The sequence below is a fragment of the Triticum aestivum genome, chromosome 6B (assembly GCF_018294505.1).
Source record: "Triticum aestivum cultivar Chinese Spring chromosome 6B, IWGSC CS RefSeq v2.1, whole genome shotgun sequence".
NCBI lineage: Eukaryota > Viridiplantae > Streptophyta > Magnoliopsida > Poales > Poaceae > Triticum > Triticum aestivum.
The window spans coordinates 50,210,190-50,282,278 of NC_057810.1; positions in this window are offsets into that span (position 1 = coordinate 50,210,190).

The following is a 72,089-nucleotide window of genomic DNA, read 5'->3' on the forward strand; positions in this document are numbered from 1 at the left end:
AGAAATAGTAAAAAGCATATATCAATTCACAGACATAATAACCAGTAGTGCATATACCCTCAGTTGCACACATCAGAGTTCTTTTTACCTCTAAAAGGATGCATGCTCTGGGTCGTTGAAACTTCTGAGTGGACTGCCATCTACTGTGAACTCACCGCTCCAGAAGTAGATGTTGTGAGCAATTTCCTCTGGTGGTTGTGGTGCATCAGGCTGTACAGTTTCACCTGTTAGATTAAGCATGAGTATGGATACAACATCAAAAGCTCTTTAGAACAAACATGGGAATGTTTCGAGAATTGGCAAGACCAAACAGAAAATATGAATTGTGTGCAACTTGTAGATCTTGTAAAGAGTATAACAGTCGAATGAAAAATCAAAATTACTACGTGGTACACCATGAATTGTTGAGAAAGAAAATAAATATGTGGTCTAAAAATCCAGAAGATTTCTCTCTGAGCCAACAAGTGCACCCGTTCTTCTTGTCAGTTCCATCAACGACACCCGCTCTAATGCTAAAGCGGGTGCTTAAGCGCCTAAAGCGAGCAAGTATCTAAGGCGCTGCAGGAAGGGAAAAGAAATATCAGCCCATCCATTCAAAACATAGTAACAGTATTGGTTGTGTTAATTTGAGCCACCACAATCATCATCCAGACAGAAACTGATTGAATGCTTGCGTGTAACAAGGCATAAAAAGGGGGGTCACTGTTACAAGCCACCAAAATACTTAAAACAAGACACTAACAGTTCACCTACATGGTGAATATATATCACCCTCAACTGCAGTGTTTAGGACAGTACATCAACCTAGCACAAGTAAATTATCATTATTCAAGACAAGGAACAGGAGGCTGGGGCTGCCTGCATAAATGTCTCGACACCACACGACCATAAGATTAAGACAAGGCATGACATTTCCTCTAACGAATGATCAATGCAATTTTATTTCCTTCCTTTGGAATATGATTATGAACATGGTCTTGACAACACACCAGCGATTCACTGCAGGAAGGAGAGGAGGGCATACCTCGTTGGTTTAGTCTACGACATGTGCCTCTTTTGCTGGTCAACACGGCTGCAGATGCTGACGCGACCTTCCGTGTATCCATCGCCTGCTCTAGGGCTTGGAGTGGACGTCCTATGTTGGGACCCTGCAACAACTTGTTACATCAGCACTTGTCAGTTCCACCAACCACCCACAACATCTAGTCTAGGTCTAGTGTATCTCAATTTAGGAAACTCCTAAAACATGCATGTCCACGGGACAGGACATGACATATAGAGTTTTGTTGATAATAAAGGATGCTAATTTTCTGTAGAAAACGACATCACAAGAGTTTACTTGTCTTGTCATTTTTCATGAGACACACACATGCTATAACACGTATCATATATAATGTCGTATATGAAACTACATAATATGAACATTAGCAGTTTCCAAACAATGTCACTGCTTGCTAAGCATCATGAGCAGAGAAGAATTATGAAAAGAGAGCACCAACAAGTTGCAGCCTACATGAAACAATGGTGGCAAAGCACTCCAAACTGAAGAATCATTGAATGGATTTCTTTAGGTTTCCTTATCAAGAACAAACAACCTACCTTATCATTGAAGAGAAGGAGCAAGAGCAGAATCAAATCGTGTGATGTGCTCTCGTCCATCCTATCCTATCCTCTACAGCAGTAGCACAGTAGGAATTGAAGCACATGAGGAGATGTAGGACAGAGAAAGATAGTAGAAGAGCAGTGTTGGCGTCAGACTGCAGTGCAGGGTAGGGCAGGCTCCACTACTAGGAAAAGGCCTACTAATGGCACACCGGTTTTGCCTACTAATGGCGCACTACCGGTGCGCCATTAGTATCACGCCACTAGTATTTTTTACTAATGGCGCACCACTGATGCGCCATTAGTATCTGGTATATTAATGGCGCATCACGCAGTGCGCCATTAGTATGTAACACCATGCGCCATTAGTATGCCTCCCGGGGGCCATATGTAACCATGTGCTTTGTCATACTAATGGCGCACTCTGTCGTGATGCACCATTAGTATCCTTTGGCATACTAATGGCGCACCTTGAGGTGATGCGCCATTAGTATAAATATTTGTTTTTTTTACTTTTCTGATTTTTGCACAGGTTACAAAATATATTATTGGACAGAATATAGACAGCAGCACATAGCAACAGTAGATTCATCGAATACAATTCATCATATTAGTCTCCGAATTCAAAAGACCGAACAAAGATAAAACATTACAAGTCTCAAGACCGCGAGTATCGAGTTTGTCTTCACATTACAAGTCGATATCGATCATCTAAACTACCATCACATAGAAGAGAGCTGCGGTCATCACGATGAGCATCATCGCGATCAAACTGGTCTTCATCCGGTTCCTCCAACGCTCCCTCCTCTCTCCCGTTATATATCGGGCGTATCTAGATTCGGCCTCCGCCCTAGTGGTGTACCCTTTGTAACTGTTACCGCTGAAACGGTGAACCTGTCTCCGACACTCCTCCCAGTCGTCGTAGACTCCGGGAACCTTACCCTTGTACACGACATACGACGGCATCTCTACGCACAAGCCAAACAACAGACAATACATAAGCAATATGTAAGTATGCAACAAAAGGATCGGAAGAGAAAAGCAAGACATTAATAGCACGATTCATGGTCCTACTAATAAATAGCATCGATTACATCTAAGTCGAACGACTGTCCAAACCAAAGAGACATACGAATTCATTAAAGTTTAATTACAACATGAGCCAATCAATGTTTCAGAACTACACATCACTACTTTCGACTCGACTCATCGGACAGGAGCGTGGATGAAGCCGCCGTCTGTCGTGATGGTCATTAAATCGCGGTCGTTGTCACCCTGCATTTGTAGCGTTCCATCTATCTCACCGTTGGACGATTTATATATGAGGAAGAACTGCCCCGAGGTATGAAGGACATCTTGATGGATGATGTCCGCAAACTCCGACTGGATGCGAAAGAATTCTTGTCTGAGGTCCGCGTCGTGGATTGCCGACAAGCTCGTGGCCCAATCTTTGAGATTATCTGGTAGCAGAAGGTGATGATGGTCCCTTACGATCGCCCGCATGTGATGGAGGGCGTAGTAGGCATCCTTCTGACCGCCAGGCGGCTGCTTGACGCAGCAGAACTTCGTATTGTGTGAGAACATGTGCTTGCCGTACTTACGAACTGCCCTGGTGAAGGTGCCTCCAGATTTGGCGTAGCCGGGGAGAACATCATCAAGAACTTTCTTGACATTTGTGTAGTCTGTCTTGGAGTTACGGTTCGGGTCAAAATACGTGGCCATGGAATATTTCGGGCTTAAGAGGATGAGTGTGCAATGTGTGTCACTGCACAGAACACGGAATGTTAGAAAAGAAGAACGATCGAAATCTAAGAAATCATATGTTATGGGGTGGTTAAGAGATGACTTACTCGGGAAAGTAAGCCACAAGGAAGTTATCCTTATCTGGGTTTGCCAGAATGACGCCTTCGAGGTGTGAACTCGCAACTTGGCGGTCCCCAGCGCTGCTCAAGTGCTTGGCACGCATGTAGAAGGGGTCGACTATCACGATGTCCGGGGTCTTGTCTCTAATGATCCGCATCTCCATACTCAGCGAAAACAGCCGAACGAAGGTGTAGTGCAGCAGCTGAATGTTAAACATAGCAAAGATGTCATCAAACCGCAGGACGATCGTACCCCCGATGTCGCCATCCACAAAGCCCTTGCCCTCTAGCACCTTGGCCATGAAAATTGGGTATGCCACATCATTCTCTCTGAGACGCCGCTTCTCCAAAGAAAGAACATTGTCATGCAGACTCCACATAGCACCGGTTGCAGCATTGAGCATATTTGGCGGTAGCATCGCCCTACCCACCACATGCACCCTCCTCGAGATATCCTTAGGTGAAGGTGGCCCGTCCTGAGCACGGATCGAACTCGGTGCCGGCTGGCTCGCACCGGCGCCCTTGTTAGTCTTTCGTTTCTGTCCCTTCTTCTTGATCTCCTGTAATGGGACCGAGTTCTGCTCATAGACTGCCTTCTTGAGCATGTTGGGGCTGATAATATTTCGCACCTCAGCTATCTGAGCCTCGGTGAAGGCGGGAGCTGGAGGCGTCTCCTGAGAACTGAACACCAGACGACGCCTGTTGCAATTGGATTTCTCCGCCGTACCAGCTAGATCGCGGTCATCTTGGTTGGGTTCTTGAGAAAGAGGCCCGCAGAACTCGTCAGCGTACCCATGTTCGGCAAAGTACTTATCGACTTTGGTAAATGTACCGTTGTTGTTGTCGTCATCGTCCGGATCTTGTGCCATAGGGATGTCCGGATCCTGTGCCATAGGGATGTCCGACATAGGGATGTTCGACAGGTCCGGTAGCGTTGCGGCGTTCTTGCCATGGCTTGGCGCCGGCACGACTGGCGGTCTTGTCTGTGGGGTGGTGTCCCCCGCCCCCAAACGAATCTGGCTCTTCGGCCAAAGCAGGGGCCAGTTTACGCAGGCGCTGAGGGTCATCTCATCTTCTTCGTCGGCCCCAACGGGTCGAATCGGAGGTAACAACTCATTGCAGCCTGGCAGCACCGAACCACTTCAACCCTATACACTGTGGGTGGCATCGGATTACCGTGGAACATGGGGTTGCCCGGTTGAACGATTCTGCCCTTGGCGACATCGACCAACTCGCCGCCCACGAAGTGCAGAAGAGTGCAAGGAACGTCGGCGGCGCCCTGCGAAAACATGTAGGGCGTCAGGGATGCCTAGTCAAAGGCAAGGAGATGAAGTCATCGGCCGAGAGGCTTAGTTACCGTGATGCCGTCGAGCTCGGCTAATGTCGAGGCACTGCCAACGGCGGGCATGCAACTGACGGAGGGGCCGCTTGTTAGCAAGGTGCCGGCTGGCGTACACCCGGGTGCATTAAGCTCCAATGCCCGTGCCGGCGCCAGAGACACGAATACCACCTCCTCCGGAGACACCAATGGCGCCGCTGGAGACACCAATGGCGCCGCCTGCGTGCTGTGCAAGTTGCTGGCCGTGAAGCTGGGAACCAGGGGAGGCCCATGTTGGCCGCTCGCAATCCACGTCGTCATCCCATGAATCAACGTAGGCACCATGGCGTTGAGCTTCGTTCCCAGTTGTTGTTCCACTTGCTCTTGGACAAGCTCCGGAATCCACGCCACTTGTGCCTTGAGTGCTTCAACCTCGCGTGACTAGCTTTCCGAGATGGTCTTTTTCTCCTTTCGCCCACCAGCGGTATAGTATGATGACCATTTTGTGGACAAGCCTTTGCCGTCCACACGACCAGCTAACGTCGGCTTACTGAGCTTATCCTTGTTTTTCATTACGTTCAACGCCCTATTTAAAGGGGTGTCGAAAGGGGAGCTCTGAGACGACCCCGCGCTACTGCTTTCAGTGTCCCATGGAAGGAACGTGAACCATTTAGAAATATTGGGGATTAATTAGAGTGCAACCATATGGAGCTAATTGCGCGGGGGTGTATTCCTTACCAGAACAAGCTCGGGCGCCCTGATCTTCGGATCCGTGGTAAGCTCCTTTGCTACCAGGTCCTCCTTGTACCGGGCCCTGAGAAAGTTCCTGGTCTGCTTGTCACGGTATTTCTCGAAGCGGGGCGGTAGGCCTTGCTCGGCACACTCCGCGTCCTCCTTGTCCCATATAGGCTCCGCCACTCTTTAACCGCCGGGACCGAGTTGGTGGACCCCTAAGTTCAACTTCCGCATTTCTTTCCCCCACTGACTTGATTCGGAGGTTGCGCTGCTCTCGCACTTGATCTTGAACTCCTTGTACTCATCTTCACTCATCAAAGGATATTTTGCCTTGATCTTGTCATAACTACCACCTTTGTCAATCATTGCCTTCACCGTGCTTCTCCAAGTAGACAGGGCTGTGCTCATCCTCATGAGGGCGGTACTGTTTACTTTATTCCCTGAGAGGCGTGTGTTTGCAAACTCAGCGGGGAACTTGTATCGTTCGTGCAGCTTCGTGAAGAGGAGGCTGCGCAAATTCCCGTGGTCCTTATGCCTTAGGTTCTCGGTGTTGATCGAGACGGTGCTCCGGAGAATGCACCCGAGTTGAACCGAGTACCCCTTGACTACTTGTTTGGGCGCCGTCGGATTCCCGTCGGAGTCCACTTCAGTAAATTCCTCCCTGACGGTGCCGAGCACGCTTGGGCGCCGGTCCTTCCATTGCCTCTTCGGTTGGCTGCCATCTGTGTGTGCGCCGCCATCATCAGTGGTGGCATCCTCGATGGCGCCATCAGTGGTGTCATCCCCGACGCCACTAGGTGTTGTGTGCGGTGTCTTCCGCAGCGTCCTCATAGCGGTGATGTTCTTTCTCCAACTCCTGGGACAACTCCCAGAATTGCTTGCCGCCCGAACCGCCGGCCTCATCGTTTTGGGCCATGTTTCGCTCTAAATAGGAAAAAAGTTTGGTCAAAAAGTTGGTTATTGTCAAGGAACAAGATCATGGTCTCATCATTTAGGGTTTGTCGACACCAAGGCATCCTAAAAGCTAAGCTTTTATCATTTAGGGTTTGTCGACGCCGAGGCACCCTAAAAGCCTAAGCGTACATTTAGGTTCTCATCGACACCGAGGCACCCTAAAAGCCAAGGTTTCATCATTTAGGGTTTGTCGACGCGGAGGCACCCTAAATGCTAAGTTAAGTTTTCATCATTTAGGGTTTATCGATGCCGAGGCACCCTAGGTTGGGCCTAATCACTTGGCACTACTCACTTGGCTCTATTGCCACCTATGTTGGGTTTATCATCTAGGGTTTATCGATGCTGAGGAGAATTCTAAGTTGGGCCTAATCACTTGGCTCTATTGCTACCTATGGTTTAATGCATCAAGAATAAAGGGGCAGTTGATCCTACTTAATTAAGTACTAAGATACCCCGGCCCATGCATTAGTAGCAAGTACCCCATATGTCCGATTTTTAGCAAAGTCATGCTAAAATTCACGGAAAATTTCAGCATGACCTTTGCTAAAAATAGGACATATGGAGTACCCGAATTTGCCGGAACGGAAGTTAATCGACATTCCGACAAACTCAAGGGCCTCTCGGGGTACCTGCAAAATCATCACGACACGAAGGGCCTCTCAAGGGCCTCAAGCAGCAGTGGCGTCTCCCAGGACCCCATTTTTTTGCTAAATTTCTTTGAGCAACAATCAGAGCAGAAAATTCAGCATATTTCCATACAACAGCACTGTAAAGATGAAGAACAGTTCTACAACAGCCCATTTATATATCTTTGGTCATACAAATCTCTGAAACTATACAAATCTATGATCATACAAATTTACGGAACTAATCAAATCTGAACTGTATCTTGCGTAGGCACCACTACTGCAAGTGCCATACTACTGCAAGTGCCATACTACTGCAAGTGCTATACTACTGCAGGAAAGGAGGATCATCATACACATATATATGTATAGCAATTGACAGGAGCTTCATCATTTTTAGTAACAATTGGAAACAGATGTACACATAAGATAAAAATGTAGTGCTGAAAGTTTAATGCTTACAAAAGACTTGCTGAAATAGTGAAAAATATGGAGTCACCAAGCTGGCTAAGAAACTCCCAAAGTCCACTAGCAAATCCAAGATCTAATCCTGTTACACACATCATAACAATTTAAGATAATTAAGATAAGGATAGTAGGAAATGAAAAAGAAAGAGCTCAAAAAACAATCACAACAGAAAAATAATAAAAACCTAGTCCTAGAAGAAAATAAATCCTAAAAGAAAAGAAATCCTAAAATCTGGAACAAGTCCTAGCAGTAGTAGTCCAACTAGATGGCCACCACTACTACTCGTATCACTAGAGTAAACAACAATTGTGTGTTCAACATCTTTACTAATGAAACATTTTCATAGAAGGTCCACATTTGCATCGAAGCACTAATGAAACCAATAGCTATCCTGAAGAAAACTGCGAACATTGTTCATTACGGTCCACAATAGCAAAACTGAAGCACAGACAGTTCCTACTAAACGAACAATCTACCAATAATGTAAACAGATAAAAATTAACTGTACAACTGATGGTCCAATAAAGCTACAATCCCTGCCGTACTTCTCTTTTGTGGGGAGACATTAACTGTAGGAGCTACAAAATACAAATCCCGCAAATATTTCACACACTTCTTGTTCACTTTTAAGCCTCTACTGGATACAGTGAACAGAGGCCTACTTAAGTTCACTACCAAGAAAAAGAAATCAGCAGGCAGCAGCTCTGTCAGCAGAAGAAGTGCAGAACTGTCTAGAGAGGTGGACCAGTTCATTACCAGGCAATCAGTAGTGACTATGAGATGGCATGCAAAATGTTGTGTCTTTGAGGTACAGTAGCATACAGGCTGACTCTAACCATGAAATTCAATACGATGACATTTCTCAAGATGCTTAAATCAAACTGGATGAAAGCCTTGCTCAGGATCTGCAATGTGGAACATATCAGGCCCTGAATTTTTACCTACCAACCTTTTTTAGAAAAAAACCCCAGCAATAACACTATCGTTCTTAAACATAACTTCCTTGCAGCGATCAATTACAGATTTCATCACTTTTACTTCATTTACCCCACAACATCGTATCCCCACAGGTAAACCCAACAAAATCATCACAGATATGTTCTAGTTAAAGCAGAGTGCTTCCTTGATCCAAACCGTCCGGGTCTGAATAGATTTTACAGAGTAGGAGCATAGAGCACTAGGTCTCTGGTCTAAGAACACAGCACATTTGACAAATCACAAAAGGGCCTCAATTTCCAGGATAGAAGGAGCCTGTACTGTATTGTACTGTACTGCATGCTTTGGAAAGTAATGGAACAACAGGAGCCCGAACCCTAGGCCGAGGCAGGATCACCAGCTAAAAGGAAAATGCCACGGATTAAGGAGAGGGGAAGAGATTCACGGGGGTCGGGGGCACGCACGTAGGTCCCGAGAGGTGGTGGCCGGAGGTGGAAGAAGGCGCAGACGCCGTAGACGGTGGAGGCATCGGTGTCGTAGAGGCACCGGAGACCTTGCCCTGCGAGACAGAGAAGTGGCCGTCAGCTGCGCAGGCGGGGGCAAGGGGAGGAGGAGGAGGGGCAAGGGAAGGAGGAGGGTCGGGGGGCATACGGTGCTGCGTCGCTGCTTGGCGCCGACGGCGAGGAGGAGTCCGGCGAGGGTCGGGGCGGCGGGGGTGGGGGCGCGGGGGCGCCGGGGCGGCGGGGGTGGGGCCGCGGGGGCGGCGGGGGTGGGGGCGCGGGGCCGGCGGATGTGGAGTCCGGCGAGGGTCGGGGTGGCGGCATCGTGGGTCGGGGCAGCGCGCGGGTGGATCTGGTGGTGAGGGAGAGAGGGTCGAAGGGGATCTCGCGAGGGCGAGGGAGGATAGCTAGGGGGAAGCTTACTAATGGCGCACCACCGATGGGTGCGCCATTAGAAATCTTTTTTTATAATAGCAATGGCGCACCCACCGTCGGTGCGCCATTAGAATTCTTTTTTATAAAAACAGTAATAATTGTTGTTTAACAACAATTGTAGTCTACACTTTATTATTATTATTTTTTAGAAAATGAATATGAATATGAAACAGTAATAATTTTTTATAAAAATAGTAATAATTTTTTAAAAATATCATCAAATTTGTTACTTGAAAATATCATCGGCGACGGCGGCGGAGCGGGGGAGGGTGCCCGTTGGCGGTGGTGTAGCGGGGGAAGGTGCGGAGGGCCGGGTGCTCGTCGGCGGCAGTGGAGCGGGGGAGGGTTGCGGTGGGTCGTCGCGGCGGCGCGGTGGAGCTAGCGGGGGAGGGTGCGGGTGGGATCGAGATGGAGGGGGATCGAGATCGAGATGGAGGGGGAATCGAGATTGAGATGGAGGGGGATTGAGATCGAGTGTCCTCATGAATTCAACAAGTGCCCCATGAAATTTAAAAATATTCATGATATCAAAAAGTGTCCATGAAATACAATCGAGAAATGAAGACTATGATTTAAATACAATCGATCTTAGCTAGCTATCTGTTCATAATCTTCTTGCCCTTCTTTTTCGTAAATGGAGTTCTTCTGTGGAACAGACGTCCTTTAGGTAGGGTGGTCTTGCTTCTTCTTGTGGTGTGTGCTGCTACTTCATCGTCGTCGTCATGTTCGATCTTCGGGTCGCCGTACTTGTCGAAGTCTTGCTCATTGGCTACTCCATCCATTCCGATGATCTTCCTTTTGCCTCTCCTCACGACAACACGACTGGGCTTTGATGGGTCGGTAATGAAGAAGCATTGGTCCACTTGGGAAGCCAGTACCCATGGCTCATTTTTCGTAGTGACGTTTGCGCCCACGGTCTTGGATTGGGCTTCGGGTATAACCATGGTGGTGAAATACCGGTCTTCTTTTAGGACGCTCTTGGCCCATCTGACACGGAACATCGGGACCTTCTCTCCAGCGTAGCTCAGCTCCCAGATCTCCCCGATCCTTCCGTAGTATCTGTCCTTGTCGTTACCGGTGTAGGATTCCATCGTTACCCCGGAGTTCTGATAACCATCACTCTTCATGTCCTTGTTCTCGGTGTATAATGTGTAGCCGTTGATATCGTACGCCTCATAGGTCATCAGGTTGTGCTCGGCGCCCTGTGACAAGGCAAATATGAGTTGTTCTTACGTGGAAGAATCCTCATGTAAAGGGTACGGCAGAAACTTCTGCTTTAACCAACACGTGAAACATGAGTTGTGCTCTTTGATTATATCTCTGTCCGTCCTCTGTTGGCCTCGGTCATTGTACGTCTTCTCAATAAAGGTTTTGTGCTCTACCACCCAAGGATCGACCACATCTATGTGTTGTAGCGCGACTAGGTTTGCTCTTTCAAAGTCGGTGAGTCGACCCTCGAAGTCGACATGCATTTCGCGGCGACCCTCACGGTGACCCCATCCAGCGAGCCTGCCGAGGTGCCTGTTGACGGGCAGACCAACGGGGTTCTCGATGCCTAGATAATTCGTGCAGTAGGAGATGCACTCTTCAGTCAGAAAGCCCCTGGCTATACTTTCCTCTGGACGTGAGATGTTGCGAACGTATCCTTTGATGACACCATCCATCCTTTCGAACGGCATCATGCTGTGCAGGAACGTCGGCCCGAGTTGGACGATATCCTCCACGATATGGACCAGCAGATGCACCATAACGTCGAAGAATGCGGGCGGGAAGTACATCTCAAGCTCGCATAGTATCACCACGATCTCTTCCTGTAGCCTTCTGAGTTGCCTCACGCCAATTGACTTTCGAGAGATGACATTGAAAAAGTTGCATAGGCCAAATAGCGTTTCACGGACGTGCGCGTCCATGATCCCACGGATTGCAACTGGAAGTATTTACGTCATCAGCACGTGACAGTCGTGAGACTTCATCGCGCTGAACTTCTGCTTCACTGGGTCTAGGTATCTTCTTATCTTCCCCGCGTAACCATAAAGAAGTTTTACTCCTACGAGGCAGGTGAAAAATTGCTCGATCTCCTCCTGACTTAGAGTGAAGCACGCGGGAGGGTAGTCATTTCTGGTCTTCTTGGCCTTTTTGCCTTTGCGACGACTTTCTGTGTCCTGCTTCGCCTCATCATCATCGTCATCATCATCATCATCATCATCATCATCATCATCATCATCATCATCATCATCATCATCATCATCATCATCATCATCATTAGCGTGAAGCTCCTGCCTGATGCCCATTGATTTCAAGTATGCCCTTGCTTTCGGTCCATCTTTGGTCCTCTCTGGCATGTTGAGCAGGGTACCAAGCAGATTCTCGCACACGTTCTTCGTGATATGCATGGCATCAAGGCTGTGAGGCACACAGTGGATCTTCCAGTACAGCAAGTCCCAGAAAACAGACCTCGTTTTCCATACCTTCAGCAACGGCTCTGGCGCCTTTCGCTTCTTTCCCGGCTCTGGCACCTTTTGCTTCTTTCCCGGCAGTGGGCAATCTTTCCAATTTTTCAACAGCTCGTCTATTTCCTCGCCGCTCCTCGTACGCGGGTGTTTTTGGGGTTCGGTTTCACCATCGAACAGATCCTTGCATTTCCTCCATGGGTCATCGTCGCGAAGCCACCTTCGATGTCCCATGAACACGGTTTTCGAAGACCCGGGATCTCTATCTAGCTGGCGATACGTTGTGTCATCCATGCACCTTTACGCATCCAGAAAATCCGTGGACTACCTGCCCCGCGAGATATCCGTAACCGAGATAGTCGTGCACCATCGTGAGCAGTGCGGCTCTCATAGGGAAATATTCTTTCTCTGCGGCGTCCCACGTATTGGCTGGCGTTTTCCACAGCGTGTCTAGCTCCTCCTTCAGGAGCCCCAGATACAGATTGATGTCGTTCCCTGGTTGTTTCGGCCCTTCAATTAGCATACTCATGTGAATGTACTTCCTCTTCATGCACAACTAGGGGGGAAGGTTGTACATCCACACAAACATAGGCCAGGTGCTATGTGTGCTTCTCTGGCTGCCAAACGGATTGACTCCATCGGTGCTCGCGCCCAGCATGATGTTCCTTGGATCCTTCCCAAATTCTGGGTATTCGAAGTTCAATGCTTGCCACTGGCTCGCATCCTTAGGGTGACTCAGCATCTTATCTTTTTTATTTATCTCCGGATCATTTCCGTCATCTTCCCGCTTCTTCTCCTCCCTATCCGCGTGCCAACGCAGGAGCTTTGCTACCTTAGGGTCCGCGAAATACCGCTGCAGACGAGGAGTGATCGGAAAGTACCACACCGATTTTTGAGGAGCTTTCTTCCTCTTCTTGTATCGAGTGACGCCGCACACCGGACATATGGTAGACTACGCGTGCTCGTCCCGATAAATGATGCAATTGTTCATGCACACATGGTATTTCACGTGCGGTAAATCCAGAGGACACACGATTTTCTTCGCCTCCTCGAAACTGGTCGGGCACTTGTTCCCCTTGGGAAGACGTTCGTGCCAGAATGACATGTTCTCGTCGAAGCATGCGTCGGTCATTTTGTGTTTTACCTTCATCTCCAGAGCCATGAGCGTTACTTTCAGACGGGTATCATCGAGCCTGCATCCTTCATACAATGGAGTAACCGCGTCTATCTCCAGTTGATCCAGCTTGGCTTTCTCTTGGGCGGCAGCTCTTGCGTTATCCGTCTTCTTGAGAAGCAGCACTTGAATATGAGGGTCCTGCACCCAGCCTCCATCGTCGTCTGCTCCAGCATCTTCATCTTCATGATCATGCCCTTCGTCTTGATCTTCCTCATCATCATGTACGACATCTTCTACATGATGACGGTGTACAGCATCACCCCCGTGATCATGTCCTGGAGATTCTTCGTCTTCTCGCCCGCCCTCGCCGCGGTGGTACTTGTCTTGTTGCCCTTCCTCATTTCTTGCCCGCCCCCCATGGACGACTTCATAGTCATCTTCATCACCTTGCCACCGATAGCCATCCATGAAACCACGCAAGAGCAGGTGGTCCCGCACCTGCCCGGAATCCGGGTCCGCAATAAGGCTCTTCAGCTTGCATCTTCGACACAGACATCTTATCTCCGTCTCGTTCTTTTGAAGCATCTCGACCTTCGCGGAGTTCAAAAACCTATTCATGATGCCTTCAGTCACCGTGCGGACCATGGTCGCCTGCGGGGTAGAGCAAAACGATATTTTAGAACCAAGAAATTTTTTGGCATGACCTTCCCTAAAAATAGGACCAAAAAGAATGCATAGTGCCAAAATTCTCGCCGAAACGAAAATGAATCAACATTCCGGCAAAATATTGGCAACTATCGCATTTCAAATACCGGTACCTGGAAACACAAACATATATGCAATACCATAAACATATGCAACACCACAGACATACATAGATCTAGCTAGGCCACAAAAAGTGCATCTGCATGTTGTTGGAGCGAGCTAGGGAGAAAAAAAGTAGATCTACAACATGAAGATAGCTTTCCCCTTACTTACCTATCAAAAAAGGTAATTTCACCACTTAATTTTGATGAATCTATGGTGCAAATGAGGTGAGGAGGAGGAGGCAGCCGAAAGCTTGGAGGAGGAGGTGGAGGGAATGAAGTGGGAAAAGTGAGTGGGTAGGTGTGGCTGTCCAAAATATCTTGTTGAGGTCCCAGGTTACTAATGGCGCACCACCTGCTAATGCGCCATTAGTAACCCTGGTTACTAATGGCGCACCTGTAGGTGGTGCGCCATTAGTAGTTTTGTAAAAAAGTAAAAATAAATAAATATATATACTAATGGCGCACCGTGTTATAGCGCGCCATTACTAGTTTAAACTAGTAATAGCGCACTATGACACGGTGCGCACTAGTAACACTAGTAGAAAAAGAGGCTTCCGTCCAGCCTCATTAGTCGCGAAACTGTAGGAACCGCGACTAATGAAGTCTTCAGTCGCGGTTCGGCAGATGAACCGCGACCAAATGCCTGGGCCCAGGGCGCTCGCGGGCTTTAGTTGCGGTTGGCCAGGCCAACCGCGACTAAAGGTGCCCAAAGGCCTTTAGTCGCGGTTGGCCTGGCCAACCGCGACTAAAGCTCGCGGGCTTTAGTCGCGGTTGGCCAGGCCAACCGCGACTAAAGGTGCGCAAAGGCCTTTAGTCGCGGTTGGCCAGGCCAACCGCGACTAAAGCTCCTCCCCTATATATACCAGTTCAGCACGCTCACTTAGCCATTTGGTGCCACTTCTCTTCACAAGCTTCACAAGGGGGTGTAGGTTTGCTTTTGGTTCCTCTTATGCACACAAGGTGTTTGATGAAATGCCCTAAGAGGGTGAAACAAACATGATATGAAGTGTTGGAGCCACACTTGAGGTTCCTCATTTATTTTTTCCTCCTCGATCGCGGTTAGCAACTTGAACCTTTCATGCATGTGTGTCATTGATAAAATATGCATGTGTGCAGTTCATTGTTTAATTTATATTATTTGTAGCTAGTTAGTTTAACAAATGCATGATGGTTAATTATATATTTTATATTATAATAATGCAGATGAATCGGCAATGGATGTACGGTAACCGACTCTCCGGCGAGTTCACTACGGGTTTGAAAGATTTCCTCGTAGTGGCTAATGCGAACAAGTAGGGGGGTTTTGTTATCTGTCCATGTGTTATCTGTAAGAATCAGAAGGGTTACTCTTCCTCAAGAGATGTTCACATGCATCTGCTTCGGCACGGTTTCATGCCAAGCTATAATTGTTGGACCAAGCATGGAGAAAGAGGGGTTATAATGGAAGAAGATGAAGAAGGGGATGATTTCATCGATGAAAGCTATCTTGCTCATTTCGGTGATACTTTCATGGAGGATGCTGAAGGTGAAGGGGAAGGTGAAGAAGAGGCACGTGATGATCCCGTTGATGATCTTGGTCGGACCATTGCTGATGCACGGAGACGCTGCGAAACTGAAAAGGAGAGGGAGAATTTGGATCGCATGTTAGAGGATCACAGAAAGGCGCTGTACCCTGGATGCGATGATGGTCTGAAAAAGCTGGGCTGCACACTGGATTTGCTGAAATGGAAGGCAGAGGCAGGTGTAGCTGACTCGGCATTTGAAAACTTGCTGAAAATGTTGAAGAATATGTTTCCAAAGGATAACGAGTTGCCCGCCAGTACGTACGAAGCAAAGAAGGTTGTCTGCCCTCTAGGTTTAGAGGTTCTGAAGATACATGCATGCATCAACGACTGCATCCTCTACCGCGGTGAATACGAGAATTTGAATGAATGCCCGGTATGCACTGCATTGCGTTATAAGATCAGAGGCGATGACCCTGGTGACGATGTTGAGGGCCAGAAACCCAGGAAGAGGGTTCCCGCCAAGGTGATGTGGTATGCTCCTATAATACCACGGTTGAAACGTCTGTTCAGGAACAAAGAGCATGCCAAGTTGTTGCGATGGCACAAAGAGGACCGTAAGTCGGACGGGGAGTTGAGACACACCGCAGATGGAACGCAATGGAGAAAGATCGACAGATGGTTCAAAGATTTTGCAGCTGACGCAAGGAACATAAGATTTGCTCTAAGTACGGATGGCATGAATCCTTTTGGCGAGCAGAGCTCCAGCCATAGCACCTGGCCCGTGACTCTATGCATCTACAACCTTCCTCCTTGGTTGTGCATGAAGCGGAAGTTCATTATGATGCCAGTGATCATCGAAGGTCCGAAGCAACCCGGCAACGACATCGATGTGTACCTAAGGCCATTAGTTGATGAACTTTTACAGCTGTGGGGTGGTGTCCGTGTGTGGGATGAGCACAAACAAGAGGAATTTGACCTACGAGCGTTGCTTTTCGTAACCATCAACGATTGGCCTGCTCTTAGTAACCTTTCGGGACTGTCAAATAAGGGATACAATGCATGCACGCACTGCTTACATGAGACTGAAAGTGTACATTTGCCAAATTGTAAGAAGAACGTGTACCTTGGGCATCGTCGATTTCTTCCGAAAATTCATCCAGTAAGAAAGAAAGGCAAGCATTACAACGGCAAGGCAGATCACCGGCCGAAGCCTGCGGAACGCACTGGTGCTGAGATATTTGATATGGTCAAGGATTTGAAAGTCATCTTTGGAAAGGGTCCTGGCGGACAATCAGTTCCGAAGGGAGCTGACGGGCACGCAGCCATGTGGAAGAAGAAATCTATATTCTGGGAGCTAGAATATTGGAAAGTCCTAGAAGTCCGCTCTGCAATCGACGTGATGCACGTTACGAAGAATATTTGCGTGAACCTCCTAAGCTTCTTGGGCGTGTATGGGAAGACAAATGATACAAAGGAAGCACGGCAGGACCAGCAACGTTTGAAAGACCCTGATGACCGACATCCGGAATGGTTTCAAGGTCGTGCCAGCTACGCTCTGACCAAAGAAGAGAAGGTCATCTTTTTTGAATGCCTGAGCAGTATGAAGGTCCCGTCTGGATTCTCGTCCAATATAAAGGGAATAATAAACATGGCGGAGAAAAAGTTCCAAAACCTGAAGTCTCACGACTGCCACGTGATTATGACGCAATTGCTTCCGATTGCTTTGAGGGGGCTCCTGCCGGAAAATGTTCGAGTAGCCATTGTGAAGCTATGTGCATTCCTCAATGCAATCTCTCAGAAGGTAATCAATCCAGAAGTTCTACCACGGTTATAGAACGATGTGATCCAATGTCTTGTCAGTTTCGAGTTGGTGTTCCCGCCATCCTTCTTCAATATTATGACGCACCTCCTGGTTCACCTAGTCGAAGAGATTTTCGTTCTCGGTCCTGTATTTCTACACAATATGTTCCCCTTCGAGAGGTTCATGGGAGTATTAAAGAAATATGTTCGTAACCGTGCTAGGCCAGAAGGAAGCATCGCCAAGGGCTATGGAAATGAGGAGGTAATTGAGTTTTGTGTTGACTTTGTTCCTGACCTTAAGCCGATTGGTCTTCCTCGATCGCGGCACGAGGGGAGACTAAGTGGAAAAGGCACGATCGGAAGGAAATCAACAATATGTATGGACGGCCATTCTCTGACTGAAGCACACCACACTGTACTGACCAATTCCAGCTTGGTGGCTCCGTACTTTGAGAAACACAAGAATATTTTACGCTCGGACAACCCGGGGAAGCCTGAATCCTGGATTAGGAAGGCCCACATGGAGACTTTCGGCAGTTGGTTGAGAAAACATTTAATGAATAACAATGATGTTGTAGATCAGCTGTACATGTTGGCCAAGACACCATCTTCGACTATAACGACTTTCCAAGGGTACGAGATAAATGGGAATACATTTTACACGATCGCCCAAGATAAAAAGAGCACCAACCAAAACAGTGGTGTCCGCTTTGATGCAGCAACCGAGAATGGGCAAAAGGTCACATATTATGGTTACATAGAGGAGATATGGGAACTTGACTATGGACCCTCCTTTAAGGTCCCTTTGTTCCGGTGCAAATGGTTCAAGCTAACAGGAGGTGGGGTAAAGGTGGACCAGCAATACGGAATGACAATGGTGGATTTCAACAATCTTGGTTACCTTGACGAACCATTCGTCCTAGCGAAAGATGTCGCTCAGGTTTTCTATGTGAAGGACATGAGTAGCAAACCGAGGAAACGGAAAGATAAGAAAACGATCAGTGCATCATGCGATGATCCAAAGCGCCACATTGTTCTTTCAGGGAAAAGAAACATCGTGGGAGTGGAGGACAAGACAGACATGTCAGAAGATTATAATATGTTTGCTGAAATTCCGCCCTTCAAAGTGAACACCGACCCAAGCATTAAGTTAAATGATGAGGATGCTCCATGGATACGGCACAATCGTAAGCAAGCAGGGACACAAGGGAAGAAATGATGTGTAATAATTTATTGTATCAAACCTTTTGTCAAACCTTCAAGGGGTTTTAAAATGAATTAGTTTTATTTTTCTGATTTTTTTGATATATAATTGTATTTTTAAGATTTGAAAATGAAGAAAAAACAGAAGAAAAAATATAAGAAAAAACAGAAGAAAAAAGCAAACAGAAGAAAAACATAAGAAAAAAGGAAAAACAGAAGAAAAAAACAGAAGAAAAAGAAAAAGGAAAAGGAAGAAAAAAACAGAAGAAAAAAACAGAAGAAAAAGGAAGAAAAAAACAGAAGAAAAAACAGAAGAAAAAAGCAAACAGAAGAAAAACATAAGAAAAAAGGAAAAACAGAAGAAAAAACAGAAGAAAAAAGGAAAAAGGAAAAAGGAAGAAAAAACAGAAGAAAAAAACAGAAGAAAAAGGAAGAAAAAACAGAAGAAAAAAGGAAAAACAGAAGAAAAAAACAAACAGAAGAAAACATAAGAAAAAACAGAAGAAAAAAGGAAAAAGGAAAAAAGGAAGAAAAAAGAAAATATGCCACCTACTGGGCCACCACGGCCTGAATACGACTAGAAACCCATTAAAGGGCCAGGATTCAGGCCCGCAGAAGGCCCAGTAGGCCCACAGGCACACAGTGACAGAATAGGCCCGTAAGCCTGCATTTGAGAGGTGCTCGAAGTGGTAAGCGCAGCCGCGCTTATAAACCACTGTCGAAGCCTCTCGGCTAGCGAGGTGGGACTAAACATCCCACCGCACCGCGCCAGTTCTAGCACAGCCCTTTAGTCGCGGTTGGGGAGGCGGACCGCGACTAAAGGATACCTTTAGTCGCGGTTGGGGTGGCGGGCCGCGACTAAAGGGTACCTTTAGTCGCGGTCCGCCTCTCCAACCGCGACTAAAGGGTCTTTCTGCGCGGGAACGAAGGCGGCGCCAAAACCCTTTAGTCGCGGTTGGAGAGGCGGACCGCGACTAAAGGGCACCCTTTAGTCGCGGCTGGGGTGCGGGCCGCGACTAAAGGGTACCTTTAGTCGCGGTCCGCCTCTCCAACCGCGACTAAAGGTGCGTCCATAAATACTGCACTTAGCAGTTTTGCCACTTCCCATTCTGCTCTCTCTCGACGCCGAAGCGCTGCCCCGACGCCGACGCCGACGCCGAAGCCCTGCCCCGACGCCGACGCCGACGCCGAAGCCCTGCCCGCCTCCGCCCGTGCCCTGCCTGCCGCCCGCCTGCCGCCCTGCCGCCCGCCGTCGCCCTCGCCCCCGTCGCGCCGGACTGCCCGTCCCCGCCTCTCCTTCGTCGGTCCTCCCCGCGCATCGCCGCCCTCTCCTTGGTGAGCTCCCCATCGGGCCCCGTCCGGCCGTCTCCCCGGCCCCCTCCGAACGCTGCGCCCGCCGGCCCGTCCCGTCGCCGCGCCCGCCTCTGCCTGGCGGCGCCGCGTCGCGGCTCCCGCACGTCCCGGTTGCGCGCTCGCCGGACCGGCCACTTCCCCTCCGCCCTGCCGCCCTGTTCCGGCCGGCGCCATCGCGGCCCTTGGCCGCCGGAGCTCGTGCCCGGCTCGTACCCGCTGCCCGCTAGCGCCGGCGCCCGTTAAGGCCCCTTGGCCCAATGACAATTGGGGCCCACGCCCCAGAAACGATTTAAAAAAAGGAGAGAAGAGAATTTAGAAAATAAATAAATAAATATATTAATTAATTAATCAGTTAATTAAATTAATTAACTTAATTAATTGTGTTTAGTAAACCTAATTAAATAACTAATATAACTAATCTGTTAATTAATCTAATTAACTTGGTTAATTAGTTAACAGACAATTTAATTAATTCTGTTAATTCTAAAAATGATATCAAACTTTAAAAATTAATATAAAATAATCCGTAACTCGGATGAAAATACTTTGTACATGAAAGTTGCTCAGAACGATGAGGCGGATCCGGATACGCAGCCCGTTCGTCCGCCACACATCCCTAGCATAGCAAACACGTAACTTTCCCCTCCGGTTCATCTGTCCGAAAACGCGAATCACCGGGGATACTTTCCCGGATGTTTCCCCCTTTCGCCGGTACGACCTACTGCCGCGTTAGGGCACACCTAGCACCGCGTATTGCCAGGTTACGCTTTGTGATGCTTTGATTGCTCTGTTATTTATTGTGTTCCCCCTCCGTTACTTCTTTCCGGTAGACCCCGAGACTGCCGGCGACCCCAAGTTCGACTACGGAGCACCCGTCTCGCGCTCTACCGCGACACCCTCTCCCACCCCTTCCTCGCCCCCTCCTTTTGCCACCGCCCTTTCGCCACCGCCACCGCCACCGCCCCCCTTCTTCACTTAATTAATTTGTTTTTACTACATGTTTTCAGGACTGACATAATGGCGGACGATAGAGCTGACCCGATTATGGACAACTATGATCCGGACGGTGAAGCACATATGTTCGGCATCATAAACGGCGATATTCAATATGTGCCGACCGGAGAAGAAGAAGATGATATCTCTTCTTATCTGAACCTTGACGGTGAAGATGAAGGGCGCCGTCAGCAAGATGATGCCGAACAAACGTCGATAAACGACGATCTTCAAATGGAAGTAGCAACCACCTCCGGCGCCGAGGTATATATATACATTGAGCCTCTGGTGATACAAACTAACTGATTTGAATAAATATGTGTGTACTAACGCGCGCGACTCTTTCTTATTTTAGCCCTCGGCCGGATCGTCGAAACAATCGAGTACGTCGTCAAAGCGTGGCGCAACCAAGACGATGAAACAAGGAGAAACATGCACCATCGAGGTTGTCGACAGTGCAACCGGCAGGCCGCTGGAGCCCCGCAAGAACGCCACCAAGTTTGTCAGCCAATGCGGAGCCATTGTTAGAGACAACGTCTCGATCACCGTCCAGGAGTGGAATGAGCCAAAGAAGGCACGAATTGATGGTTTCACTTTTGTCGATAAGAGAACAAAAAAAGATTGCTTCAAGAAGCTTATGGAACATTTCGTTCTACCTCCGGAATACAACAAATTCGATGAGGAGGGTAACAAGATTGAGGAAAACAAGGAGAGGAGGAGGCTAGTCAAACAGTTCGCTCTTCATAAGATGGCCGACGCATTCCGGAAATTCAAGCAAAATCTAGCCCATGACTTTGTCAAGCAGAACAAGACTCCGGATTTCAAAGGACAATATGAGAAACTGAAAGATGATTGGCCAGAATTTGTGAAGCAAAAGAAATCGGAGCAGTTCATTCAAATATCGAAAAAAATAAGGAAAATGCGGCTAAGAAGGAGTACAATCATGTTATGGGGCCAGGAGGGTATCGCCTTTGGGAGCCTAGGTGGGAGAAGATGGAGAACGAGCTGAGGGCGCGAGGAATCCGTCCAGGTACGGAGGGATGGGACCCAAGGGCCAAAAGCTGGTGGTACGGGCATGGGGGAACGCTGAACCCGGAGACAGGGGAGTGTGTTTACCGGGGCAAATTAATTAAACCCACCCAAGCCCTTATTAACGCAATGAGGGATGCTCAACAGGGGAAGATCAAGTTCAACAGAGAGAACGACGCGCTGACAAAAGCCCTCGGGAATCCTGAACACGAAGGACGTGTACGAGGCATGGGGCACATTCCGTGGAAAATAGGGTTCCCCCAGAACGATGACCCGTACGGTTACAGAAGCCGTAAGAGAAAGATGGATCAGGAAGCAGATGTTGTGGCGCGGTTGGCATCGGAAATGGAGGTGATGAAGAAAACCATGAGTGTACTAGTAGCCGAAAGAGATGCAGCTCGGGTGCAGCATGAAGATCATCCAGCGGATCTCGGAAGCCAGCAGCGGAGAAGCAGCGTGGCTTCCACGGAGGCCCCACCGGAGCCTCTGGTGGTCCAAATTACTGCACCGGAGCCTCTGGTGGTCGAAATTACTTCATCGGAGCCTCCTCGCTACCCCGTGGACGATATAAAGGAGATGAAAGAATGTCATCTGTATTATCCTATCGGGAACATGTCCATGAAGGTAGCCATCGGCAGTGCTTTACCATGTTTACCTGGAGCACTCCACCACAACAACCCCATTCAAGATGGCTATGCTCGTGTCACGGTGGAGGACATAGTCCAAGGGTTTGAGGACCTGGAGATTGACATTGCTACACCTGAAGGGGAGAAAAGACTTGGAGATGTCAAGCGCCATTTCATTCTATGGCAAAAGAAGTTTATCAAGTTTCCAGGCGAGGCGCCAAGGACAACAAGTCCACCCCCCTACGGTGGTGGTGGTGGCGGTGGCGGTGGTGGTGGTGGTGGTGGTGGTGGCGGTTCACCTACACCTCCGTCACGTCAGCCGACGCCGCCCCCCAGTCCACAACGTCCGGCGGGTGATCAGCCGCCGCCCCCCAGTCCTCGTCCGGCGGGTGATCATACGCCGCCCCCCAATCCACCTCCGGCAAAGAAGCAGAAGCAGTCCTGGATTATTAACCCGGACCCTTATGTACCTAAGACCACAAAGGTACCGGAGCCATCACTGAAGCCTCTCCCCACAAGGCCTTGGGAACGTAGTGCCGAGGAAGTCGACGCGGCCGCGGCTGCTGATTTGGAGAAATGGAAGGCGGACTGCAAGAAAAAAACAGAGCCCGAGCCCAAGCCAGTATTTTCTGATGAGCAAAAGAAGTGGGCTAAGTCATTTTTGAGCACACCGTCCCAAGCCGCGAAGAATCTGCCTAACGACTATGCACGTGAACTTCGCAGGCAGGCACTCATGTTCAAGGAGAACAAAGAGCGGGAGAAGGCCGAAAGTAAAAAAAGCGGGAAACAAGTTGCCCAGCTCGGGGAACAAAGTAAACAATCGATTGCCCCGCTTATAGTGGAAGCCTTCTGTCCTGATGCCCCCGAGATCATACAAGCTGCGGCAGCACAGGGATTGACTGTAACGAGTGCCAGAGAACAAGCGGCCAACTTAGGTATTACTCTTCGTGAACTGTTAGGCCTTGATGAGGCGCCAGTGAAGGAGGTAGTAATTACATATGTCAAGAATGGGCCTCTCGTCGAGCCTGCGGAGGAAAAGGATCTACCTCCACAAATGAAAGGTCTGCTGAAATGGTACAAGGGTTACATAAAAAATAAAAACGCCAAAGAATATATTTATGCGGAAGTTAGACATGAGCATCACTTCAAACATTACTATGTACAAATTGAACTGAGTGAATTGTTCCAGCTTTTCAATCTGCGCGAGCTCGATAAATCTATCATCAGTTGCTACGTTCTGTAAGTGATTTATTAATTTCTACCCCATCTCGTTCATATTGCCTGCACTATATATATGTCCTAACTATATTGTTGTGTCCGCTATTATACATGCAGAATGAAGATTAAGGAATGTAGAGTAAGGAACATCCATGATGTTGGGTTCATTGACCCACACATCGTTAATGGACATGTGTTGGAGCGTTACCCCGCCGACGTGGAGGCAGACCTGTGGCAGTTTCTTACAAAGCAGGAACTCAAAAGTGATATTCTATTTCCTTACCATTTTGAGTGAGTGTTTCTGTCTTGAGCACATTCTCTTTTGTTTACTCCATGCATGGTATGTGGCCGGCTAATCGATGAGTTATGCATGACGTACTGTGCATGTATCGTGTCCGCAGGTTCCACTGGATTCTGCTAGTAATTAAAGTTAACACCTCAGAATGTCTCGTCCACGACTCTGTGAATATGGATCCAAAGCTTTGGGGCGGCATGAGAAGAATGCTGCAGAAGTAATTATTTTCATTCATTTGCGCTCTATATCGATCGGCCTATTTCGTTCATTTCCTAATATCAAGTAACTAATTAATAACTCTCTTGTTCATTTAATTTTCTTTGCCTCGTAGGGTTTGGAGACGGTTCGTAGATACAAAGGTCGGTGAATTCAAAAAAGAGCTAGAATTCAAAATGTTAAAGGCTAAGAATGCTGGGGATATTCAGCCACCGGAGACCAATCTATGTGGATACTATGTCTGTGAGATGATCCGGAGATACACCTCTGAGCGGGTTCCGAGTGATACCAATGCTAAGAGGAATAACCTCCGGTGGATGCTTAGTCCAGAAGCTCGCTTCCGACCACTTCAAGAGGAACTAGCTGGATGGTTCAGCAGGGAAGTCCTCCATCCTAAAGGAGAACACTATTACGAGGACGTAGAACTTTATATGCATTAAATCATGTATGGAAACTTGTTCAAAATTGTATATGGTCATCTGATGATATTGAATATATATTGTATATTCCTCTTGAATTCTTTTTGGTTCTAATTTCAAATTTATTTGAAATTGTACATTCATATGCATGTATGTAGTACCGTAGAATATATGAAACTCCTTCAAAATTAAAATAAAGCACAAAAGAAATAAAACAATACAAATTAAACAGAAAACAGGTTTAAGGGGGGAGGTTTAGGGGGGGGGGGCTAAAACCCTAAACCTGCGGCGGCCTTTAGTCGCGGTTGGCCAGAAGAACCGCGACTAAAGGTCCTCCGCCCCGACGGCCACCTGGCGCCCACGTGGACGGGCCTTTAGTCGCGGTTCTTAAGCAACCGCGACTAAAGGGGGGGGGGCTTTAGTCGCGCCCGGTCGGTCGCGGTTGCGCAACCGCGACTAATGGCAGTTGCGAACCGCGACCAAAGGCCTTTTTTCCACCAGTGTAATGGCGCGCTATGACACGGTGCGCCATTAGTATTTTTGCAAAAAAAAGAATAAAAAAAGAATACAGTACTGGCGCACTCTGTGGCTGGTGCGCCATTACTAGTTAGAACTAGTAATGGCGCACTTCGCTCGGATGCGCCATTAGTATGTATGGAAAAATAAAAAAAAGTTTATTACTAGTGGCGCACCATGTGTCTGGTACGCCATTAGTGTCTTCCACACTAATGGCGCATCACCAAGTGGTGCGCCATTAGTATATAGTAGTGGCGCACCACCTGACTGGTGCGCCATTAGTGCCTATCCCATCTATAGCCCTTTTCCTAGTAGTGCTCGTCATAGCTCCTCTCCTCTGCTGCTACAAAAGAAGAGAGAGATTAGAAAGAGGGGCCAGGATGGGATGAACTGAGTGGAGGCCGTTGGTGTCGGGCCAGGAGGGTGCATGGCGTAGATAATAACAACTGAAGAAACTAACTAATGACCAGATATGTGTGGTGAAATAACTGTCAGCCAACTAAATGATCCACCCAGAGAAGCAAGGAAGATGGTAAGAAACAAGCGAAATAAAAGGTAGTGGGCTTCAATACAAACATTAACCAGCCTAAAGACGTTGTTATTAGAAACATGACACCATGGTTTCTGCTGGTTTATCAACAAATTAAAACAAGCCATTAAACCGACAACTTGCTTACTCCCAAAACAAGCCACATCGAATCATCATCGCCCTAGCAAGGATGGCTTCCGACCGGTGGGGCACGTGTGAATAAAAAGGGTTCAGGGTTCAATGCATATGGGCTCAGATTTGCCTTTCCTCGATCATATAATCTACCCTCATCATCTCTTATCACCAGATCAATCTGTTTATACAGTGGAGTTGCCCTGGTTATCACTCAATAAGAATGACCATCCAAAGGACAGAACAATAAGTATCACAGGTTCAAAAACAAGTCTAGAGACAAGAGGGAGGACCGAACTTGATACCCACGGCTAATAATCATCGCCCTAGCAAGAATGTCTTCTGACCGATGGGGCACGTGATTCAAATGCGGTGGCACAAGATATCTCATTTTGGGAGTAACTATTCATTCCAGCAGTAACTTTTTTTATCCGACGGACAAGGTCGTTACAGGGGTCGATCCGACGGCCCAAGATCCATCAAGCAACCAGATCCGACGGCCAGGAATCCCAAATCGCTGAGGAGCGGCCTGAGGAGCTTCTATTCTTATTTCTAGATGGACTTATTTCTGGATTTTCGGATGGATCACCGGATCAATATGTTCTTACGAGGGTTTAACTACCCTGGTTATCACTCATTAGAAATGACCATCCAAGGACAGAGCCACTAAAATAAGAACATGATCAAAACAGCTCAAAGAAACGAGGGAGGATCCAAATTAATACCCACAAGTGTCTCGACTTCTTGAGAGCACGCCTATATCAGCCATAACTGGTCATCATAGCCCTGGCCATGTCCCATATAGTAGCCGAAGCAGAGCAGGGGAAGATGGAGCTCAAAGAGGAAGGTTGTAGCCGAGGCAGTACTCAGAGGGCACTGGGGTTGCGCATGAACGCCATCCAACCAGTGAGGAACCACGTCGGAGTTGCGCCTTGCACCATCCCGTCGACGAGCATGATAGCCATGGGCATAGAAGTGGCCAAGGACGTGAGGAGGTGATGTATAACACATCTGGGAGTTTATGCATCTCAAAATCTTTCAGTCCTTTCATCGCCGTCACAACTTCTTCAGCTTTTCACTGTAAAACCTATGTGGAGCAGGATAGCATAACTAAGAAACGAGAAAACTAACAATTTTCTGTTTCTGATTCAAAGACAGGAGTTTATGCATCACAAAATTCTTACCATTTGCATCCCTTCTTCAGCCATACGGTCCCTGGAGCGCAGCCCCTGCCATCAACCAACTCCGGTTGGACCAGCCCGCAAAAGCCCATGCGCTAGGATTACAGCCATGACAACTAAAGACCACAATGATCATCACTTCTAAACACCTGACATGGTGTGAGAATTTAGGAGCGGATAGCACGCAGGCATGAAGCACAGTTGTATAGATGACTGACAGGGTGGTCAGGGACGACAGACTTGCTAACGGCTAGGAGCAACAACCAGTTAATTGTAGATAAGAAAATAGTTAACTTTTGAAGGAAAATATGAAAAATTTGCAGTGTCATGCACAACCAGCAAAAATAAACAGCTAACTAAGAATTCATGGAAGACTTATCCTACGCTAAACTAAAAGCTAGTTAGAACTATAAGCATGCAAGCTCTTACATCACTTCGAACTGCTAACCCCAAATATAAGATCATGAAGAATGAATGTCGTACGGTGCTGACTGCCAATATGGTAAATACATGTATTTGTTAAGGTACCTATAAACATTCATGGTTTAATCGAAAAAAAGCAGTAGCACATAATGCATATTATAGATTCTACAGAGCAAACATACCTGTAGCAGCGAGGGACTCCACGAAAAGTTGCTAATGCAAATGGAGCTGTTCTATCTGAACCAAAGACCAATAAATCTGCAAATCAATCAACAAACATAAGAGCCAACTCCCTCAGTTTAGGGTTTCCGAATATCTCATAGAAATTAGCTAACTATATTAATTTTGAATTTGATGATCTACAACTGAAATCATAGTCAGGTATCAGGATACAACTAAACTACTTAAAAATTTACGGCAGACTCGGGAACTCATAAGAGAAAAGGTATTAAAAGGAATATAGCTCCCTCTCTTACTTTGGGCCTGTAACAGATATGGATGGCTGTGATGTTGAAAACATATTGGGGAAACTGGGAATGGGCCCCATGTGGAACTTTCCCACATGGACAGGAAACACAACTAACTATAGTGCCTCCCTATACAAGATTCAGTTTAGGGTTTCCGAGTATCTCATAGGAATTAGCTAATTGTACTAATTTTGAATTTGATGATCTACAACTGAAATCGTAGTCAGGTATTAGTATACAACTAAACTACTTCAAAATTTATGGCAGACTCGGGAACTCATAAGAGAAAAGGTATTAAAAGGAAACTGATGACACAGATTCTAACTTGGTCACAAACAATATAGAACCTTTTTTTTTTGAGTAACAACAATATAGAACCTATAGCTTCCTCTCTTACTTTGGGCCTATAACAGATATTGATGACTGTGATGTTGAAAACATATTGGGGAAACTGGGAATGGGCCCCATGTGGAACTTTCCCACATGGACAGGAAACACATGCCACAAGTTATTCTAAAAAAAAACTATAGTGCCATAATGGTATTATTAATTGATGCATCTCCATCTGTAGCTCGAATCTACAATCCAATTCAACCAACGGATTCACTATGTGAATACAAGTAACTCGACATTTCTGAGTGGTGGAGGTTGGCAATCAACTCCGCGCCGATGGTTCAAGGGGATGGAACGGCAACCATGAAACAGCTCACCACATGGCTGATCTGGAAGCATTGGAATGCATGTGTCCTCGACTGAAACCAACCAAATATTGTGTGCTTGCTCATACAAATTCAGGTGGAAGAAAGGTCTTGGGAAACAGCAGGTGAGACAGAGTTACGACTGATCCTGGCAATGGGCACTAGTGCTCTTGTGTAGTGTTGTATGGGGATTAGGCTGTAATTATGAAATCTTCTTTCTATCAATTCAAGGCACAAGACTTTCGTGTTTTCTCGAGCGATAAAATACAAGCAACTCGACTTGGTCTAGCCCCCATCTTAATTATCTTTTGTACTAATACAGAGAAACCTTCAGCAGCAGCATCAATAAGATATACTACATGTTTTAGCTCTGCATATAATCCATTTCTTGTTGATGGTGATTTTTCAAGAACAAAGAGAAAGAAAATCACTACTGCTACCTTTAACATAGTACTAAAAGCAAATGTAAATGCTCGATGTAGACACTTGTGTATGTAGCTTTGCTTCAAACAGAATAAGGCAAGCAGCATGTTATGACCCCAAAGGGATAGTTAACTTATGTGTGATGTAAATAAATTTACCTTTGGATGATATGAAGAGAGGGCCACTCTTAACTACCTGGTTATGAGGTAATTTTGATGTCAGAGACAGCACAAAGAGTTAATAATAACACATAACAGTATCTTGAATGCTTAGAAGTCAGTCAACTGGGTACTCATTACCCAGATAAACGAAACACTGTTAAAGTGATAGCTCAACAGGAACCTGCATCCTCCAAACAGTTCCATTGGCATTCATGTGCCGTATTAATCACTAATCAGCTACTAAGCCAAATTAAATCCGTATCCGCTTATGCTCGAGGAATAGGACATACACTCTCTGTCTCTCCAGTCCAGCCAAAACCCAGAGGCAGGAGCTGCCCCTGCGAGCTCGCATCATCCATAGCTCTGTTGCCTTTCGCATCAGAGCCGCCACACATGACACCACCACTGAGCGGCATTTCTCCTCTGACGCCATCTCGCCTCCCAGAGCTCGACCCCAAAAATTCGACAAACAAAAACAGTGAAACGCCTGTCCGCACGCCAAGGCAGAGCATCTCTCGGCCGCCCGGGGATGAGATACCAATCTCCGACCCATCACCCTAAAAAAATAGCATCTCCCCCAAACGCAAGCGAGGAATCCGAGAGCGAGAGAGCTCCCCATAGCCTCACGTTCCTCTCCCCGTTGCTCCCCCATCGAGCTCGAGCTCGTCCATGGCCGCCGCGGCGGGCGGGGCCGCGGTCATCGGCCATGGCCATGGCCATGGAGAGCAGGACGGGCGGGGCGGCCCCTTGCTCCCCAGTCGAGCTCGAGCTCGTCCATGGCAGCCACGGCGGGCAGGGCGGGACGGCGGGGCCGCGCCCATCATCGCCGCCGCCGCGTGCCCCTCCTCCTTCTGCTGCTCCCCGGAGGCGGCCGTCTCCTCGTCCTCCCCGAGCGTGAGCTCCGCCTCGGCGACGTGGACGGGGCAGGTAGCCACGGCGAACAGGGCGGGACGGCGGGGCCGCGCCCATCGTCGCTGCAGCCGCGTGCCCCTCCTCCTTCTGCTGCTCCCCGGAGGCGCTCCTCCTCGGTGACGGGGACAGGGCAGGGAGGTGATCTAGGGTTTGGAAGGAGAGAGAGAGAGGGAGGCGCGGGCGGGGAGGAGGCCGGGCGGCGGCGGGACGAGTGGGCACCTAGTGCGAGGCGGCCGGGCGGCGGCGGAGAGAAGACATGGTGCGAGGTCGCGGGGAGGAGAGGAGGTAGGTGGCGACGCGCGAGAAAGAGAGCGAGGCGGCTAGGGTTTCACCACGGGCGTGGCTGCCTTTTATACCTGTGCGAGTGAAATGATGAAAATGCCCCCGGCGGGGTAGACTATTTACGCGCGATGGCACGGTCGAGGTGAAACTGTTCATTGCAACAGTAACTATTTTTTATCCGACGGGCGAGGTCGTTCCAGGGGTCGATCCGACGGCACAGATCCGATCAAGCCAGCCGATCCGACGGCCATTAATCCCAAATGGCTGAGGAGGCGGGAGGATCACTGGCATTCTTGTTTCTCGATTTACAACTCTTTCTGACTACATATGTTATTTTTCATGCATTTACTGATTATTTTAAGTTATAAGACCATGAAGTTGAAAAGCATTTGAAATGAACTCCGAAAAGGTTCTAAGTTGGCATGGTATCATCATTTCACCCACATAGCATGTGCGAGAAAGTAGAGAGGGTTACGGCAAAAACTGGATGCACTTCATGTACAAAACGGACAATCTCTTTCGAAGTATCAGGGTTTCATACGGAAACTCGTCTGTTACAAAGGGATTTCATTTTTTTTGAACTTATTTAAACTCCATTGTTTTTCTGTGTTCAAAATACACCGTTCAAAGCCACATCATCAATTTACAACCCTTTCTGACTACATTTGTTATTTTTCATGCATTTACTGATTATTTTGAGCTATAAGACCATGAAGTTGAAAATCATTTGAAATGAACTCTGAAACCAAAGTACATACATAGTTCTCCAGAGCATTAAAACCAAAGTACATACATAGTTCTCATTGAACAACATATAGCTCTCCAGAGCATCTAATTAAACCATACATTGAAATTATGTAAAACATTTCAATGCAACAACAAATGCGATCATAATCGCAATCAAGGTAACAACTGATCCAACTGCATAATGATACCAAGCCTCGGTATGAATGGCATATTTTCTAATCTTTTTAATCTTCAACCGCATTGCATCCATCTTGATCTTGTGATCATCAACGACATCCGCAACATGCAACTCCAATATCATCTCCTCCTCCTCAATTTTTCTTATTTTTTCCTTCAAGTAATTGTTTTCATCTTCAACTAAATTTAACCTCTCGACAATAGGGTTGGTTGGAATTTCCGGTTCAACAACCTCCTAGATAAATAAAATCTATGTCACATTGGTCGGCATAATTGTCATAAACAATGAATGAACCAAATAGTTATGAAAAGATAATATATACCACATATGAATCGTAGACAGGACAAGGGCCGACGGGGGCGGATACCAAAACCATCGCACTATATAATAACAAGGAATAATAAAAGTAAGAAAATTAGACAAGTATCTATCTGAAGTCAATTTTTTTTTTCAGAAAGAAGATAAGAACAAGAGGCTCACCACGGTGGTGCCGGCGACGAGATCGGCACGGGCGATCGACGGCGGTGAAGATGGGGCGGGAACGGGGCGTGACGGACCGCTAAATCTAGACAAATCTCGTTGAAAATGGAGCTCGGAGGTCGAGTTTCGAGAGGAGAAAGCTTAACTAGTGTGGCTCGGGCACTTCATCGAACACCTCATGTGCATAGGAGGTGAACTAGAGCACCCAAATGCCCTCCCCTCGCCGGCTTGACAAAACAGAGCACTTTGGAGTGCTCTGCCGCGGCGGTGGGTATATATAGGCAAGTTATTTGTCCCGGTTCGTGGCATGAACCGGGACTAAAGCCCCCCCCCCCCTTCTATCCCGGTTCAAGCCATGAATCGGGACCAATGGTTGTGGGCCAGGAGCGAGGACCATTGGTCCCGGTTCGTGGCTTGAACCGGGACAAATGGTTCCGTACGAACCGGGACAAATGCCCACGAGGCCCCGTCCGGCCCCCTGAGCTCACGAATCGGGTCTAATACCCCTCATGGGTCCTGGTTCTTGAAGAACCGGGACTAATGAGCTAGCCAGGCCCGAACGTTAGCCCTGTTTTCTACTAGTGAAGCCTCCCTAGTTTTGCATGCCACAGGGAGAAAGCAAGGATGGACAAAGGAAACAGTGCAGCCTTTCCTACATGTTCTTTGGTCTCTTCGCCGAGTACCATTGCAGCATTGTCATTGGGTTTGCCACTTGTACGTCGGACTCTTGGCTGACATGATGGAGGTCGGCCAAGTCACTGTATTCGACTCCAATTTGATGAAATCTTGGAATCTGATGAGGGGTTCGAGGCGTCATCCAGGTCATTAATGACAGGGTCTGGGGATGACCATAAGTGGTTAAATGTTGCGCTATAACGAGGGAGGGGAGGCGGCGGCGTGGGCGGGAAGAACAATGGAAGGAGAAATGTTGTTCATGCCTAACCATTTTCCAGATGAAGTGCGCTACAAATATCTTCCCATAACCACCGAGTATGGAGGCTCGCTGGCCTGGTTTGGACCGTGCTCCAAAAATAATGGCTATCGAGGGCTGGATACGAGTCTGCTAAAGCGGTCTTTCGACCAAATTCACTATAACAAAGGTTATTACGACAATCGGACCAAAATGATTACTCTACTAGCCTTGCTCTTATTACATCTTGTTGGGTTACCGGGTGCAACTAAGACGCAAAAGGACAAAGCAGTCCCAGTGCACCTGTTAGGTATGGCAGACGATGAGATTCATATCCTAGGTTACCAAAGTTGAGAGAATTGGTGGCTTCAGCGGCTTGATATCTTTGGTTTGAGCACCGAAAATTTTACCATGGACAAGAGAACCGAAGTCCCTCGCAAATTAGCATTGCTATACGTGCACTTTCGGCGAATTATAGCCTAGCTTGTATGCCGAAAGCTAAATTTGATTTACCTGATTGGAAAAAACGTAAGTTCGGTTATATGAAGCTAAATGTGAACACGAGTTTTGATTGTGATTCACTTGTGGGGACCGTGGGGGGCTGTTATCCGAGACCACAATGGGAAGTTCATTGCCACAGCAAATGAAAAGATGGCGATTTGCTATGATTCATTTACAGTCGAAGCCGTGGCAGTGAGATTGGCTTGAATCTTACACGTAATATGGGCTGTAGCAAAACTGAGATGAATTCGAATAGCGTGGAAGTTGTTGAAGCTCTGAATGACTGTAGTTCATCATCAGTGGCCAGTACAATTTTTGATGACTGTTTTTTTTATGTCTCTTGATTTTAATCATGTAACCTTTGCTCAATGTAATAGGGAAAGTAACCAAGTAGCTCATGAAAGCTAGGATAGCTAGATTTTCACCTCCTTCTGCCTGGATGGATTCAGCACCGGACGCGGTGATTTCCATGCTTGTAAACGATGCAATAGCGAGTGAATAAAGAGGTGATTTTGGTCCCAAAAAAAGATGCAAAAGGACAAATCAATTTTATTTTTGTTGGGTTAACTTGTTTGTAGTGCTGTACTGGGTCTCCTCAACACACTAGCTAACAAATACTTGTGATTTTCTTTTCAATGGAAAATGAATAAAGTAATAAACGCAATGGAGTTTGTAACTAAATGATAATGGCGATTTGTTATTTTTCTATGGCCCGACACAATATTCCAATCAAGCATCCTGTAGACTGTCAGCGGCCATTTTAACAAGGCGTATATACCTCATAGTAAAATATGACTTGATTCGAGAGAAAAAGAAGTAAAATACAACTTTGTATAGTGTAGCTATTTCCATAATCTATATAGTCCAATTTGCGGTAAAGGTTCACCCTAATATTTTATACACCAGGAATAAATTTAAAGGACCTACACTTGACTAGTCTCTTCTTTTTTCTTTTTGCGGAATACACTTGACTAGTCTTGATAAGCTCGAAATTTGGAGGAAGAATCCACATGCCAGGCGAGCGGACAACTTCATAAGATCCCACTGATTTTATCGTCGGCATGACACTATTACTCTCTTGCAAAGGATACACACTGTCACCATGGCAGTCAAAACTCGTCAAGTATGTTGCATCATCATCATAGACGCAGCTTCTTTGCACCTCGCCGCGTCCGGTCATTGGGATGTACACTGCTTTGGACCATTTGCCCCCCAAAAACAAAGCGCAATCACCCAAGCTCATTACTTCCTCCCACATGCCAGCATGCCCCGTCGTTGAGTCGTCAACAAGCTTAAACACCCTGAAAGAAGGTACACGGCTGATGCCATGCCAGGTCCTCGCTACCAATGCCAGCTTTCCATGCAACTCAACAATGTAGTTCGGGTGCACGAATGGGGCGTTACACATTCGGATTTGCAACCGGCGGGGTTCGCCGATGATCACCGGCCCATGGACTTTGTTCACACCTATTTCGAACACGAGTAGCTCTCCTATGGTGATGCCATAGAGTTGACCATTGTAGAATATTATGTCGACGGGCCGTAGTCCATCAATTTGTTTTATCCTCCATCCATTGTCTGGATAACCAATCCCGCAAACAGCGATAGCGATATCGTACAGATAAATATCTTTGACGTGGGAGACCTTGGCAGCGATGATGCAGCGTCTTGAGGTGGGGGGTTTTGAGAAGACAACCTTCCGGACCGAGACACGTTGGCGCATGTTGTTTGCGGGGAAGGGCACCTCAATGCCAGAAAATAGGTTCACAGTTGCAAGTTCTAGGTTGGGCCCTTGCATGGCGACCCAGCCATCGTCGTAAGATCCCACCAGGCGCTTGCCGATCGCCTCATTCGGCAATCGGATGCGCACGGCCCCGCCGTCCTCCGGGCAGTACACGCTCTTCATATTGCTGCTGTTGCGGTCGTCCTTACAATTCGACAAGACAAGCCATGGCAGAGCGGGTGGCTGCTGGGACCCCGCCATCCTGATGGCGATTGCGGCTGCTCGCCACGACCTGCACGCGGCGGCGAAGCGGACACGGTGTGGCAGGCCGGTGATCTTGGTGTAGACCTCGTGGAGAAGCTCGTCGGGGAGATCGGCCCATTGTGCTGGATTCATCGATGGCGCGCCCCGTGTGATCTGTGTACGGCGCAAGCCGCCGGGCGTCGATCGCTATTTGACTGAGATCCGGTTACAGAGCTAGCTAGGTTTAGCACGTCTGGGATTTATAAAGAACTCACCTGAATCGCTGTTTCCGCTGGGCTGGTTTGCAAGCTTTGGGCCGGTATTTTTTACTGGCCCACCACCGCGACTATTTTGTAGAGGAGATAGGCTGCTGCGAGGCCTCTTTTTTGCCGAGAGCTGCTCAGATGCTCAAATGAGTTGAATTTTGGGGCGCACCTCACGCATCAAATTATCTACCACCACAAAAAAAATTGAAATTTTTTAAATTTTTCTAGTATTTTTTTTTAATTTTTTTCTAAGCGTGGGTGCAGCTGAGCTTGAACACTGTAACCTTGAACTTGTAGCGTGTGGGTGTCAATGGTGACCACATGTGCTCTTTTGCTACCCACCCTTCATTTGGGTAGTCAATCCAGCACGAGGTCACACAAGTGGATGAAGGTGGCATGGATGTATCCGCCCGACGAGGAGGTCTTCGGAAATATGAACTTCCTCTCCTTTGTTCTGCGGAGAGCGCCAACTCTGTGCGTGAGAAGAGGTTCACCCTTCAAGATGTGAATTGTCCCTGAGTATGGTGATCCAATCACCTTCATGAGATCCCACAAACCTTCTGACGACTGCCTTGTGCATAATCGGGATGCTCAAGACAAAACCATCCTCCATGGGGCCACATGAGGTCATGGGGTGTTGCATGCCACCACAGATTACGATGGCTCACCATGACCGATACGCAACTACAAAGCAGAAGCAGTCCAGCGAGGCGATGATCCTGGAGTATACTGTGCCCAGAAGATTGCCTAGGAGATCGGACTAGTGCAGTGGTCTTTGTGTGATGTTGCTGCCGCCGCCGCTGCTTGTCATCAAGTCACATCACTAGTGCAAAACCAGGATGTATCACCGGTTCATAAGGGCCTTTAGTGCCGGTTCTGTAACCGGCACTAAAGAGTGGGGACTAAAGGTCCCCCTCTTTAATAACGGTTCGACACGAACCGGCACTAAAGTGCACCCACGTGGCACGAGCCAGCGCCGGGGGCGGGGTGCCCTTTAGTACCGGTTGGTAACACCTATCGGTACTACAATATTTGAGGGGTTTTGGTTTTACTTTTTATTTTTTCTTTAATTTTGTGTTTTCCATTTAATATTTTTTTGTTTGCTGTAATTTTACGATACTACATATTGTACATGTTATGTATATACTACACAAAAAATTCATCCTACCACCCGGTGGTAGTTACCCCACATGTCTTATATACTACCATATATATTATTTTATTATTTTAAATATGTTCATATACTATATCTAAGATATTTCAAAGCAAGTTACATGAAAAAATTGCATATAAGCCCATAATTTTTGTTATATTTGTAAAATACATACATATTTGTACGTAAAAATGAGCATACTCAAAAAATGGTACATACTACCTAAAAATCAGTATATATACTACCTAATTATTGAGTGAGGCGTTTTGGAGGACGAGCTCCATGGGTCTCGTAATCTTGTCCGGGCGTTCGATCGCTGTGATGTGTGCGGCATGCGTTTCCAGGTTTAATACGCGGGCTTTAATGCAGGAATACACCGGTGCCGTGAGCTGCTGTGCTTGATTAGTACATGGGCCTTGGCCACGGCGGATTTTGCACGGACATGATGTTCCTCCTGGGCTGATTTGAATTTGCCCCATGCAGCGTCAGGGCCGGGCTGGCGGGACATTAAATGTTTTTTTGAGAGATTGGTGGGATAGAGAACCATTTAAAGTTTGTGGCAAAAAAAAAGAGAACTAATTAATTACATTCGGTCCACAACTTTGCCTCGTTAGACTGTCTCTCCCTTTCTAAAAATAAAATCACCTGCCAAAAAAAGTTTCTTTTGTGAGAAAAAATGCATCCCCTGCCACTAGAGCAGTAGACAGAAGCTCTTTTGCTATGGATGGGATGAAATTATTCTTGGAGGGGTGCGATTCAGGGTAATCTTCTGCCAGATATCACATTCGTGACTCGTCAAGGTTACCCATGCCCATGCGGTCAAAATGTAGAACGTCCATGTGCAGTTCATGGCTAGTTCCTGAATAGCGTTGAGACTGTATTATTTGTCGCATTGAACATCATGTACTAGTAGAATTGTGAATCAGAAAATTGCTGAACTTGTTCGTATTCTACAACAACTAGTAGAGTGCCCGTGCGTTGCCACGGGCTCTTGAAATAGTTTGTAAGAGTTACATGTTAACTTTCTAAGGCCTCGCTCCGCCGTAGATCGAGACCCCCGGCACTGATTCCACCCTGCCTAGGCCGCCGCCTGCCACCGAGCCACCCCATCGCGTTCGCCTCCGCTTCGGCCGCCTCCGCCCTGCCCCGACCCCGCCCGCCTCCTCTCCGGCCGCCTCCGCCTCCGGTCCATCCTCCGCCCGGCCCCGCTCCGTCCGCCTCCTCTCCGGCCCTGCTCTGTCCGCCTCCTCCGGTCCGGCCGCCGCCCCGTTCCGTCCGACTTCGCCCCGCGCCGCATGTCGCTGCCACGCTCCGTTCACCTCCGCCCCGCGCCACATGTCGCCGCCCCGTTCCCCGCTCGGCCGCCGCCCGCTCCCTGATGGCGCCGAAGAAGACGCCGAAGGGCAAGTCCGGTTCCTTCGGCATGAGGGCGAAGCCCTCCGGGAACTTCGGACTGGAGTTCTCCGATGCCGGGCAGCGTTGGTGGCTCTGCACGTATCCCACCGCCGATGAGGCCTCGAATGCCTACGACGTGGCGGTGTGGCGTGCCGGATGGCCGAAGACGAACCTAAACTTCCCGGAGGTCGAGTCCCAGGCGGTGGCGGAGTGGCTCGTGCCGCAGGGTATCCGGATGGAGGAGATGCCGGCTAAGAAGGCAAAGAAGAGACCGGCGGTTGTTGTCGCTCCCGGCGAGAGCGACGAGGCGGTGATGGCTTGGTTTGCACGAGAGCATCCGCAGTACGTCCTGGCCGAGATGGAGCACTACTGAAAGTGCGACGTCGAGGCGAAAAAGAATGGAGTGAAGAAGGAGGAGAAGGCCGGCCCCTCGACTGTGATCCCTATCGAGTCGTTGGATGAGGACTGGGGTGACACCGAGGAGGAGGACGAGGGGTGCGATGACCGACCAAGGACGAGTTCTGGGAGCAGTTCCGCAGCTCCGACGACGAGGAGTAGTTTCATCTAGTAGTTCGAATAAGTAGTAGTTGAATTTGTGTATGAAACTATGTTGAATTTCATGTTTGAACTATGTTGAGATGAAGTAGTAGCTGGCCGTTTTAATCTCGGTTCTGGACCATCTGTTGGAGTTGCTCTTTATTTTATATCCCCGTTTTGGACCATCTGTTGGAGTTGAGCCTTTTTTGGAGATGTAGAAAGCACTTTTTGGTGCTCCATATTTGCACAATCATCGATTTGGACCACCAAAATTTAGACCTTCTATTGGAGATGCTCTTAGCCAGAGATAAGAACCACCAGATCTCATCGCAACAACCGAACTTGTTATAGTCGCGTTTTATTCTATCTAGTCCATAGAAATAGGAACAATCGAACGGGTTCGATAAGCAGATGGCTCAACTAAAAAAAAGTGGATGGCTAATGAGAAAAATCTTTAGATTTCTCTTCCTTCTTTTCTCTAAGTGGCTAAGATTAACTCCAAGCATGACCCCAAATGATCCGCTTCTGACCGTTTCGGCTGAAACGCGCAGATGCAACAGCCTAACGCGCGCTCGCATCTGCAAAGTCTGTCCACTTAGTGTTCGCATGGACGAATTTCAGGCTCGAATTTGCGTCTGATTTGCATCCACACGGACACGAAACGGATGCTCGCTCGTCTGCTCACTGTCTGCATTGGGACCCGCTTTTGACCATCCACCTACCGCCGGCCCTCATATTAAATGGGCACGCGCGTGTCTAGCCCTGCATGTTAGTGTGAGTTTGAGGTCCTCGTGCATCCTATTTAAGTCAAAGTAGAGGGGGCCGCCAGATCAGTGCAGTCCTTCTCTTGCCCCCAGTCGCCCCGACAAGCCACAACCCTAGCCGCATGGGCTTCCATGACAAGTTCAGTCACGATGGCAAGCATGACCTCGAGGCATCCTCCTCGAGGTGAGCGCGGGCGGCGAACTTCACAATTGCTCCTCCACGGTCGCCACGCGAGCCTCGACCACCACAGTTGCGCCTCTACCTCCCCGTTCACCGCTGCCGGTATCACTGGCAACACCGCATCTCGGGCCCATGGCCTGATGTCAACCTGATGCCAGCCTAGCATCTCAACCCCAACATGGTGCCACTGATCACGTCTGGATGAGATCCGCTGGCGTCGTGCTGAGCTTGTGCGGAGTTGCGCTCACCCAGATTACGCGGTGGACTCCCTGTAACGGGACTCCTCCTGTTGCACCGCCGGTGATCGTGAAGGAGGAAGCCGCACTTGGCCACCCTCGAGGAAGCCAACTGACGCCATATCAAGGAGTCCGAACTCTTGGAGGAGTCATACTGGCCTGACATGGCGCGGTCGATGGGCCGATAGCGTTGCCGGCGTTGGGGCCAATGCACCACCGATGCCTCCCGTGCCAGGCGTAGAGGCCAGCGCCTCCACCGGCTGAGGTCCAAACGTACATGTGGACGTCCAGTGTGCCCGTGTATGTGGCCACTCCGCCTGTTTGGCTGGGCGTGACGGAGGAGTGCCAAACCTCCTGGAGTGGGAGTCACGAGCAATGGCAGCGGAGCACGAGTGCATGATGCAGGTGGAACGCCAGCTAGAGCTTGAGGTGGAGGCCGAGCGCCGCGAGCTCGAGGAGGAGGCGGCCCAGAGGGCGGCGACGACTCAGGCGTACCAGGAAGCATTTCCATGGGCGCAGGCGCTAGAGTACGTCGACCTCACCAATGAGGACGACCACTTCTAGATGCACCCTAGATCCGCCGACCACCGTCTTTTTTTTTGTTCTTTATTATTAATGTAAGTGGACTTTTGGGACATTTAAGTTATTAACTTTATCTACTTTAATTTTATTTTTGATTTTAACTTTCTTTTGGTCGCAAATTTGGAGATGCGCCGGCTTCGTTGATGCAGAAAACCACATTCTGGCTATTAACCGGTCTGTTTTACGACCCAAATAAACAAAATCCCGACAAAACGTACGTCTGTTTGTTGTTAAATCCCATGAGGGCATGCCATTGAACAAAATTCAAATGAACCAATTCAGCTCACGTACACAAAAGCATGCCCTCATCCATGAAGTGTGTGGAGATCCGACAGAATAAGTACCAAAATAAAGTGTTATTAGTTAGATGCCCGTGCGTTGCCATGACTACAATGCAAATATGAGTTTCTAGAACTACTTCTTTAGACTGTAATATTGTCCAATGGCATGACATCTGGTAAATTTTTTTCTGCCCCAAAAATCAACATGCTGGTGTTTAAGAATAAGGACATTCAATAATCAAGGAACTGATGGTAACAAATAAATATCAGTGATATAATTCATTCCTTTGCAAAGTTGTGAAGTAGCAGCACATCACATCACAGAAATCACAAGGGTGCAAAAAAGATAGTGTCACAACATTACAGACTACCAAGAAATTAAAACAGAAATCGCTCTCCGAGGTTGAAAGCGTAACAAGAAACCCAATAATCATTACTGCCCAGTGAGGCGCAAGCTGGTAATATACATATACACGTGGCAGAAGAGACGACCTTGAACCATGCCTCCTCTCCTGCACACCCTGTACACGGCGCAAGCCCGATGTCGCCCATCCTTTGTGCGCCTTGCTGCTCTGGTGGCTGCAAAGGGGTGTCCTGAAGGGGATCAGCGGTGGCTCCTGAAGGGGATCGCCGGCGGCGGCGGCTGAAGGGGTGAAGGGCGGCGGCGGCGAACAAGGGCAGGAAGTCTAGCGTGCGAGTCGTTCTCGCTCGAGGGCATGTGATGTCGCTCGTACGGGGTTTTTTTCGCTGATTTTTTTGTAGGTTTTTTTATCGCTTGTTAATTGTCGTAGATTTTTTTTTCGGTGGTTACGAACTGAAGAGCGCGAGGGCTGGTGGAGGACTCAGTACGTGGTTTTTTCGGTTAGTGGCGGATCAGCTTGAAGTGGGAGGAGGTACAAAAATAGGTACCAAAAAAAACCGGGTAAGGTGGGACGAAAATAAAACCCGAAACGCAACCTACCAACTGAGACATTAGGAGTAGAGATAAGTACGTACCATGGTGTTGATGACAGGCAAAAGTTCTTCTCGATCGGCTGTCTGTAATCCTACTTGCCAATGACGCATGTGCTAACTGAATTTGCGAAACCGTAGAGATAACTGTATCTGTTAATCTGCCGTTCCTTGACGTCTCACAATTTCAGCAAAACGACATGGGCAAGTAATCACCACGCTCAACCCAAACGGCTAAAAGAATTTGAAGAGGCACCTCACGACCAAGTCAAGCCCATGTTCGATTCCCTTGACCCCACTATATTATGGAACATAAAGGATATCCTGATGGTACGTGGGCCTCGGCTGGTAGGGCGACCTGATCGACATGTGATATCACTGTGCATAAATGGAGAGAATACGGCCGCGTGTAAATAGCCGATGGATGAAATACATGCGAAGAATACATGGCTGGAACAGATCACGATAAAGGCTGACGCAGGAGATAGCGAGCTCCATGTAGCTCGTCCACCAAACAACATTTTCGCTAATTATTGCTATATACTACATACTACACGTACATACTCTCGGTTCCGACAGATACTACATCTAACATACAAAACGCAAGTGGTGGTAACTACCACTGCTTGTAGGAAACATTTGTCCTACCGAATCATTTGTCCACTATTTTATTATTTGTCCTTATAAATAATAAACTAGCGATTGCTTCTGGTCGTTCGTCGATGGCGTTTTGCAGGAAAGTCCCTCCCTTTCGGAGAAATAAACCCGCAGTCCTATTTTAAGTGTGTTCCTGACAGGATAATGTTTTGTTTTTTTTGCAAAACAACCCTGCAACCACCTGCCACCTCCGCCACTTATCCATTGCCTGCCTCCACCGAGCCGCTGCTGCGGAGCTCCATTCCCAGCAGCCGAGTAACATATATCAAGCAACAACGAAGTCTAACTCTCTTCCTATGCATCGGCAATGTCATAAAAGAACAATTCATGCACACCAAGTAAAGGCCAATGCATAGTATAAGCAGTTTCTTGCAATTCTATCGTGTTGGAAACATAAAGAGGCGGAGATGTAGTTCCTCTCTCATAATAATTGCAAGTAGGAGCAGCAAGCACATGCATATTATATCTATCAAAATTATCATGTGCAACGATAAAAGGCAACCCATCAATATAACCCTTAATAAGCACAAACTTCTCCGATATAGTGTAGTAGGGAGAATTCAAAAAGATAATAGGACTATCATGCATGGGTGCAATAGCAACAATTTCATGTTTAACATAAGGAACTATAGCAAGTTCATCTCCATAAGCATAATTCATATTGGCATCTTGGCCACAAGCATAGCAAGCATCATTAAAAAGGGATATTGCAAGAGAATCAACGGGATCATAACAATCATCATGGCAATCATCCTTCGGTAAGCACGAAGGGGAATTAAACAATGTATGAGTTGAAGAGTTACTCTCATTAGAAGGTGACCACAGGTGATCAATCCGCTCTTCCTTCTTTTGTTCTTCGCTCTCCTCATCATCTTTTTCATCCAATGAGCTCACAGTTTCATAAATTTCCTCTTCCATAACTTCCTGCAAAATATTATTCTCTTCTTGGACAGCGGAGACTTTCTCAATAAATGCATCAATATTGTAATTGTATTCATAATTGTCATAGCAATATTTCAATATAGAAAAAATTTCAGGCCTATAAACATCATCATCTAAAGCTTCATACTTTTTAAACAAAGATTCAATTTTATAAGTAGCCTTAAAAGCAACAAATTCTTCAATTCGTTCAACATCATAGTAATCATATATACCATTAGCATAAGAAGCTAGGGTTTCATTATCATTAAATTTGCATGAAAAGGGAAGGTGTGGAGCCTTCATCCTAGAGCAACAATTGTAATCATATCTCAAGCGTTGATCCCGAGCATACCATGGCAACATATTAATTTCATCCCATAATAGTTTCCCTTTTTGTGTCAAGCGATAATCCCTAAAGTATTCACGTTGATCCAACATTACTCCCATAACATAATTGAATGGGGATTTCTCAGGATTATTAAAGTAGTACATAATTTCTTTCACATAACGAGCATCGAGGGTTTTAGGAGGTTCCCCATCTCCATGAGTAGCATCTACACCTAATTTTTTTGGTATTTCATGTTCCATATCCATAACTAAAGATAGAGAACAACTTAGACCAGGAAATAAAAATTACTTAGTGATAAAGCAAACAAGCACACACGAGAATATTCACCCCACGCTATGACTCCCCGGCAACGGCGCCAGAAAAAGGTCTTGATGACCCGCAAGTATACGGGATAGTTGTAGCCTCTTTCGATAAGTAAGAGTGTCGAACCCAACGAGGAGCTAAAGGTAGAACAAATAGTCTCTCAAGTCCTATCGGCCACTGATACGACTCTACGCACGCTTGACGTTCGGTTTACCTAGAACAAGTATGAAACTAGAAGTACTTTGTAGGTGTTGTTGGATAGGTTTGCAAGATAATAAAGAGCACGTAAATAAAAAGTAGGGGCTGTTTAGATAAAGAGCAATAAAGTAAATATAACGAGTGTGGAAAAGTGGTGGTAGGAGTTGTGGAATTGTCCCTAGGCAATTGACTATGTTACTAGATCGGTAATTAGTATTGCAATTCTATTTGAGCGAGAGGCATAAGATAACATACTTTCTCTACTTGGATCATATGCACTTATAATCAGAACTCTAGCAAGCATCCGCAAATACTAAAGATCATTAAGGTAAAACCCAGCCATAGCATTAAAGCATCAAGTCCCCTTTATCCCATACGCAAACCACCTACTTACTCGGGTATGTGCATCTGTCACTCACGCCACCCACCATAAGCAAATCATAAACATATTGCAAACCGTACAGCGGGAATCCCTCACGCTTGTGCGACACGGAGAGCACCATAGGACAACACCAATAATAAAACATGCAACTCAAACCAATCATAGCAATTCATCAATCACCGATAGGACAACGAAAATCTGCTCAAACATCATAGGATGGCAACACATCATTGGATAATAATATGAAGCATAAAGCACCATGTTCAAGTAGAGGGTACAGCGGGTTGCGGGAGAGTGGACTGCTGGATATAGATGGGGGAAGGTGATGGAGATGTTGGTGAAGATCGCGGTGATGATGATGGCCCCCGGCAGCGCTCCGGCGCCCCCGGAAGCAAGGGGGAGAGAGCCCCCCTTCTTCTTCTTCCTTGACCTCCTCCCTATAGATGGGAGAAGGGATTCCCCTTTGGTCCTGGGCTCCCATGGCTTGGGAGGGGCGAGAGCCCCTCTGAGATTGGATCTATCTCTCTATCTCTCTCTGTTTCTGCGTTCTCCAATTCTGCCCCTTCACCATTTCTTTTATATCTGGAGATCCGTAACTCCGATTGGGGTGAATCTTTCGCCCAGATTTTCCTCATAAAATTAGCTTTCTTGCGGCAAAAGAAGAGCGTCAACCGCCTTACGGGTGGCCCATGAGAGTGCCAGGCGCGCCCAGGGGGAGGGCGCGCCCCCTGTCTCGTGGCCACCTCGGGCACCGTTTCGTGTTGATTCTTCCTCCGGAAAATCCCAAATATTCCAAATTAATTCTCCGTCCGTTTTTATCCCATTTGGATTCCGTTTGATATTGGGTTTCTGCGAAACATAAAACATGCAACAAATAGGAACTGGCACTGGGCACTGGATCAATATGTTAGTCCCAAAAATAATATAAAAAGTTGCCAAAAGTATATGAAAGTTGAATAATATTGGCATGGAAGAATCAAAAATTATAGATACGACGGAGACGTATCAGTGCATTTGATTGGTGCATTTTGAACACACAAAAAGTCGGGAGTTCAAATAAGTTCAAAAAAATGAAATCCCTTTGTAACAGATGAGTTTTCGTCCGAAACCCTAATACTTCGAAAGAGGTTGTCCATTTTGTACACAAATTGCATCCAGTTTTTGCCGTAACCCTCTCAACTTTTGAGCACATGCTATGTGGGTGAAATGATGATACCATGCCAACTTTCAACCTCTTCAGAGTTCATTTGAAGTGCTTTTCAATTTCAGCGCCATTTAGCTCAAAGAATGAACTAATAGCAAAAGAATGAACTAGAAAACTTTTATGAAAGTATACCAGCAAAAATAATGAACTAGAAAACTTCAATGAAACTCTAATAGCGAAAAGAATGAACTAGAAAACTTTAATGAAACTCTAATAGCAAAAGGAGTCAACTAAAAAGCTTTTACAAACCTCTAGTATTTTTGAAACTAAATTATATAAAATTTCTGCAACTAAAATTATCAAAGTATTTTTTGTTCAAAACATTAATAGCAAAAAGAATTTTCATAAAGAATTTTTTTTGTTGGAAACTTTACTAGCAAACTTAAATAACAAAATTTGTTTTTGATTAAAACAAACATTTGAACGAACCTAAAAATTACCAAATTGAATATAATGATAAAACACAAGAATATTAAATACAATGATAAAATACAGTAATATAATTGAAAAAGAATCACTCAAAAATCTATTTTTATAGTAAAGTTATTCACAAACTAGTGATTCACACAAATTTAAAAAAAAATCAAATTTAAACTATTCAAACTGGAAAACCAACGGCACTGACACAAAGTTTATAATTTTTATTACCTAAAAGCAAAAAGAATCACTGAAAAACAGTAAGTAATTTGCTGTAAGTAGAAACAAAATAAAATAAATAAAGCAAAAAAGAAAACAAAAAAACTGGAAAAAATAAAAATAAAATGCCACCTACTGGGCCACCACAGCCTGAATACGACTAGAAACCCAACCATGTGCCAGGATTTAGGCCCACAGCAGGCCCAGTAGGCCCACAGGCAAGGAGTGACAGATTAGGCACGAAAATTTGCAGTTGAGATGAGCTCGAGAGGGTGGGCGCGTCAGCGCTTATAAACTATTGGAAATATGCCCTAGAGGCAATAATAAATTAGTTATTATTATTATTATTATTATATGTCCTTGTTCATGATAATCGTTTATTATCCATGCTATAATTGTATTGATAGGAAAGTCAGATACATGTGTGGATAGATAGACAACACCATGTCTCTAGTAAGCCTCTAGTTGACTAGCTCGTTGATCAATAGAAGGTTATGGTTTCCTGACCATGGACATTGGATGTCATTGATAACGGGATCACATCATTAGGAGAATGATGTGATGGACAAGACCCAATCCTAAGCCTAGCACAAAGATCGTGTAGTTCGTATGCTAAAGCTTTTCTAATGTCAAGTATCATTTCCTTAGACCATGATATTGTGCAACTCCCGGATACCGTAGGAATGCTTTGGGTGTACCAAACGTCACAACGTAACTGGGTGGCTATAAAGGTGCACTACGGGTATCTCCGAAAGTGTCTGTTGGGTTGGCATGAATCGAGACTAGGATTTGTCACTCCTTGTGATGGAGAGGTATCTATGGGCCCACTCGGTAGGACATCATCATAATGTGCACAATGTGACCAAGGGGTTGATCACGGGATGATGTGTTATGGAACGAGTAAAGAGACTTGCCGGTAACGAGATTGAACAAGGTATCAGGATACCGACGATCAAATCTCGGGCAAGTACTATACCGCTAGACAAAGGGAATTGAATACGGGATTGATTGAATCCCCGACATCGTGGTTTATCCGATGAGATCATCGTAGAACATGTGGGAGCCAACATGGGTATCCAGATTCCGCTGTTGGTTATTGGCCGGAGAGTTGTCTCGGTCATGTCTACGTGTTTCCCGAACCCGTAGGGTCTACACACTTAAGGTTCGATGACGCTAGGGTTATAAAGGAAGTTTGTATGTGGTTACCGAATGTTGTTCAGAGTCCCGGATGAGATCCCAGACGTCACGAGGAGTTCCGGAATGGTACGTAGGTAAAGATTTATATACGGAAAGTTGTTGTTCGGGTTCCGGGAAAAGTTCCGTTTTTTTCGGTATTGTACCGGGAAGTTTCCAGAAGGTTCCGGAGGTCCGGAAAATGTTCCACCACGTCCAATACAGCAGCATGGGCTGTAAAGGGGCGCCCTAGCCTTAATGGGCCTGGGGCACCAGCCCCCCAAGGCCCATGCGCATGGGAGAGGGGAAACCCTAAGGGGGAGGGCCTCCACTTGACTTGGGAGGCACTCCTCCCCCCTTTGGCCGCCCCCCAACCCTAGATGAGATCTATGGGGGGCGGCCCCCTCTCTCCCCACCTATAAATAGTGGAGGGGTGGGAGGGCAGCCGCACCCCAAGTTCTGGCGCAGCCCTCCCCCTCTCCCAAGTACTCCTCCTCTCCCGCGGTGCTTGGCGAAGCCCTGCAGGATTGCCACGCTCCTCCACCGCCACCACACCGTCGTGCTGCTGCTGGCCGGAGTCTTCCCCAACCTCTCCCTCTCTCCTTGCTGGATCAAGGCATGGGATACGTCGACGGGCTGCATGTGTGTTGAACGCGGAGGTGCCGTCCGTTCGGTACTAGGATCATCGGTGATTTGGATCACGACGAGTACGACTCCATCAACCCCGTTCACTTGAACGCTTCCGCTTAGCGATCTACAAGGGTATGTAGATGCACTCTCCTTTCCCTCATTGCTAGATTACTCCATAGATTGATCTTGGTGATGCGTAGAAAATTTTGAATTTCTGCTACGTTCCCCAACAGTGGCATCATGAGCTAGGTCTATGCGTAGTTTCTGTGCACAAGTAGAACACAAGTTGTTGTGGGTGTTGATTTTGTTCAATATGCTTACCGTTACTAGTCCAATCTTGTTTCGACGGTATTGTGGGATGAAGCGGCCCGGACCGACCTTACACGTACACTTACGTGAGACAGGTTCCTTCGACTGACATGCACTTGTTGCATAAGGTGGCTAGCGGGTGCCAGTCTCTCCCACTTTAGTTGGATCGGATTCGATGAAAGGGTCCTTATGAAGGGTAAATAGCAATTGACATATCACGTTGTGGTTTTTGCGTAGGTAAGAAACGTTCTTGCTAGAAATCCATAGCAGCCACGTAAAACATGCAAACAACAATTAGAGGACGTCTAACTTGTTTTTGCAGGGTATGCTATGTGATGTGATATGGCCAAAAAGAATGTGATGAATGATATGTGATGTATGAGATTGATCATGTTCTTGTAATAGGAATCACGACTTGCATGTCGATGAGTATGACAACCGGCAGGAGCCATAGGAGTTGTCTTAATTTATTGTATGACCTGCGTGTCAATGAACAACTCCATGTAATTACTTTGCTTTATTGCTAAACCGTTTGCCATAGTAGTAGAAGTAATAGTTGGCGAGACAACTTCATGGAGACACGATGATGGAGATCATGATGATGGAGATCATGGTGTCATGCCGGCGACGATGATGATCATGGAGCCCCGAAGATGGAGATCAAAAGGAGCAAAATGATATTGGCCATATCATGTCACTTTTGATTGCATGTCATGTTTATCATGTTTATGCATCTTACTAGCTTAGAACGACGGTAGCTTAAATAAGATGATCCCTCGCAATAATTTCAAGAAAAGTGTTCCCCCTAACTGTGCACCATTGCGAAGGTTCGTTGTTTTGAAGCACCACGTGATGATCGGGTGTGATGGATTCTAACGTTCGAATACAACGGGTGTAAGCCAGATTTACACACGCAATACACTTAGGTTGACTTGACGAGCCTAGCATGTACAGACATGGACTCGGAACACGGAAGACCGAAAGGTCGAGCATGAGTCATATAGAAGATACGATCAACATGAAGATGTTCACCGACGTTGACTAGTCCGTCTCACGTGATGATCGGACATGGCCTAGTTGACTCGGATCATGTAATCCCTTAGATGACTAGAGGGATGTCTATCTGAGTGGGAGTTCATAAGATGAACTTAATTATCCTGAACATAGTCAAAAGATCTTTGCAAATTATGTCGTAAGCTCGCGCTTTAGTTCTACTATTTAGACATGTTCCTAGAGAAAATTCAGTTGAAAGTTGATAGTAGCGATTATGCGGACTAGGTCCGTAAACTGAGGATTGTCCTCGTTGCTTCGTAGACGGCTTATGTCCTTAATGCACCGCTCAGTGTGCTGAACCTCGAATGTCGTCTGTGGATGTTGCGAACATCTGACATACACGTTTTGATAACTACGTGATAGTTCAGTTAAACGATTTAGAGTTGAGGACCAAAGACGATTTCGAAACATCGCGAAACATATGAGATGTTTCGAGGGCTTAAATTGGGATTACAGGCTCATGCCCATGCCAAGAGGTATAAGACCTCCGACGATTTTCTTAGCCTGCAAACTAAGGGAGAAAAGCTCAATCGTTGAGCTTGTGCTCAGAGTGTCTGAGTACAACAATCACTTGAATCGAGTGGGAGTTGATCTTCCAGATGAAATAGTGATGTTTCTCCAAAGTCATTGCCACCAAGCTGCTAGAGCTTCGTGATGAACTATAACATATCAGGGATAGATATGATGATCCTTGAGATGTTCGCGATGTTTGACACCGCAAAAGTAGAAATCAAGAAGGAGCATCAATTGTTGATGGTTGGTGCAACCACTAGTTTCAAGAATGGCAAGGGAAAGAAGGGATACTTCATGAAACGACAAATCAGCTGCTGCTCTAGTGAAGAAACCCAAGGTTGAACCCAAACCCGAGACTAAGTGCTTCTATAATAAGGGGAACAGTCACTGGAGCAGAATTACCCTAGATACTTGGTAGATGAGAAGGCTGGCAAGGTCAATAGAAGTATATTGGATATACATTATGTTAATCTGTACTTTACGAGTACTCCTAGTAGCACCAGGGTATTAGATACCGGTTCGGTTGCTAAGTGTTAGTAACTCGAAATAAAAGCTACGGAGTAAACGGAGACTAGCTAAAGGTGAGCTGGCGATATGTGTTGGAAGTTTTTTCCAAGCTTGATGTGATCAAGCATCGCACGCTCCCTCTACCATCGAGATTGGTGTTAAACCTAAATAATTGTTATTTGGTGTTTGTGTTGAGCATAAACATGATTGGATTATGTCTATCGCAATACAGTTATTCATTTAAGGAGAATAATGGTTGCTCTGTTTATTTGAATAATACCTTAAATGGTCTTGCACCTAAAATGAATGGTTTATTGAATCTCGATCGTAGTGATACACATGTTCATGCCAAAAGATATAAGATAGTAATGATAGTACCACCTACTTGTGGCACAGCCATGTAAGTCATATTGGTATAAAACGCATGAAGAAGCTCCATGTTGATGGATCTTTGGACTCACTCGTTTTGAAAAGTTCGATACATGCGAACCATGTCTATTGGTGTATATGCATGAAGAAACTCCATGCAAATGGACCGTTTGGACTCACTTGATTTTGAATCACTTGAGACATGCAAATCATACCACATGGGCAAGATGACTGAAAGCCTCATTTTCAGTAAAATAGAACAAGAAAGCAACTTGTTGGAAGTAATACATTTTGATGTGTGCAGTCCAATAAGTGTTGAGGCACGCAGTGGATATCGTTATGTTCTTACTTCATGGATGATTTGAGTAGATACTGAGTATATTTACTTGATGAAACACAAGTCTGAATTATCGAATGGTTCAAGCAATTTCAGAGTGAAGTTGAAGATCATCGTGACAAGAGGATAAAATGTCTATGATATGATCATAGAGATGAGTATCTGAGTTACGAGCTTTGGCATGCAATTAAGACATTGTAGAAATTGTTTCACAATTAATACCGCCTGGAACACCATAGTGTGATGGTGTGTCCGAACATCATAGTTACACCCTATTGGATATGGTGCGTACCATGATGTCTCTTATCGAATTACCACTATCATTCATGGGTTAGGCATTAGAGACAACCGCATTCACTTTAAATAGGGCACCACGTAATTCCGTTGAGATGACACGTATGAACTATGGTTTAGAGAAACCTAAGTTGTCATTTCTTGAAAGTTTGGGGCTGCGACGCTTATGTGAAAAAGTTTCAGGCTGATAAGCTCGAACCCAAAGCGGAAAAATGCATCTTCATAGGACACCCAAAACAGTTGGGTATACCTCCTAATTCAGATCCGAAAGCAATAGGGATTGTTTCTTGAATCGGGTCCTTTCTCGAGGAAAAGTTTGTCTCGGAAAGTTGAGTGGGAGCATGGTGGAGACTTGATGAGGTTATTGAACCATCACTTCAACTAGTGTGCAGCAGGACACATGAAGTTGTTCCTGTGGCGCCCACACCAATTGAAGTAGAAGCTTATGATAGTGATCATGAAGTTTCGGATCAAGTCACTACCACACCTCGTAGGGTGACAAGGATGCGTACTACTTCAGAGTGGTACAATAATCCTGTCTTGAAGGTCATGTTGCTAGACAACAATGAACCTACGAGCTATGGAGAAGCGATGGTGGGCCCATATTCCGACAAATGGTTAGAAGCCATGAAATCCGAGAAAGGATCCATGTATCCGAACAAAGCATGGACTTTGGTGGACTTTCCCGATGATCGGCAAGCCATTGAGATAAATGGATCTTTAAGAAGAAGCCGGACGTGGACGGTAATGTCACCGTCTATGAAGCTCGACTTGTGGCAAAGAGTTTTTCACAAGTTCAAGGAGTTGACTATGATGAGATTTTCTCATCCGTAGCGATGCTTAAGTCCGTCGAAATCTTGTTAGCATTAGCTGCATTTATGAAATCTGGCAGATGGATGTCAAAACGAGTTTCCTTACCAGTTTTCGTAAGGAAAGGTTGTATGTGATACAATCAGAAAGTTTTGTCGATCCTAAGGATGCTAAAAGGTATGCTAGCTCCAGCGATCCTTCCATGGACTAGAGCAAGCATCTCGGAGTCAGAATATGCGCTTTGATGGAATGATCATAGATTTTGGGTTTATACAAAGTTTATGAGAAACTTGTATTTCCAAAGAAGTGAGTGGGAGCACTATAGAATTTCTGATGAGTATATGTTGCTAACATATTGTTGATCAGAAATGTTGTAGAGTTTCTGGAAAGCATATAGGGTTGTTTGAAAAATGTTTTTCAATAGAAAACCTGGATTAAGCTACTTGAACATTGAGCATCAAGATCTATGAGGATAGATCAAAAACGCTTAATGGTACTTTCAAATGAGCACATACCTTGACATGATCTTGAAGGTGTTCAAGATGGATCAGTCAAAGAAGGAGTTCTTGCCTGAGTTGTAAGGTATGAAGTTAAGACTTAAAGCTCAACCACGGCAGAATAGAGAGAAAGGATGAAGGTCGTCCCCTATGCTTAGACGTAGGCTCCATAGTATGCTATGCTGTATACCGCACCTGATGTGTGCCTTGCCACATGTCTGGCAAGAGGGTACAAAGGTGATCAAGGAGTAGATCACCAGATAGCGGTCAAAATTGTCCTTGGAGTAACAAGGACATGTTTCTCGATTATGGAGGTGATAAAGAGTTCGGCGTAAAGGGTTACATCGATGCAAGCTTTAACACGTATCCGAATGACTCTGAGTAGCAAACCGGATACGTATAGTGGAGCAACCATTTGGAATAGCTCCAAGTGGAGCGTGGAAGCAGCATTTACAATATGACCTAGAGATTTGCGAAGTACATACAGATCTGAATGTTGCAGACCCGTTGACTAAAACCTCTCTCACAAGCAAAACATGATCAAACCCCAGAACTCATTGAGTCTTAATCACATGATGATGTTAACTAGTTTATTGATTCTAGTAAACTCTTTGGATGTTGGTCATATGGCGATGTGACCTGTGAGTGTTAATCACATGGCGATGTGAACTAGATTATTGACTCTAGTGCAAGTGGGAGACTGTTGGAAATATGCCCTAGAGGCAATAATAAATTAGTTATTATTATTATATTTCCTTGTTCATGATAATCGTTTATTATCCATGCTATAATTGTATTGATAGGAAACTCAGATACATGTGTGGATACATAGACAACACCATGTCCCTAGTAAGCCTCTAGTTGACTAGCTCGTTGATCAATAGATGGTTATGGTTTCCTGACCATGGACATTGGATGTCGTTGATAACGGGATCACATCATTAGGAGAATGATGTGATGGACAAGACCCAATCCTAAGCCTAGCACAAAGATCGTGTAGTTCGTATGCTAAAGCTTTTCTAATGTCAAGTATCATTTCCTTAGACCATGAGATTGTGCAACTCCCGGATACCGTAGGAATGCTTTGGGTGTACCAAACGTCAAAACGTAACTGGGTGGCTATAAAGGTGCACTATGGGTATCTCCGAAAGTTTCTGTTGGGTTGGCACGAATCGAGACTGGGATTTGTCACTCAGTGTGACGGAGAGGTATCTCTGGGCCCACTCGGTAGGACATCATCGTAGTGTGCACAATGTGACCAAGGGGTTGATCATGGGATGATGTGGTACGGAACGAGTAAAGAGACTTGCCGGTAACGAGATTGAACAAGTTATCGGGATACCGACGATCGAATCTCGGCAAGTACTATACCGCTAGAAAAGGGAATTGAATACGGGATTGATTGAATCCTCGACATCGTGGTTTATCCGATGAGATCATCATGGAACATGTGGGAGCCAACATGGGTATCCAGATCCCGTTGCTGGTTATTGACCGGAGAGTTGTCTCGGTCATGTCTACGTGTCTCCCGAACCCGTAGGGTCTACACACTGAAGGTTCGATGACGCTAGGGTTATATAGGAAGTTTGTATGTGGTTAACGAATGTTGTTCGGAGTCCCATATGAGATCCCGGACGTCACGAGGAGTTCCGGAATGGTCCGGAGGTAAAGATTTATATATGGAAAGTTGTTGTTCGGGTTCCGGGAAAAGTTCGGTTTTTTTCGGTATTGTACCGGGAAGCTTCCAGAAGGTTCCGAAGGATTCCAGAGGGGTCCGGAGGTCCGAAAAATGTTCCACCATGTCCAATACAGCAGCATGGGCTGTAAGGGGGCGCCCTAGCCTTAATGGGCCAGTGGCACCAGCCCCCCAAGGCCAATGCGCATGGGAGAGAAGAAACCCTAAGGAGGAGGGCCTCCACTTGACTTGGGAGGCAATCCTCCCCCCTTTGGCCGCCGCGCCCAACTCTAGATGAGATATAGGGGGATCGGCCCCCTCTCTCCCCACCTATAAATAGTGGAGGGGTGGGAGGGCAGCCTCAGCCCAAGTTCTGGCGCAGCCCTCCCCCTCTCCCAATTACTCCTCCTCTCCCGCGGTGCTTGGCGAAGCCCTGCAGGATTGCCACGCTCCTCCACCGCCACCACGCCATCGTGCTACTGCTGGATGGAGTCTTCCCCAACCTCTCCCTCTCTCCTTGCTGGATCAAGGCATGGGAGACGTCACCGGGCTTCATGTGTGCTGAACGCGGAGGTGCCGTCTGTTCGGCACTAGGATCATCGGTGATTTGGATCACGACGAGTACGAATCCATCAACCCCGTTCACTTGAATGCTTCCACTTAGCGATCTACAAGGGTATGTAGATGCACTCTCCTTTCCCTCGTTGCTAGATTACTCCATAGATTGATCTTGGTGATGCGTAGAAAATTTTGAATTTCTGCTACGTTCCACAACATAAACCACTCTCGAGCTCTCTCAACTAGCGAGGTAGGACTAAAGATCCCACCGCACCGCGCCAGCGCAAGGCCTTTGATCCTGGTTGGTAGCACCAACCGGGATGAAAGCGGTGCATTGGTACCGGTTTGTGGCACCAACCGGGACCAATGCTCCCCTTTAGTCCCGGTTGGTACCACCAACGGGACCAAAAGTCTATGTTTCCCGCCCTTTGGGCTGCTGAAAACTGACATTTGGTCGCGGTTCATGGCACCAACCTGGACTAAAGGGGTACATTGCTCCCGGTTAGTGCCACGAACCGGGACCAATGTTCGTCTATATAAGCAACACTTGTGAAAATTTTCATTCAGATCGTCTTCGATCGCTCCGACGCCGCCGCCAAGTTGCCCCTCTGCCCCGCCGCCGCCGTCGTCGCCCTGCCTCTGACACCGTCGCCGCGCCGCCCCTGCCTGTGACGTCGTTGCCGCGCCCCTGCCCCGCCCCAGTCCGTGCCGCCCCGCGCAACAGTCTGGCCGGCCCCCTTCCTCCTTGTCCGATCCTCCTCCCCTAGCTAGCTTTGCTTTGTTCATGTACATATTTATCATATGATTTTGTTAGATGATGTTGATGATAGATATTATGATGTTGATGATAGATGATGTATGCTTTTTTGTTCATATGATGTTTTTTTTTCATATGTGTATTAATGTTTTTATTTAGGTTGTTAGTAGATATCGATTTTAGGTTAGTGCATTTTAGTTCAGTTGATTTAGTGCATTTTAGGTTAGTTGTACTGTTAGTGCATTTTAGGTTAGTGGAGAGGAAAAAGGAAAATAAGGAAAAAGAAGAAAAGAGGAAGAAGGAAGAAGGAAGAAGAAGAAAAAGAAGGAGAGGAAAAAGGAAAATAAGAATAAGAAGAGAAGAAGGAGAAGAAGAAGGAGAAGAAGAGGAGAGGAAGAAGATGAGAAAAAAAATAAGAAGAGGAAGAAGAAGAAAAAAAAGAGGAGAAGAAGAAGGAATAGAGGAGAAGAAGAAAAATATGATTTTTTTTTCTTCTTCTCCTCTATTCTTTCTTCTTCTCTTCTTTTTTTTCTTCTTTCTATTTTTATTTTTATTGGGAACGAGGTTATCGAGGATCGCCGAGCGGTTGAGGGTCGGGAACTAGGGTAGAGGGTTGAGGGTCGAGGGTCGTTGATGGGTCGAGGGTCGAGGATCGCCGAGGGGTTGAGAGGGGGATGTCGATCAACCTCCTCTCGCTAGACCAACTCTCGAGGACACCCAAACCCTAGAAAAAAATGTTGTCGATCTCCTACCCCTCCCGCCCCTACCCGACAAACTCGCTCAAGATTTATAAGAGATTTATCAAGAATGCCCCCATTATGGATGTGCATAATTAAGTTGATCCATATTTTTCCTGATCTCATCTACGCTTCTATATGGGCACTTTCTCTTGTGTCAAAGTATTCATAATTAGCCGGAAGTAACAGGCGCATGATGGTATGAAGCACTCCAAAGTTATTTTGGAAAGGAGTCCTGATAGGATAATTCACTTTTTGGTACGAAGTTCAACAAAGGCCTTCCAAATAGCGATATTCGAAAGGCTCTTGCTGAACTTCGTACCAAAAAGCGAATTATCCTATCAGGACTCCGTTCCAAAATAACTTTGGAGATCTTCGTACCATCATGCGCCTGTTACTTCCGGCTAATGATGAGGCCATGGTTTTCTTGAATCCTTTGACACTGGACAACATGACATATAGAAGTGTAGGTGAGATCAGGAAAAATAGGGACCATTTTCTGCACATCCGAAATGGATCCATTTTGTTAAATCCCTTGTTTGACATTCTTGAGAGAGGCGGTCCGGACGTCGGACATTCATGAGAGAGGCGGTCCGGGCCAAACCCTATAGAAGCGTTGCCGAGGCCACCCCAAACCTAGAAGCGTCGAGGCCACCCAAATTTACAAAGTTAAAAGAGCGTTGTCGATGCCACCCCAAACCGTAGTAGCGTCGAGGCCACTAATTAATATTCCTTGTTGTGATTAGCTAGCTAGGTCTATGTTTGCCACTAATATATCCATCTCTCATGTTTGTATATTAATTGTCATGTTGTAATATTTGCAGAAACTATGGAGCAAAGAGACTTGGAAACAGAACAATTGTTGGGGGACGTAATCCTTGGCGGAGGTGATGTCTTGTCGTATCTCAACGACACCGATGGTCTGGAAGGAGAGTGTGAAGGCTCCGGTGATCGAACAATGGAGGAGGAAGGACATGATCATGATGGCTTCGATGACCGAACAGAGGAGGGAGCTGTTGCAAAGTCTGGCGAGGTATATATAAATGCTGCAAAGAAGAAGTTTCACCATCGCACAGGGTCAGGTGGCTACGTCAAAGCCTGGCCCCTATGGGACAAAGCTGAGAATGACCTGCTTGCTAAAGGGGTCGAACCAGAGACATTGAACTGGCCAGACCATTCAAGGACTTGGTTCTTCGGGGTTGGGGGAACCTTGGACCCTGAAACAGGGAAGTGCGTTTGGACGGACGAGCAACTTGCAATACCCGTCAAGAAGCTTCAGAAGTGTATCGCCGTAGTTCAGCAAGGGACGTTCATTACCGATAGAGAGAATGACGAGCTGACTGAGGCCCTCGGGAATCCTGAGCACCCTGGACAAACAAGAGGCACGCCAGGCTCCGTTGCGTGGAAGGTTGGGTTTCCCGGCGCAGGCGGTGTTGGAATATGCCCTAGAGGCAATAATAAAAGTATTATTATTATATGTCCTTGTTCATGATAATTGTCTTTTATTCATGCTATAACTGTATTATCCGGAAATCGTAATACACGTGTGAATACATAGACCACAATCTGTCCCTGGTGAGCCTCTAGTTGACTAGCTCGTTGTGATCAACAGATAGTCATGGTTTCCTGGCTATGGACATTGGATGTCGCTGATAACGGGATCACATCATTAGGAGAATGATGTGATGGACAAGACCCAATCCTAAGCCTAGCACAAAGATCGTGTAGTTCGTATGCTAAAGCTTTTCTAATGTCAAGTATCTTTTCCTTAGACCATGAGATTGTGCAACTCCCGGATACCGTAGGAATGCTTTGGGTGTACCAAACGTCACAATGTAACTGGGTGGCTATAAAGGTGCATTACAGGTATCTCTGAAAGTGTCTGTTGGGTTGGCACGAATCGAGACTGGGATTTGTCACTCCGTGTAAACGGAGAGGTATCTCTGGGCCCACTCGGTAGGACATCATCATAATGTGCACAATGTGACCAAGGGGTTGATCACGGGATGATGTGTTACGGAATGAGTAAAGAGACTTGCCTGTAACGAGATTGAACAAGGTATCGGGATACCGACGATCGAATCTCGGGCAAGTATCGTACCGATAGACAAAGGGAATTGTATACGGGATCGATTGAGTCCTTGACATCGTGGTTCATCCGATGAGATCATCGTGGAACATGTGGGAGCCAACATGGGTATCCAGATCCCGGTGTTGGTTATTGACCGGAGAACGTCTCGGTCATGTCTGCATGTCTCCCGAACCCGTAGGGTCTACACACATAAGGTTCGATGACGCTAGGGTTGTAAAGGAAGTTTGTATGTGGTTACCGAATGTTGTTCGGAGTCCCGGATGAGATCCCGGGCGTCACGAGGAGTTCCGGAATGGTCCGGAGGTAAAGATTTATATATAGGAAGTCCTATTTCGGCCATCGGGACAAGTTTCGGGGTCATTGGTATTGTACCGGGACCACCGGAAGGGTCCCGGGGGTCCACCGGGTGGGGCCACCTATCCCGGAGGGTCCCATGGGCTGAAGTGGGAAGGGATCCAGCCCAAAGTGGGCTGGGGTGCCACTTCCCTCATGGCCCATGCGCCTAGGGTGAAGGGGGAACCCTAAGGAAGAGTCCTAGGAGGGGAAGGCACCTCCTAGGTGCCTTGGGGGGGAGGGAATCCTCCCTTGGCCGCCGCCCCTTTCCCATCTAGGGCTGCCGCACCCCCTAGGGTGGGAACCCTAGAGGGGGCGCACCCTCCTCCCTCTCCCCTATATATATTGAGGTCTGGGGCTGCCCATAACACGTGATTCGATCTCTGCCTGTTGGTGCAGCCCTCCCTCTCTTTCTCCTCATATCTCGTGGTGCTTGGCGAAGCCCTGCAGGATTGCCACGCTCCTCCATCACCACCACGCTGTTGTGCTGCTGCTGGATGGAGTCTTCCTCAACCTCTCCCTCTCTCCTTGCTGGATCAAGGCGTGGGAGACGTCACCGGGCTGTACGTGTGTTGAACGCGGAGGTGCCGTGCGTTCGGCACTTGATCATCGGTGATTTAAATCACGACGAGTACGACTCCATCAACCCCGTTCACTTGAACGCTTCCGCTTAGCGATCTACAAGGGTATGTAGATGCACTCTCCTTCCCCTCGTTACTGGTCTCTCCATAGATAGATCTTGGTGATACATAGGAAATTTTTTGAATTTCTGCTACGTTCCCCAACAGTGGCATCATGAGCTAGGTCTATGCGTAGTTACTATGCACGAGTAGAACACAAAGTAGTTGTGGGCGTCGATATTGTTCAATATGCTTGCCGTTACTAGTCTTATCTTGATTCGGCGGCATCGTGGGATGAAGCGGCCCGGACCAACCTTACACGTACGCTTACGTGAGACCGGTTCCACCGACAAACATGCACTAGTTGCATAAGGTGGCTGGCGGGTGTCTGTCTCTCCCACTTTAGTCGGATCGGATTCGATGAAAAGGGTCCTTATGAAGGGTAAATAGCAATTGGCATATCACGTTGTGGTTCTTGCTTAGGTAAGAAACGTTCTTGCTAGAAACCCATAGCAGCCACGTAAAACATGCAAACAACAATTAGAGGACGTCTAACTTGTTTTTGCAGGGTATGCTATGTGATGTGATATGGACAAGAAGAATGTGATGAATGATATGTGATGTATGAGATTGATCATGTTCTTGTAATAGGAATCACGACTTGCATGTCGATGAGTATGACAACCGGCAGGAGCCATAGGAGTTGTCTTAATTTATTTATGACCTGCATGTCAACATAAACATCATGTAATTACTTTACTTTATTGCTAACCGTTAGCTGTAGTAGTAGAAGTAATAGATGACGTGACAACTTCATGGAGACACGATGATGGAGATCATGATGATGGAGATCATGGTGTCATGCTGGTGACGATGATGATCATGGAGCCCCGAAGATGGAGATCAAAAGGAGCAAAATGATATTGGCCATATCATGTCACTATTTGATTGCATGTGATGTTTATCATGTTTATGCATCTTGTTTACTTAGCACGACGGTAGTAAATAAGATGATCCCTTACAAAAATTTCAAGAAGTGTTCTCCCCTAACTGTGCACCGTTGCTACAGTTCGTCGTTTCGAAGCACCACGTGATGATCGGGTGTGATAGATCCTTACGTTCACATACAACGGGTGTTGACGAGCCTAGCATGTACAAACATGGCCTCGGAACACATGCAATACACTTAGGGTTAACTTGACGAGCCTAGCATGTACAGACATGGTCTCAGAACACGGAGACCGAAAGGTCGAGCATGAGTTGTATAGAAGATACGATCAACATGAAGATGTTCACCGATGATGACTAGTCCGTCTCACGTGATGACTGGACACGGCCTAGTTTGACTCGAATCATGTGATCACTTAGATGCCCAGAGGGATGTCTATCTGAGTGGGAGTTCATAAGATGAACTTAATTATCCTGAACATAGTTAAAAGGATTTTGCAAATTATGTCGTAGCTCACGCTATAGTCCTACTGTTTAGATATGTTCCTAGAGAAAATTTAGTTGAAAGTTGATAGTAGAAATTATACGGACTACGTCCGTGAACTGAGGTTTGTCCTCATTGCTTCATAGAAGGCTTATGTCCTTAATGCACCGCTCAGTGTGCTGAACCTCGAACGTTGTCTGTGGATGTTACGAACATCTGACATACACATTTTGATAACTACGTGATAGTTCAGTTAAACGGTTTAGAGTTGAGGCACTAAAGACGTTTTCGAAACATTGCGGAACATATGAGATGTTTTGAGGGCTGAAATTGGGATTTCAGGCTCGTGCCCACGTCAAGAGGTATAAGACCTCCGACGATTTTCTTAACCTGCAAACTAAGGGAGAAAAGCTCAATCGTTGAGCTTGTGCTCAGATTGTCTGAGTGCAACAATCACTTGAATCGAATGGGAGTTGATCTTCCATATGAGATAGTGATTTTTCTCCAAAGTCATTGCCACCAAGCTGCTAGAGCTTTGTGATGAACTATAACATATCAGGGATAGATATGATGATCCTTGAGGTATTCACGATGTTTGACACCGTGAAAGTAGAAATCAAGAAGGAGCATCAATTGTTAATGGTTGGTGAAACCACTAGTTTCAAGAAGGGCAAGGGCAATAAGGGATACTTCATGAAACGGCAAATCAGCTGCTGCACCAGTGAAGAAACCCGAGGTTGAACCCAAACCCGAGACTAAGTGCTTCTGTGATAAGGGGAACAACCACTGGAGCAGAATTACCCTAGATACTTGGTAGATGAGAAGGCTGGCAAGGTCGATAGAAGTATATTGGATATACATTATGTTAATGTGTACTTTGCTAGTACTCCTAGTAGCACCAGCGTATTAGATACCGGTTCAGTTGCTAAGTGTTAGTAACTCAAAATAAAAGCTACGGAATAAACGGAGACTAGCTAAAGGTGACCTGACGATATGTGTTGGAAGTTTTTCCAAGCTTGATGTGATCAAGCATCGCACGCTCCCTCTACCAACGAGATTGGTGTTAAACCTAAATAATTGTTATTTGTGTGTTTGCGTTGAGCATAGACATGATTGGATTATGTCTATCGCAATACGGTTATTCATTTAAGGAGAATAATGGTTACTCTGTTTATTTGAATAATACCTTCAATGGTCTTGCACCTAAATGAATGGTTTATTGAATCTCGATCGTAGTGATACACATTTTCATGCCAAAAGATAGTAATGATAGTACCACCTACTTGTGGCACTGCCACGTAAGTCATATCGGTATAAAACGCATGAAGAAGCTCCATGTTGATGGATCTTTGGGCTCACTCGTTTTTGAAAAGTTTGAGACATGCGAACCACGTCTATTGGTGTATATGCATGAAGAAACTCCATGCAAATGGACCGTTTGGACTCACTTGATTTTGAATCACTTGAGACATGCAAATAATACCACATGGGCAAGATGACTGAAAAGCCTCGGTTTCAGTAAGATGGAACAAGATAGCAACTTGTTGGAAGTAACACATTTTGATGTGTGCAGTCCAATGAGTGCTGAGGCATGCAGTGAATATCGTTATGTTCTTACTTCACAAATGATTCGAGTAGATGTTGAGAATATTTACTTGATGAAACACAAGTCTGAATTGAATGGTTCAAGTAATTTCAGAGTGAAGTAGAAGATCATTGTGACAAGAGGATAAAATGTCTATGATATGATCATAGATATGAATATCTGAGTTACGAGTTTTGGCACACAATTAAGACATTGTGGAAATTGTTTCGCAATTAATACCGCCTGGAACACCATAGTGTGATGGTGTGTCCGAACATCATAGTTGCACCCTATTGCATATGGTGCGTACCATGATGTCTCTTATCGAATTACCACTATTGTTCATGGGTTAGGCATTAGAGACAACCACATTCACTTTAAATAGGGCACCACGTGATTCCGATGATATGACACCGTAGGAACTATGGTTTAGAGAAACCTAAGCTGTCATTTCTTAAAAGTTTGGGGCTGCGACGCTTATGTGAAAAAGTTTCAGGCTGATAAGCTCGAACCCAAAGCGGATAAATGCATCTTCATAGGACACCCAAAACAGTTGGGTATACCTCCTGTCTCAGATTCGAAAGCAATAAGGGATTGTTTCTAGAATCGGGTCCTTTCTCGAGGAAAAGTTTCTCTCGAAAGAATTGAGTGGGAGGATGGTGGAGACTTGATGAGATTATTGAACCGTCACTTCAACTAGTGTATAGCAGGGCACAAAGAGTTGTTCCTGTGGCACCTACACCAATTGAAGTGGAAGCTTATGATAGTGATCATGAAACTTCAGATCAAGTCACTACCAAACCTCGTGGGATGACAAGGATGCGTACTACTTCAAAGTGGTATGTGATCCTATCTTGGAAGTCATGTTGCTAGACAACAATGAACCTACGAGCTATGGAGAAGAGATGGTGGGCCCGGATTCCGACGAATGGCTCAAAGCCATATAATCCGAGAAAGGATCCATATATGAAAACAAAGTGTAGACTTTGGCAGAACGACTCGATGGTCGTAAGGCTGTTGAGTACAGATGGATTTTAAAAGGAAGACGGACAATGATGGTAAATGTCACCATTAAGAAAGCTCGACTTGTCGTTAAGATGTTTTCCGACAAGTTCAAGGAGTTGACTATGGTGAGACTTTCTCACTCGTAGCGATGCTAAGAGTCTGTTGGAATTATATTAGTGATTACTGCATTATTTATGAAATCTTGCAGATAGGAAGTCAAAACATTGTTTCCTCGACGATTTCTTGAGGAAAGGTTGTATGTGATACAACCGGAAGGTTTTGTCAATCCTGAAAGATGCTAATAAGTATGTAAAGCTCCAGCAATCCTTCTAAGGACTGGAGTAAGCATCTCGGAGTTGGAATGTATGCTTTGATGATTATCAAAGATTTTGGGTTTATACAAAGTTTATGAGAAACTTGTATTTCCAAAGAAGTGAGTGGGAGCACTATAGAATTTCTGATAAGTATATGTTGACATATTGTTGATCGGAAATGATGTAGAATTTCTGGAAAGCATATAGGGTTATTTGGAAAGTGCTTTTCAATGGAAAGCCTGGATTAAGCTACTTGAACATTGAGCATCAAGATCTATAAGGATAGATCAAAACGCTTAATGGTACTTTCAAATGAGCACATACCTTGACATGATCTTGAAGGTGTTCAAGATGGATCAGTCAAAGAAGGAGTTCTTGCCTGAATTGTAAGGTATGAAGTTAAGACTTAAAGCTCGACCACGGCAGAATAGAGAGAAAGGACGAAGGTCGTCCCCTATGCTTAAGACATAGGCTCTACAGTATGCTATGCTGTGTACCGCACCTGAAATGTGCCTTGCCATGAGTCAGTCAAGGGGTACAAGAGTGATCCAAGAATGGATCACAGGACAGCGGTCAAAGTTATCCTTAGTAACTAGTGGACTAAGGAATTTTCTCGATTATGGAGGTGGTAAAAGAGTTCGTCGTAAAGGGTTACGCCGATGCAAACTTTGACACTAATCCATATTATTCTAAGAAGTAAACTGGATTCGTATAGTAGAACAGTTATTTGGAATAGCTCCAAATAGAATGTGGTAGCTACATCTAGGAGATGACATAGAGATTTGTAAAGCACACACGGATCTGAAAGGTTCAGACCCGTTGACTATAACATATCTCACAAGCATAACATGATCAAACCCAGAACTCATCGAGTGTTAATCACATGGTAATGTGAACTAGATTATTGACTCTAGTAAACTCTTTGGGTGTTAGTAACATGGGGATGTGACCTTGAGTGTTAATCACATATCGATGTGAACTAGATTATTGACTCTAGTGCAAGTGGGAGACTGTTGGAAATATGCCCTAGAGGCAATAATAATAGTATTATTATTATATTTCCTTGTTCATGATAATTGTCTTTTATTCATGCTATAACTGTATTATCCGGAAATCGTACTACACGTGTGAATACATAGACCACAATCTGTCCCTGGTGAGCCTCTAGTTGACTAGCTCGTTGTGATCAACAGATAGTCATGGTTTCCTGGCTATGGACATTGGATGTTGTTGATAACGGGATCACATCATTGGGAGAATGATGTGATGGACAAGACCCAATCCTAAGCCTAGCACAAAGATCATGTAGTTCGTATGCTAAAGCTTTTCTAATGTCAAGTATCTTTTCCTTAGACCATGAGATTGTGCAACTCTCGGATACCGTAGGAATGCTTTGGGTGTACCAAACGTCACAACGTAACTCGGTGGCTATAAAGGTGCATTACAGCTATCTCCCAAAGTGTCTGTTGGGTTGGCACGAATCGAGACTGGGATTTGTCACTCCGTGTAAATGGAGAGGTATCTCTGGGCCCACTCGGTAGGACATCATCATAATGTGCACAATGTGACCAAGGGGTTGATCATGGGATGATGTGTTACAGAACGAGTAAAGAGACTTGGCTGTAACGAGATTGAACAAGGTATCGGGATACCGACGATCGAATCTCGGGCAAGTATCGTACCGATAGACAAAGGGAATTGTATACGGGATCGATTGAGTCCTTGACATCGTGGTTCATCCGATGAGATCATCATGGAACATGTGGGAGCCAACATGGGTATCCAGATCCCGCTGTTGGTTATTGACCGGAGAACGTCTCGGTCATGTCTGCATGTCTCCCGAACCCGTAGGGTCTACACACTTAAGGTTCGATGACGCTAGGGTTGTAAAGGAAGTTTGTATGTGGTTACCGAATGTTGTTCGGAGTCCTGGATGAGATCCCGGACGTCACGAGGAGTTCCGGAATGGTCCGGAGGTAAAGATTTATATATAGGAAGTCCTATTTCGGCCATCGGGACAAGTTTCGGGGTCATCGGTATTGTACCGGGACCACCGGAAGGGTCCCGGGGGTCCACCGGGTCCCATGGGCTGAAGTGGGAAGGGATCCAGCCCAAAGTGGGATGGGGCGCCGCTTCCCTCATGGCCCATGCACCTAGGGTGAAGGGGGAACCCTAAGGAAGAGTCCTAGGAGGGGAAGGCACCTCCTAGGTGCCTTGGGGGGGGGGGAGGGAATCCTCCCTTGGCCGCCGCCCCTTTCCCATCTAGGGCTGCCGCACCCCCTAGGGTGGGAACCCTAGAGGGGGCGCACCCTCCTCCCTCTCCCCTATATATATTGAGGTCTGGGGCTGCCCATAACACGTGATTCGATCTCTGCCTGTTGGTGCAGCCCTCCCTCTCTTTCTCCTCATATCTCGCGGTGCTTGGCGAAGCCCTGCAGGATTGCCACGCTTCTCCATCACCACCACGCCGTTGTGCTGCTGCTGGATGGAGTCTTCCTCAACCTCTCCCTCTCTCCTTGCTGGATCAAGGCGGGGGAGACGTCACCGGGCTGTACGTGTGTTGAACGCGGAGGTGCCGTGCGTTCGGCACTTGATCATCGGTGATTTGAATCACGACGAGTACGACTCCATCAACCCCGTTCACTTGAACGCTTCCGCTTAGCGATCTACAAGGGTATGTAGATGCACTCTCCTTCCCCTCGTTGCTGGTCTCTCCATAGATAGATCTTGGTGATACGTAGGAATTTTTTTGAATTTCTGCTACGTTCCCCAACAGGCGGTTACAAAACCCGGGAGAGGAAGAGGAAACTGGACCTCAGCAAAATGCAGAAGCTGAATGCAAGAGTACAAAAGCTAGATGAACAAGTTGAGAGCCAGCGAGCTGCCGGAGCTACCCCAGAAGCTACCCCACCATCTCAGCGGAGAAGCAGCGTGGCTTCCACCAAGCTCGTTCAGCAGCCTGACTTCATGGCTCCTAGCTACCCCGTGGATGCTATCACGGTGGCTCAACATTGCCAGCTTATGACGCAATGGCAGAACCTCAAAGTCAAGGCGGTTGTCGGCTGTGTTACACCTCCTCAACCCGACGGAACTTTTCACTGCCATCCGATTCCACATGGCTATGTTGTTGTGATGGTGGATGAAGTAACACTACACGAAACAGCTAATTTAACTGCTAATTTGCCGTCAGGAGGCATCTTTGCCGTCAGCTTTTTGTCGAGCAGACGACAAAGAGTGGATTTGCAGTCATCCGGAGACGGCAAAGAAAAACTAACAGCAAAAAAGACTTTGCCGTCTATGAAAAAAATACAGACGGCAAAGAACATTCTTTGCCGTCTGTAATACAAAACACAGACGGCAAAACTCTTTGCCATCTGCATTTTTTATTATAGACGACAAAGTATGCTCTTTGCTGTCTGTAATAAAAGATGCAGACGGCAAAGATCTTTGCCGTCTGCATTTTTTATTACAGACGGCAAAATATGCTCTTTGCCGTCTATATTATAAAACGCAGACGGCGAAGAAGAAACACAATACACGGATCGATCACATGGATCGATGAGACACTACTAGGGAAAAGCCTAGCAGCAGCGCGGGTTTTGGGCCTATTAGTAGCGCGGGGGCCGGCGCTACTAATAAGGCGCTACATCCAACATATAGCAGTAGCACGGGTGCGACCCGCGCTACTACTACGTCCTCAAATCTCTAATCACCCATCATCGCTGCTCAATTTAATCTCTAATGACCCCTCATCATTCCAAATCATCTAACTTCCCGGACGATCACCCATCCTCTCACTACTCCAGCCTGAGCACGCTTAACTTCCGGGTTCTATTCTCCCTCGTTTCCAAGTCTGCACTTGTTGTTTTCCTGACAATAGTAAGATGTCAATCCTATTAACCTCGGGAATTTAGCTTGAGCATGAAGTCACACATTTCACTGTTTGAGTTTGAAACTATTGTTCTAAAAATTAGTAACACTAATATTTCTTAAATAATTAGTTTGACCACAGTTTGACCATAGTTTGACCATAGTTTGACCAGATTTGACCATAGTTTGACCATAATTTGACCAGATTTGACCAAAATTCAAAAAAAACTAAAATAATTATTTAGTAACACTAATATTCTTGAATAATTAGTTTGACCATAGTTTGACCAGATTTAACAAAAATTAAAAAAACTGAATTTTTTTTGAATTTTTTTGCCTCCAGATCTTAAAAGCCCAGTAACTTTTTTTCTGTTAGGTTTTTGAGGATTTTAAAAATGTTTAACGACGTTCCCCCAGTTAAATTCGGATTACCTTTTCGAATAGATGATTTTTCATATAAAAAACTTTTTCATCCGAGTTAGTATGCAAAAGTTATGCCCACTTTTACAAATTCTCGAGAGATTTTGCAAATAAAGTCGAAATTCATATTTGCAAATTTTCCCAACAACTAGACCACATATCACATGGGAAACTTATTTTCTTTTATTTTTTTGACATTTTCATCATTTTCTTTTATTTTTTTTAAACTGAAAAGGCGATCCAGGGGGGTAGAGTTTGAAAATGGGACCTTTAGTAGTAGCACGGGTTTTTAACCCTCGCTACTACTATGGCACCACTTAGTAGTAGCGAGGGCCAAAAACCAGCGCTACTGCTATCTCCCTTAGTAGTAGCGAGGGTTAAAAACCCGCGCTACTACTATGGCATGTCCCCGGGGGCACGGTAGAGACCGCTTAGTAGTAGCGAGTGTTAAAAACCCGCGTTACTGCTATCTACTTAGTAGTAGCGAGGTTTGAAAACCTGCGCTACTAGTAAGTAGCAGTACCGAGGGTTTTTAACCCTCGCTACTAGTAAGATTTTGTGTATAGGCTTTTCCCTAGTAGTGAGATGGCAGGATCTGAGCCTCACATCCTCACGTGCCCCCACGCCCCACGCACCCACAGCCCCCATGCACCCACGCACCCACGCGCTCCACTCCTCTGTCCTTATCCACCCGAGCGGCCCACCCCCACCACGATCTCTGAGCATAATTGGTTTGCTACCAACATTTGGCATTGTTAATATTTGGCAAGCCAACATTTGGCAAAATCAAAAGTTGCCAACATTTGGCAACTTTTTGTGAGATTGGCAACGAGAATTGGCAAGCAACCAATCTCTAGCCAATATTTGGCAGTTGTCAATATTTGGCATGCCAACTTTTGGCATCAAACCAATTATGTTCTCTCTCTCTCTCTCTCTATCTCTCCCTCTCTCTCTCTCTCGCGCTTCTCTCTTTGTTCGATCCAAATCGAGAAGGGCAGCGCCCGCAACCACCTCGCTTCGCCTCGCCAGCCACCACCTCACCGCCGGCCCCAACCACTTTCCCCTCGCCGGACCCGCCTCGTCCCCTCGCCGGACCCTGCAGTGTCCCCTCGCCGGACCCCGTGCGTCCCCTTGCTAGACCCCGCATCGTCTCCTCACCGGACCCCGCGGCGTCCCCTCACCGGAATGAGGGCGCTCCTCGATGCCGCGCTGGCCAAGGCCAACCGGGAGCGGCGCTCTCCAATGACGACGTCGACGGCCAGGAGGACAAGGAGGTACAGCGCCCCTACGTCTGCCTCCGCCCGTGTCTGCCCGCGCCAACGGGTGCGCTTGCCGGAGCTTGCCTCCGCCCGCGCCACTAAGTGCCGCCCGCCTCTGCCCGCGTGTGCCCGCCTCCGCCCTCGTGTGCCCACCTCCGCCCGTGCTGTTCGACTGCCGGAGCCCGCCTCACTCGCCTCACCGGCCGTCGCAGGGAGCAGCGCCGGGCGCGGAGGGCCGCTGCTGTCCGTCTCCATCGGGCGCAAGACACCGAGCGGCTGACGACAGGCGCTTCCCCGTGCCCTGTGTGGTCTGGAGCAGGGCGACAGAGTTGCTTGGCCTTTTTTCTCTGTATCATGAATGTGTATATTGATTATCGAAAATATTGATGTTGAGTTTTGTAAATGGATATACAAACAATGTTGTAGCTGCCAATATTTTATGGTCAGGTGTTCTGCGAACCGATTCTAATAGACTTGTTGTGTAAATTGATCTATGAATGCCATGAGAAATGTTTTAAAAAATCTTTGCCGTCTGTAAATTAGATCAGCTGACAGCAATGATTGTGCTTCGGCTGACAGCAAAGATATTTCTTTGCCATGTGTTATTGGGATTGGCAGACGGCAAAGTCTTTGCCTTCTTCCCAATAAAAAGCTGACGGCAAATTATTCTTGCCCGACTTATCTTTGCCGTCTGAGTTTGCCATCTGCTTCCTGACGGCAGAGTCTTTTCCGTCTGGATTTAGGTCTTTGCCGTCTGTGATCCACAACGGCAAATTACCTGTTTCCTATAGTGTAATGGAGGGATTTGAGGAGCTCGAGCTTGACCACCCTACAGGTGAAGGGGAGACTCAGCTGGTGTCATGCCCAATATGCGACCCTATCCAAAAGGAACTCGAAGGTCCGACCAAGGATAGACCCGCATATTGGAACGCTTTTGCAAGGTGGATATCATTACATCAACATTACATAATAGTGGGGATACATCCAATACATACAATGTCACATGAATACACAATACAACATATCAGAACAACATCCGACTATGGATGAATCATAAACAGTAACTCAAACAATATCCACCCTGCTAGCCCAGGCTGCTGACCTGGAACCTATCCCCTGATCGAAGAAGAAGCAGAAGAAGAACTCCAAACAAGCAAACATCGCTCTCGCGTCAAGATCATCGCATAACCTGTACCTGCAACTGTTGTTGTAGTAATCTGTGAGCCATGAGGACTCAGCAATCCCATTACCATGGGTATCAAGACTAGCAAAGCTTAATGGGAAAGGAAAGGGTAAAGTGGTGAGGTTGCAGCAGCGACTAAGCATGATATGGTGGCTAACATACGCAAAGAAGAGCGAGAAGAGAACAAGCGGAACGGTCGTGAAGCTAGCAATGATCAAGAGGTGATCCTGAACACCTACTTACGTCAAACATAACACAGAAACCGTGTTCACTTCCCGGACTCCGCCGAGAAGAGACCATCACGGCTACACACTCGGTTGATGCGTTTTAATTTGGATCTGGTGTCAAGTTATCTACAATCGGACATTAACAAATTCCCATCTGCCACATAACCGCGGGCACGGCTCTCGAAAGTTTAAACCCTGCAGGGGTGTCCCAACTTAGCCCATGACAAGCTCTCGCGATCAACGAAGGAATAGACCTTCTCCCAGGAAGACCAGATCAGTCTCGGAATCCCGGTTTACAAGACATTTCGAGAGGTAAAACAAGACCAGCAAAGCCGCCCGATGCGCCGACAATCCCGATAGGAGCTGCACATATCTCGTTCTCAGGGCAACACCGGATAAGTCAAGCTACGAGTAAAACCAGACTTCGAGTTTCCCCGAGGTGGCCCCGCAGGCTGCTCAGTTCGGACCAACACTTAGACAAGCACTGGCCCGGGGGGGGGGGCTATAATAAAGATGACCCTTGGGTTAATTACTCCCAAGGGAAAAGTAGGTGGTGGTGAGGCAAATGGTAAAACCAAGGTTGGGCCTTGCTGGGCAAGTTTTATTCAAAGCAAACTGTCAGGGGGGTCCCATAAATCACCCGACCACGTTAGGAACGCAAAATCCGGGAACATAACACCGGTATGACGGAAACTAGGGCGGAAAGAGTGGAACAAAACACCAGGCATAAGGCCAAGCCTTCCACCCTTTACCAAGTATATAGATGCATTAATAATATAAGAGATATTGTGATATCCCAACATAACCCTGTCCACCATGGAGAAATCTTCAACTTCACCTGCAACTAGCAACGCTACAAGAGGGGCTGAGCAAAGCGGTAACATAGCCAAACAACGGTTTGCTAGGAAAGGTGTCAAAGGTTAGAGGTTCATGGCAATTTGGGGAGGCTTGAAGAGCAAATGATAGGTAGCGCAACATAGCGATAGAACGAAGCAACTAGCATAGCAATGATAGTAGTGAGATCCAGGGTAGCGGTTATCTTGCCTGAAATCCCGCAAGGAAGAAGAACGAGTCCATGAAGAAGATGAAGCCACGAAGACGAACGACACATAGACGAACGAATCCTCACGATCGCAACGAAACAGGAACTATCAAGAAGAAGCACACAACATGGTAAACACACCACACATGAACATGACATGATGCATAAACAAGTATGATGCAAGACAATACTACATGAAGCTACTCATGGCAAGATATGATGCAAACAAGAACAACACATCAAAGCAAGTTTAAATGAGGCCGGAAACAACATATAACAATTCCGGTAAGTCCTCATATGCAAATTTCGAAATGGGTCCAGATCTGAACAAACCTTATGTTCAAGTTGTTAAACAGCAAGTTAAAGATCACCAAGATGATCTACACGAAATTCTAGTCAAGTTACATATAAAGTTCATTAGATTTGGAGCTACGGCCTAGAAGATATGAGCAAAACAAGTTAAGCATGGCATTGATGCAAAATGCACCCAAACATCAAGCAAACACCTCAAAACAA